The sequence below is a fragment of the Neomonachus schauinslandi genome, chromosome 7 (genome assembly GCF_002201575.2).
Source record: "Neomonachus schauinslandi chromosome 7, ASM220157v2, whole genome shotgun sequence".
Classification (NCBI taxonomy): Eukaryota; Metazoa; Chordata; class Mammalia; order Carnivora; family Phocidae; genus Neomonachus; species Neomonachus schauinslandi.
Window position 1 is genome coordinate 50,403,358 of NC_058409.1, and position 72,089 is coordinate 50,475,446.

At 39.6% G+C, this 72,089-nt stretch overlaps 3 protein-coding genes and 1 non-coding gene across 5 annotated transcripts in view; 3 read left to right on the forward strand and 1 right to left on the reverse strand.

Moving 5' to 3' along the window:
* Positions 1-5,235: 5,235 nt before the first annotated feature.
* On the forward strand, positions 5,236-28,571 carry LOC110589766 (general transcription factor IIH subunit 2). The gene is made up of 17 exons (XM_021700373.2): positions 5,236-5,276; positions 8,309-8,394; positions 9,263-9,340; positions 9,668-9,704; positions 10,134-10,220; positions 12,604-12,654; positions 12,992-13,046; positions 16,581-16,686; positions 17,895-17,985; positions 18,154-18,241; positions 18,863-18,970; positions 20,177-20,240; positions 21,981-22,084; positions 22,641-22,743; positions 24,794-24,833; positions 25,667-26,023; positions 28,499-28,571. Exons 2-16 carry the CDS (start codon positions 8,339-8,341, stop codon positions 25,784-25,786), a joined length of 1,188 nt encoding a protein of 395 aa, XP_021556048.1. The 5' UTR covers positions 5,236-5,276; positions 8,309-8,338; the 3' UTR covers positions 25,787-26,023; positions 28,499-28,571.
* Positions 28,572-40,263: 11,692 nt separating this feature from the next.
* Positions 40,264-72,089, reverse strand: part of LOC110591193 (survival motor neuron protein) — a 40,603-nt gene continuing 8,777 nt past the window's right edge. The window contains exons 2-10 of one of the 2 annotated variants that reach the window (XM_021702086.2): positions 68,405-68,476; positions 65,559-65,675; positions 64,447-64,647; positions 63,952-64,107; positions 62,396-62,485; positions 60,800-60,910; positions 56,360-56,410; positions 46,624-46,649; positions 40,264-40,611 (exon numbers count right to left, since the gene is read on the reverse strand). In XM_021702086.2, the coding sequence (XP_021557761.1) occupies positions 56,363-56,410; positions 60,800-60,910; positions 62,396-62,485; positions 63,952-64,107; positions 64,447-64,647; positions 65,559-65,675; positions 68,405-68,476 (795 nt within the window). In that variant the 3' untranslated portion in view covers positions 40,264-40,611; positions 46,624-46,649; positions 56,360-56,362. Of the gene's footprint in view, positions 40,612-46,623; positions 46,650-50,864; positions 51,012-56,359; positions 56,411-60,799; positions 60,911-62,395; positions 62,486-63,951; positions 64,108-64,446; positions 64,648-65,558; positions 65,676-68,404; positions 68,477-72,089 lie in introns of those variants that run through there. The other variant, XM_021702081.1, reaches the window with a different exon arrangement.
* LOC123325434 lies at positions 59,693-59,820 on the forward strand. Its single transcript, XR_006540438.1, has one exon. It is a non-coding gene; the product is annotated as a small nucleolar RNA SNORA1 (small nucleolar RNA).
* The window catches only part of LOC110591182 (hsc70-interacting protein-like), a 3,098-nt gene continuing 2,290 nt past the window's right edge, over positions 71,282-72,089 (forward strand). Inside the window, exon 1 of the mRNA XM_044916884.1 lies at positions 71,282-72,089. This exon is cut by the window's right edge and continues 2,290 nt beyond it. Coding sequence (XP_044772819.1) covers positions 71,323-72,089 — 767 coding nt within the window. The 5' untranslated portion in view covers positions 71,282-71,322.

Below are 72,089 nucleotides of genomic sequence, written 5' to 3' on the forward strand. Positions count from 1 at the left end.
ATTTCCATTGTAAAATTGTGTCAGAAAATTGGACTTAAAAATAAAATACAAGAAAATAATTTCTCAAATGTGGTACTTAAAGACCACTTGGGATTAACCAGCTGGATGTAACTAAAGAACCACTTAGGCTGATTTCTAGTTTGGAAAACAAGACGTTTAGATTAGATGTTGGAGGTCTCATCCATCTCTGACCTGAGATTCTTATGTCTGCAGTCTGCCTTCTATTTTGAACGATTGTTCCAGAAATTCTGTTGTGAAAGCATGTGGTCCTGCTGATAAAGGTTAACTGCACACAGGAATGCCTTTACATAGGTGCTTCTGTATTCAAAGTAGATAAGATCAATATTTTAATTTCTCTTTATTTTGAAAAATAGAAAACTATAAACACATATCCATCTGCCAGAAAGAACAGGTGTTAGTTTTGTTATATATGCTTGTATTTTTTGAAATAAATTGAAGCCTATTGGTATTTATAGTAAAAGTTACATTGTATACACACATATATGAAATTATCATTTAATCCTTATAACATTCTATTGACATGTAATCATTTCTCATTCTCATTTAACAGGTAAGAAAACTGATGATGTGGTAGATTAACTGGTCCACTGTCGGATAGTAGCAAGTGATTAAATATGATTGGAATCTTGGTCTGTTGGAATATTAGGTTCTGGGCTCCCATTTTAGGTTGACTGTCACTAAATTCATGGGTAAGATGGAATTACTGTGTCTGGTGTTAATAAAATATATTTTTAGTGCATTTTAAGTACTTTTAATTGACGTAAAATGTTTCGTATGAAATATCAGAAGTATCTGTAAAGACCTGAATAGGTGTGCGTGTGTAAAGAAAGGTACGAGCAGGAGAAGAGTTCTCCAGTCACGGCTCTGGGGACTTTGAGTTGAGGCTGTAAGAGTCCCTCACACAGAGACATGCTCCCTGCTTCATCACTGTGATAGAAGTACCTCCTCTGGACATCTCTGAAAGCTCAGCTGGAGGAATCAGGATTCAGACCCCGTCTCCTGGCAGCTGTGGTTCTACATTAACCGTGTAACTTTTGTGGAAGGACAAATGACTTAGATGGACGGCTGTGTCATCCCTCCTCCTGCATTTCATACTGTTCACATGTATTTTAATGGGAACAGTTTTCACAAAGAAAAATGCCCAAGTAACTTGGGTAGTTTATTTATTTATTTATTTTATTTTATGTTTTTTGTCAGAGCACAAGCAGGGGGAGCGGCAGGCAGAGCAGGTAGAGGGAGAAGCAGGCTCTCTGCCAAGCAAGGAGCCCAATGTGGGACTCGATCCCAGGACCCTGGGATCATGACCTGAGCTGAAGGCAGATGCTTAATTGACTGAGCCATCCAGGCGTCCCTAACTTGGGTAGTTTTTAGAAAGCACTGTTAAGTTAAAATAATGCCACTTTGCAGTTTGAGAAAAGCATGGAAACATAATTGATTTTGTTGGAGGGGACTGCAACCCAATGTAGGGGTCCCCCAAGATTTCTAGTTGCTGTCACAGGACCCTCTCGCTCTTCCCTGCTTGTGTCGTCCTGTTCTTGCTTTGTCTGCAGCAATTACTTGCTTTGTGACCTTGGACAAATTACTTAGCCTTCCTGCCCTCAGTTTGCTTATTTGTGTAAGAACTATGTGTACCTGATCTCATAGTTGTTATGAAGGTAGTTAATGTAGGACTTAGAACAACAGTCCTTGTCAGAATGTAATAAACATGGCCAGTTAAACCAATTTCCCAAAGCTGGAAGATGAGACTTGAAACAAATTTTTAAAAAACAAATTGTGTTTTAAGAGTGTATGTATCATCTCAATCCTTATTGGTCTGTGCTGGGTGCAGCGTTAGGGTATGAGTTCTTTTGAATTTTAGATAACTGCATTAGGCTTGGTACTGTGACTTAATAGATGATGAACAAGTGCTATAACATGTCAAAATAAGGATTATTCTATTCTGTTAAAAGCAGTTGTGGAGGTTTTTAATGAGTCTCTGTGTGAGAAAGTATCTTTACAGATACTTCCATCAAGTTCACCTCTCCCAGTCTCCAAAGTTGTGCATGCTGAATTTCAGCGTAATAACACTGGCTGAGCTCTTCATAAATTCATTAGCCCTGGGGGCTGTGTTCAGCTACCCATGGGCAAAGATCAAACTGTTCCATTCTTCATAGCTGTCCCTTAGTTTTACTAGTTGAAACATAAGGCTAGATTAGATCCATTTCTTCTCCCAATTTGTATACGATTAGAATGTTGTGTCAGCCACAGTTATGGCAAGGGATTACCATGGATTTATGCACGTTTTGTTTTGCCTTGGTACAACTCCTAGTTAAGATCTATGACTAAAATATATACAGAGGAGAGTAAACTTCACAGTTGTGAGTTTGAATGATCCAGCCTCCTCTCCACAAATATACTTTACTAGGGACTCCTGTCCTTTTTTTTTTTCTTCATTCAAAAGAAAAGCCTTCCCTAGAGGTACCTGGCTGGCTCAGTCGGTTGAACATGGGACTCTTGATCTCAGGGTCATGAGTTTAAGCCCCACATTGGGTGTGGAGCATGCATAAAATAAAAATTAAAAAATTTTTAATTAAAAAAAGGTCTTCCCAGACTGATGGATAGTGAACATATGCAAGATACATGCTTGGGGCTTGGGGTTGTGGCCAGTTGTCCCATAGGAATACATCCTGTCTTGGAACATGATGGCCAACCAGAATGGAGGAAAAGAAAAAGGAAAAAAGTGGAGTTTGTGAAAGGAAGGGAGGATAGAGGGAAAGTAGGAAGGGCAAGGAAAGAGTGTGAGTCCTGTGAAGAGTTAAAGATGTGGGGGAGGCAAAAACGAAAGGTGACTGGCACTGGGAAAGAATCAGCAATGCCGAATTCTCTCCTTTTTAAAGACAACACTGAAAATAATAAGGCCTTTGTCCTCTGGGGGGAAATAAAAGCTGGTAATGGAGTTGCCACTAGGTTGTGTGTAGGTGAAGGTATCGTTTGTGACTTGTTGGTCACAACAAGTGACCAACTTGTTGGTCACCCAGCTAGTGTGGCAGAGCCTGGTTTTAAATACAGGTCTTTTCTGGGCGCCTGGGTGGCTCAGTCGTTAAGCGTCTGCCTTCGGCTCAGGTCATGATCCCGGAGTCCCGGGATCGAGTCCCACATCGGGCTCCCTGCTCCGCAGGAAGCCTGTTTCTCCCTCTCCCACTCCCCCTGCTTGTGTTCCTGCTCTCGCTATCTCTCTCTCTGTCAAATAAATAAAATATTAAAAAAAATAAATAAAAAAATAAATACAGGTCTTTTCTTTCCAGTATCATGCAGCATGGCTTGTGTTTATGTTTTTGAGGGGGCAGAACACAAGGGAAGATGTTGGTACCAACAAAGCAATATAGGCAGCAGAGCGGGGGAGCGTATGCTGATGGGGAAATAAAGAAGCTCCAGTTCCTGCAGTTCCTTCCCACTGTTCCTCTCGTGGATGTAAGCTTTTTCTGATGCTCTGGCTGGACCTTGCATCTCCATTTCTCAAGTGTGGGAAATGCTTAATGTCTAAAAAAAAAAAAAAAAAAAGCCAACCTCCAAGTAGGTTAGTAAATGCATTATTTGTTGTCTTACTGAGGACTATCACCCAGGAAACAGTATTTCAGATTGCTCAGAACTGCTCTGAAATTTAGCTTCACAGGGGGTTATATACGCAAAAGCGGGAAGGGGTAGATGTGCTTGCAAGCAGTTCTCTAATTATGATTATGTGTCACAAGGTACAATCAGTTCCGTTGTAAAAATTCAGCTTCACTGATTTACACATAGACGTGTGAAAAACGCTTGGGTCATCTTAATACATTGTGTTTCTATCATATTTGTTAAAAAATATTGCCTGCAGACCTCTGCCTAACTGGTTTCCACTTCTTGTTTTTGGTTTCCGCTTGAGGTCACCTCAGACAGTCACAGAAGGCTGACATCTTTAGCCTATTTTAAGGCACTGTAGTTTTCATGCACACTACTATTTCCATATGTATTAGCAGGCATCTCCAGCATCTCAAACTTGTCCAAAACTGAACAGATCTTATCACCCCCCATTCTCTCAGAAATTGCAACTCTAACCTTTCAGTTGCTCAGCTGAGAACTTTTGGGTCATTGGATCTTTTTTCCTAACACACATCTGGTATCGACAAGATCTAGAATCCAACCCTTCTCACTAGCTGCACTGCCATACTATCCTCGACCAAACCACTATCATTCCTCCAAAGTTACTAAAATGTTCAGAGCCCGCGGCCGATTTCAGCAGCTATCACTCAACCCGTTTTCTCATGCAGTCCCAGAAACACATGGATGGGTTTCCACCTCAGGGCCTTAGCCCTTGTGGTTCCCTTTGCCTCGGGAGGTCTTGCCCTAGGTAGAAGTATGGTTAACTCCCTTCCTTATTCCGGTCATGGCTCAACTGTCAGTGAGGACTCCTCGGACTACACTGTGTTAAGCTGGGACCATGTTCCCCTTCCATGCTTAATTTTTCTCTTTGCACTATCACCATTTGATACAGTATGTTTTTCTCGATAAATGTATTCATAGAAGAATTCCACGGGGGCGGGGGGGGATGGGCAGGGATTAGTTTTTTTTTTTTTTTTAAGATTTTTAAAATTTATTTTTTAGAGAGCGAGCGAGCGAGAAACAGCCTGAGAGGGGAGAGGGTCAGAGGGAGAAGCAGGCTCCCCGCTGAGCCGGGAGCCCGATGTGGGACTCGATCCCAGGACCCTGGGATCATGACCTGAGCCGAAGGCAGACGCTTAACCATCTGAGCCACCCAGGCGCCCCCAGGGATTAGTTTTTAATTGCTATTTACCCAGTGCTTAGAACCGTAAAAAGCAGGTGCCCAATAATACTTGTTGCATGAACAGGAGCAGCAGAGCAGTCCCAGAAAACTCTTGCACCGCAAGGTTCTGGCTTAGTTGCCGCTGCTGCAGTCCTTCATGCCAACCTTATAGAAATAATACACAAAATTCAAGCTCCTAAGATCCCAGGTCGACGGCTACCCGGCTAAACAGAGATCACTTTTCCCGCACTTTTCCCGCCTTTTTGTGAATAACGGCTGAAAGCGGGGCAAGAGGCTCCTTCTCGCACCCTCATCAGCTTCTGGGACGCCAGGCCCCCGAGCGCCCTTCTCCAGCGACCGACGCTCGCAGCAACCGGAACGTTTGTGCGTCGCCGCCGCGCGCAGGGGAAGGACTTCCGCCGAGGCCTTGGAGCAGACTGGACGGAGCTTCCGGGTAGAGCGGCGTCCTACGAGACCGGTGAGTCCGTGGGTAGAGCTCCTCGCTGAGCGAAGGTGGGGACCGACCGTCTGGGGAGCACGGCAGCGAGGAGGGGCCTTCGCGGCGCGACGGGGGGTGGGGGGCGGAGGCTGAAGGGGGCCGACCAGCCTCTTGTGCATTGTGGGTTGAGGGTGGGAGGGAGCGTGTGAAGGGGGAGGAGGGCAACTTCCGTCTCTTAGCTGCATAGAACCATCTAGGGCTGCAGTCCAGGGAATGGCTCTCCTTCCCTAAAGCAGAACGCGAGTTTTGGGGGTTGTGGTCTTGGGTTCGAGTTTGATTGCCTCCAGCTGTGTGACCTCGAGAGCGTTATCGGCCTTTTGAGCCTCGAGTTCCATGTGTGAAAACAGGATAGTGATCACCCATGTCTAATAGCGCTTGGCAGGGTAAGGTGTGAATAAAACCTTCATAAATTGCGATGTTTGGTGCAGATCTCGTTTGTTTGCAGTAGCATTCTGAGCTCATGTGACAGGAATCACACCAACAGGCTGACGCTAGGCACAGTGGCTTTTCTGGAGTTGGAGTCTCAGGAAACGGATCAGCTTTTGGAGATACGGACCTAAGAGGTCACCAACTACATCTTTCTCGAGGATGCGTAACTTCCCTATTAATAACATGCATTATAAACTTCCAACTTCCCTTGGAACATCTGTAGTTATGGGAGCTTAATACCTCTGTCCTACCCCTGTAATTTCCCATTGCAGTCAGCTCTAATTAGGAAGTCCTTGGATGAAGTGAGCCAGAAGTGTTCCTCTTTGCAGTTTCTGCTCATCAGTTCTCACTGTGTTTCTGAACTTTAAGAAAATTAAAATAATAAACTAAGAATAAAATAGCAGTGTAAATATTGATATGTTGGATGGCAGTAGTGACTTTGTAAGAATTTAAGTTTAAAAACATCAAGAACACTATGTAAGCTTTGATTTTTGTAATTCACAGTAAATACAGAAACTTTCATGGAGGATCAAAAAGTTCATTTAATCACCATATCCTCTTCCTGCACTCATCATTAAACTTACAAGCACCAGCACAGTGTGTTGAAATAACACAAATGTTAGAATTAAGTCACTTGTCATTACTTCAGGCAATCTACCGAAGTATATACTAAAGTAGATCACCAGATTTCCTGAAACAAATAGATTTCTTCCAATGCCAGGGAATGGTTTGTTAATTCAGTGAGAGATACAGAACTTTAGCAAATAATACCTGATTATAGCAGGTGCCACAGAAAGCAGTGATGCCATGAAAGCAGTCTCCAACTTGTTAGTAGAGTTTCATTCCAAAAGTCCATTTATAAGTCAGTTCTTCAGATTTTAAAATATATTTTTCTATAGAAAATCATGATGTAGGTGGAGGGTAAGGTCTTGCTTATGGTCCTTATTACAGAAATTAATTTTTGCTCCTGTCAGTGATGGGATTTGTTTTGTCCTTAACATCTTCTTGGCCCTTATGATTCCTTTGATCATATATGGAAGAAGGAAGCTGAAGGAAGTGAGAGCATAGGATGGGGAGGGAGATTCCATTTGGGAGGATGGAAGTGTAGATGTGACTAGAATGTTTATTACTTGGCTCTGGTTAATAGATTTCCCCCACCACCAGTTTTATCCCTGATTATTAAAGAAATACATGTTCATATGAAAAATACGAAAATACAGAAAGTAATAAAACAAAAAACCAGTCACCCTTCATCTAGATGAAACCGTGTTGTATTGAATTACTGAACATTTCCTTTTTCTTTTTTTAATAGTTGAGATCATTATATACATTTAATATTGTGTCCTTTTTTGAGTTATGAGCTATAAGCATTTACCATTTATAAATAATAATTTTCATTTTAAAACTCATGATTGTGATGGGACACCTAGCTGGCTCAGTCAGTAGAGCATGTGACTCTTGGTCTCCGGGTTGTGAGTTTGAGTCCCACTTTGAGCATAGAGCTTACTTAAAAAAAAATTTTTTTTAAAGATTTTATTTTTATTTATTTGACAGAGAGAGAGATAGGGAGAGCAGGAACACAAGTGGGGGCGTGGGGGAGGGAGAAGCAGGCTTCCCACGGAGCAGGGAGCCTGATGGGGGGCTCGTTCCCAGGATCCTGGGACCATGACCTGAGCCGAAGGCAGCCGCTTAACGACTGAGCCACCCAGGTGCCCCAGATTTTTTTTTATTATAAGAAAATTCACACACATATAGAAAGGTGGACAGGTAGTACAGTGAATCACCATGATCCATCACTCAGCTGTAATAATAACCATCATTTGTAGCTAATCTTGTTTCATCTATACCTTTACTCACTTTCCATAGTTCTGTGGTCTTGTCCTATGACTATAATGCATTTTTGTTTTTAAAAATTGTAAAAAGAGGGCGCCTGGGTGGCTCAGTCATTAAGCGTCTGCCTTTGGCTCAGGTCATGATCCTGGGGTCCTGGGATCGAGTCCCACATCGGGCTCTCTCCTCAGGGGGAGGCCTGCTTCTCCCTCTCCCACTCCCGCTGCTTGTGTTCCTGCTCTTGCTATCTCTGTCTCGGTCAAATAAATAAATAAAATCTTTAAAAAAAAATTGTAAAAAGAGGGGCTCCTGGGTGACTCAGTCATTAAGCGTCTGCCTTTGGCTCAGGTCATGATCCCAGGGTCCTGGGATCGAGTCCCACTTCCGGCTCCTTGCTCAGTGGGGAGCCTGCCATTCCCCCTGTTTGTGTGCTTGCTCTCTCTGACAAATAAATAAAAATCTTTAAAAAAACTTTTAAAAAATTTGTAAAAAGATGCTTATCTCTCTTGGTGCCAAACTTGTGCGTAAACGTTTGTATTTTTTCTTACGGACAGGAAAAAGAGTTCCATGAGGATTTTGTGAAGTATTTTCATTCAACAACAATTATTAAATAAATTGCAAAGAATTAGATGACCTTGCATTCTCTATTTCTTACTTTGTATGTTTGCTTCCCTCTCTTTACTTTTCACATTTAAATGTATGAGTTTTGTGCCAGATGGTTTTAGAAAATTCACACTCAGTGACTTTTACAGGATACTGAATAATACATTTAAGGAAAAAAAATGGATGAAGAACCTGAAAGAACTAAGCGATGGGAAGGAGGCTATGAAAGGACATGGTGAGTAGGGCATTATGACTCCCTTCTCGTTTACACATTATTTCTTACTGTTCTTCTACACCTTTATCTCTCTTCTTCAGTGATTGGTTTTTTAAATTTATTAAAGTATATTTAACACATGTTAAAATTCACCTGTTTCCATCTTATAATTCATTGATTTTTAGAAGATTTACTGAGTTGTGCAATCATCACCATAAATCAGTTTTAGAAAATTTTCACCACCCCATTAAGATCCTTCATGCCCAGGGACGCCTGGGTGGCTCAGTCCGTTAAGCGTCTGCCTTAGGCTCAGGTCATGATCCCATCGTCCTGGGATTGAGCCCCACATCGGGCTCTGTGCTCAGCGGGGAGCCTGCTTCTCCCTCTCCCTCTGCCTGCCTGTCTGCCTACTTGTGATCTCTCTCTTTCTCTCGCTGTCAAATAAATAAAATCTTTAAAAAAAAAAAAAAAAAAAGATGCTTCATGCCCATTTGCAATTAACTTCATTCCTACCTCCAGCTGTAGGCAACTGCTAATCTACTTTTTGTCTCTATGCATTTGCCTTTTTGGGTATTTCATGTATATGTAATCTTATAATATGTGGTCAGTATTGTCTTGCTTTCATACAACAGTATTTTCAAGGTTCATCCATGTTGTAGCAGGGATCAGTAATTCATTCCTTTTTATTACTGAATAGCATTATGTTGTATACCATGTTTTCATTCATTCATTCATCAATTGATGGACATTTAGATTGATTATACTTTTTGGCTTTTATGAATAATGCAGCTGTGAACATTCATGTGCAGATCTCTGTGTGGACATATGTTTTCATTTCTTTTGGGTTAATAAAATTTTAGCTTTTCAAACAAGTAAATATTGCTTATAGGGAGATTCTTAAAGAAGATGAGTCAGGATCACTTAAAGCTACGATAGAAGACATTCTCTTCAAAGCAAAGAGAAAAAGGTATGTAAACTTTTTGTAGGTGTGTTACAAAAGATAAAATAGATTCCTTTAAGCCTTTCTGTCCACCTATACCCACTCCTCAGTACTTCATTTCAGCTGTATTCCAGAAAAACTGACCTTTAAACTCTTGAGTAGGGGGAAGGAGCCAGCAACCTAGCACTTCAGAAGGGAAATGGGTCTTCAGGGACTGTCCAAAATGCCTGTAATTATGTGAACCCCATAAGTTAATAATTTACTTCACTAGAAAATGCAGGTTAGTTGAAAAGTTATATTGATTTTTTGGGTAATAGCGGACATTCCATTAAAATGTTTGCATAATTTTAACAGAGTATTTGAGCACCATGGACAAGTTCGACTTGGAATGGTATGTTGACATTTTTTTTCTTTACCAGTACAGAACTAGTTGGGTTAGAGAAGCATTCTGTCTTGACAGAATTAATAACAGTAAGACAACAAATGTTTTAGAAGAATATATTAAAAATATATGTGTATGGGCACCTGGGTGGCTCAGGTGGTTAAGCGTCTGCCTTCGGCTCAGGTCATGATCCTGGAGTCCCAGGATAGAGTCCCACATAGGGCTCCCTGCTCAGCGGGGAGTCTGCTTCTCCCTCTCCCACTCCCCCTGCTTGTGTTCCCTCTCTTGCTGTCTCTCTCTCTGTCAAATAAATAAATAAAATCTTAAAAAATATATATACATATATATGTGTAAAATATGTAAATACTAAATGCCATTTTTACTTCTTGGTCAAAAATGAATTTGAAAATTGTTATATTTGTGGTTTATTTTTGGTAGATGCGTCATCTTTATGTGGTAGTAGATGGATCAAGAACAATGGAAGACCAAGATTTAAAGCCAAATAGACTGACTTGTACTTTAAAGGTATAGTAAAATCATTTTAATTTATACTAAACGTGAGAAAGGACACTGAATTCTAAAAAAAATTTTTTTTACTATAACATCTTTATTAAGATATAATTCACATACCATAAAATCAACTTACTTAAAATATACTGTTAAAATTTTTTGCCTGTTACAGAGTTGTGCAACATTATTACCACAGTCAGTTTTAGAGCATTTTTATCATTACAAAAAGAAAACCCAGGGATACCTGACTGGCTCAGTCAGAGGAGTGTGCGACTCTTGATCTCAGGGTTGTAATTTTGAGCCCCATGTTGCATGCAGAGATTACTTAAATAAATAAAACTTTAAAAAAAAAAAAAAAAGGAAAGGAAAACAGAAGCAAATTTTCTGTAGTTTTGCCAAACAGTATTCCATTGTATACAACTTTGGGTTGTTTCCACTTTTGGGGGCCTTTTATGAATAATACTGCTGGGAACATCTGTGAACAGGTTTTTGTGTGGAGGATGTTTTCCCTTCTAAAGCTTGATTTTAACTTGGGTAGTTTATGTTTTATCCACTTTTCTGTGGCCTAAGAATAGCAGCTGGGATGAAATGGTGTGCACCAAAGGGGTGAAGCTCAGCTTGGGTGGTGTGCAGACTCTGCTGGATTTACAGGGGTTCATTTTATCTTCTGAGATTATATTAACTGTCCTGTATCTTGTTTAACTAACTGGGCAGGGGAGGGAGGATATAATGCATTTCCATGAGGAGATATTCCCAGCCTTGGAACTCTTTCCCTCAATTAAGTGTGAAGCTTGGATTCTTCTCTTCTGAAAGGAGGGTTAGTTCTTGATTTCTTTCCCTATTCATTCATAACTTCTGGTAGAAGAGGAAAAAGATAACAATACTCTCTCTCTTCACTTCTTTCCCAAAGCAAGAGTATTAGCGAAATTTCCCAGGACTTTTTTCAGTCATGAATGGGGCTTCAGAGGAGTAGGATGAAGTAGATGCTGAATCATACTGCTGGACTCAATTCTGCTCCAGAATCCTCCGTTCCTTTTCTTGTACATAAGTTTTCTAAATTTACTAGATTAGATTGTCCTTTATCTTCTCTATTGGTGAATGTGTGTGTATTTATTACAGTACTGATCCACTCTCCACAGTTGAATGTCCACAGCATTCTCTCTTTAACACACTCCAGTTGGAATGGTACCTTCACAACTACATTTTCAAGGTCCACCATAACCTCCAGGATGTGAAACTCAACTCCTTTTTATCTTTAGCAGCAACTGAAATAGTTGACACTCAGTCCTTCCTGAAAGGCATTCTTTTTTTGTTCTTTTTGTTTGTTTGTTTTTTTTTTAAGAATTCTGTACCCCTGATGTGGGGCTCGAACTCACGACCTCATGATCAAGATTCCCACACTCTAAGGACTGAGCTAGCCAGGCACCCCACACATCCTTCTTTTGACTTTCATTACATGTAGTCTTTTTATTTCGTCTTAGGCTCCCCTCTCCCACTTTAAAATGCTGGAATGCCCTAGGACTTGGTCATAGTTCTTTTTTTCTGTCTACTCTCTTCCCTTGAGTAAATACTATACATTCCCATGAAGAAATTTTTTTAAAGAATGCATTTTTTTGAGTTTGTAATACAAACTATAGCTAAGTAGAAGTTCAATCACATCATTTAGGAAAATGATACAACAAAATGACTAATATTTATGCTCTTAATTTCTGTCCTCCCACCCCAGTCAGGGTCTTGCTTTGTCAATTATCCCTTTTCATTGTCTTTGGACTTAGATCATTCCACCCAGTTTATAAACACATTCAGATTATTTGTAATTTATTAAAACCCATCCTCGGTTATGCTCATTCTCTTGTTTCTGGCTTCATAGGATCTTTCCATGTTTAGATTACATCTGTCTCACAAGTCCAAATGGTTCCATCTTTTATTTATCTTTTTATTTTTCGAAGATTTATTTATTAGAGAGAGCACATGTGCCAGGGTGTGGGGGAGGGGCCAACAGAATCTCCAGCAGACTCCCCACTGAGCACCGAACCTGACTTGGGGCTCAATCTCATGACCCTGAGATCACTATCTGAGCCAAAATCAAGAGTCGGACCCTTAACCAACTGAGTCACCCAGCGCCCTGGTTCTATCTGTTAAACCCAGTTCATCACTTACCATTTTAAATTCAGGCTTATTTAATACTGTGATTTTTATTTATTTGAATATTTTAAAATTTATTTTTGTTTATTTAATATTTTTACTAAAATATTTGAAAATATTTTACTAAATATATTTGAAAATCTATGAGCCTAAAAATCTCAAGAGAAGTGATGCTTGATAAATAGGTTTCACAAAACATTTCTTTATGGTTATTATTTTGCCCTTATCTAGTATTTTTGTTTTCTTTAAACAGTTATTGGAATACTTCGTAGAAGAATATTTTGATCAAAATCCTATTAGTCAGGTATGTAGATGAGTGATGGAATTCAGATTTAGATTCCTGATATTACTGCCAATTCTAATTTATTTTTAAAATGCTGGGCATACATTCTGTGAATTATTAAGTGATCCAGATTGTGTACCAGTTTCTGGTACACTTATCAGTGACAAGCAAGGCAACTCTAAAAGTTAAATAATGTACAGTAAACTCATAGCTAAAGTTCTGTCAAAAGCATCATGAGAAAAAGCTTCTCGTATGTTACATATGTCTTTTGTAATTACTAATTTATTTTCATTATGTACATTCTTATGAAGAAGAAGTAATTTGTTAAGTTAATAATCATTTTTGTTTTTATTTTGAGATTGGAATAATTGTAACAAAGAGTAAAAGAGCTGAAAAACTGACCGAACTCTCAGGTATGCATAAAATTACCTTTATAGGACTCAAGGACTTGGCTCTATTTACTCAACCTTGTAACCCTGTTCATAAGGTTGCCTAATAAGTAAAATGAAGACTTCTTTTATGCTCTCCATGTGAAACACTTAATAACCCCTCGATTAAATCCTCCAGTAAACTCTTGGTATCTAAGACGAACTGTTTTAAATTGAGTTCTGTACGGTAATGAATACTACTGCAATGAATGTAAATGTTTATTTAAGACTTATACATTCTTATCCTGAAAGTATTAAGATAAAATTACTGTAACCATTCCAAAAATCCACTTAGTCTTAAAATTAATTTTTTAAAAGTTAAACCTCTAAAGAGCAAAGGATTTAAAAATTGAACTGCAGTTATTATTAATAATTCAGTTTTTCTGCTTACATGACATGTCTAACTGAATTTTATTCTGTTAAAAGATAGTGCAGGTTTTATTTGCTTTGGTGCTGTTTTAACAAATTCACATCACTAATTCTATTTTAATTTCTGTGAAATACACTATCCCTTAAATGTGGTTCTCATCCTTTCATCCTTACCAATACAGATAAATTTGAAATGACATATTTTCATCATTAATAGTTTTTCACTGTGGCAGTAAGGAGTGAAATGTATGTTAGCCTGGAGTGATCAAGAAATTCAGTTATGAGTAACCAAAAAAATCTCAAACTAGCTTTACCATACAAGGGAAATTATTGACTCCCATCTAAAGGAGGGCTGATTTCACACATGGTAGTTTCCAGGGTTCCTGGCTCTGTTTGGCTTTATTGTCTGAAGTGAGGTGAAAAGATGTCTGTTACTAGCCCTGAGTCTCCATGACCCTCATAGTCTGTAGCTTCAGCACAAGTCCCACAGAGGTCTCGGAATGACCCTGCTTCTGATTTGCCCACCCATGAGCAAAGTGGCCAGAGGAATGAAGTATTGTGTTGGTAGGCCTGGATTACATGCCTGTTCCTGGAGCAGGATGGAAGCAGGGTAAGCAGCTGGTTTGTTATACTGTGAGGACAGGATGGTTTCTCCTGGGAAAGGACGTAGGACCCTCTTGGCACCCTTCTCACATTCAGAGTAGTTTTCTATGGGTGCCAGAGAAGTCATACATATAGGGATGACAAATCCTCTGGATATTTTGATAGGCCTCTTGACGGCCCTCCTTGTCTGTCTGATCAGAATCACTGCTGTAAATCACACTGACAGTAATCGAGTTCGCTTTTTTCCTATACTCACAATACAATAGGAGGTGAACGAACTATTTTGTATGGTATGGTAGAAAGAGAAGTGGATAGAGAGCCAGGAGATGTAGGTTTAAGTGCTGGTCCTGCCACTGGGTAGGTATTTGTCTTTAGGCAAATCTTTTAGCTTGTTAGATTCATTTTTCACTTATGAAATGAGGGATTTGGACTTAGTGATGTACTTTTCATTTCTAAAATCTTAGGATTCCGAGACTAAATAAATACTTGAAATATGTATTAAATAATGGCAAATGCTTAGTATTTTAAAACTTAGATAAATAAGAACACGAAGAAGCTATAAGTAGATGAATGGACAAAGACAACAGATAATTCATACCAGAATAAAAAGAGAAACGAAATAGCTATTAAAAAAGAAATTTTAGCCAAACAAGTGGTCAAAAAACACCACCACACAACAACATTTTATTATTTTATATATTTTAAATGAACAAAATGAAGTTTAAAAAGCAGTATATTGCTTGTGGAACCATGGAGAAACTGGTACCTATAGTGCTGATAGACTGATTAATTTATTTAACATTTTTGGGAAAAGATATAAAAATGGTTGTTCCTTGGAATTTATACTTAAGAAACATTATGAAAGAAGAAAAAGCCTCATTCTACAAATACAGTCTTCGTAACAGTAGTGACAAATTGGGAAGACATGTTCAACGGTATGGAAGTAGTTTGATGAATTATGTAATCAAACAATTTAATGATATTTTGATTATCATTAATTAACATGAAGATGGTGTTGAAATAGGAGAAGATGTCAGAAGAATACCGTATGTCATTGAATCTAAGATTGCATCATTTGTAAGATACCTTTGTTTTATCAGCTATCAAGAAGGAAACACCCTAGCAGTTAAAATTTGATACAGTGTCAGATGATATATATAAATTGTTCACACCAAAAAATGTATTGCTTGGTATGAGAAAATAGCAATAGACAATCTTTTCAGATGTAATTTCAGTAACAGAAGATAACACAGCTGTATTTATTTGCGGAAATCTTCCTTTCTTAGGTCTTCTAAATCCCTTTTTAAATTAAAAAAAATTTTTTTTTATTTTAAAGATTTTTATTTATTTAACACAGAGAGCACAAGTAGGCAGAGCAGCAGGCAGAGGGAAAGGGAGAAGCAGGCTCTCCGCCAAGCAGGGAGCCCGATGTGGGGCTCGATCCCAGGACTCTGAGATCACGACCTGAGCCAGAGGCAGCCGCTTAACCGACTGAGCCACCCAGGCGCCCCTAAAGCTCTTTTTTTAATCCCCTGAAGAAAAATAGGGAATTGCAGTCATTCTTCCATCAATGAATTTTTGCTTCACTGATAATATATACCTCACTGCTCTGTTCCTTGCCTTTCTACATAAAAATAGAACCTTTTGTAGAAACACTTGAAATGGCAGTGAAACTAGCCACGAATAGCACAAACAATGTACAGGCGCAGTTGGAACAGCACCGCGGTAGCCATGCGTAGGCTCACGTGGGAGCAGGCCCGTGACGTCACGTGGGAGCAGGGCCGTGACGTCACGTGGGAGCAGGCCGTGACGTCACGTGGGAGCAGGCCGTGACGTCACGTGGGAGCAGGCCGTGACGTCACGTGGGAGCAGGCCGTGACGTCACGTGGGAGCAGGCCGTGACGTGTGCCACACAGGTGCTCCCTGGCTGCCAGTGATGGTGCGACGCGGCGTGACTTAAGAGATGTGACAATGTGAAAATGTGTGAGTCTTAAATGTAAAAAGTTTTGCACTTGAAGTTAGTAATATTTAAAATATGTGCTAATAGGGCACCTGGCAGGCTCAGTCAGTAGAGCATGCAACTCTTGGTCTCGGGGTCATGAGTTCGAGCCCCACGTTAAAAAAAAAAAAATGTGGGGCGCCTGGGTGGCTCAGTCGGTTAAGCGGCGGCCTTCGGCTCAGGTCATGATCCCGGGGTCCTGGGATTGAGTCCCACGTTGGGCTCCCTGCTCAGTGGGGAGCCTGTATCTCCCTCTGCCTCTGCCTGCCGCTCTGCCTACTTGTGCTCCCTCTCTCTCTATCAAATAAATAAATAGAATCTTAAAAAAAAAAATGTGCTAGTTCATAGAAACAGATTATTTTTATTCTTTCAGTATGAAGTAAAAGTTGATATAACAACGCCTCTGATAAAAGTGCAACTTGCTAAAAATGTAAATCAAAGAGATTCTATTCTTTAACAACATAGATAAGTAAATATGGGGAGAAACAAATTTCCATAATGTATATATAAAATGTTATTATAAGTAGATTATGCCATTTCTATTTTAGGAAACCCAAGGAAACATGTAACATCTTTGAAGAAAGCTGTAGATATGACCTGTCATGGAGAGCCATCCCTCTATAACTCCTTAAGCATGGCTATGCAAACTCTAAAGTTGGTATTTTACATTTTTTATTTATAATTGGTGTCCATTTTTTTTGAATGGAGATGAACACGTATCAGTATGTTTCTCCATAAACTGAGCTGCAATGAAACCGTTAAGAGAAATATGTAATGTCGTTTATGATGTTTAGTGTGGTGTTTGTAATTTTTATTTTATGTTTGAGTTGGTAAGATAGATTCTTAGAGGTTTTAGAAAAATATAATTAAAACTGTAGCGATATTAGTACAAAATAAAATGATGAAAAAGTATTTTGTTAAAAATTGGATTGTATATGAAATTGAATGTGCATAATAACTGTGAGGTTTTTGCACATTTATTGACTTCTCTTAACTTACTTTGTAGCACATCTGCAAATTAATAGCATACTCTTCCAGCAAGTTCAAATATGTGGAAGGTAGCTGAGACCCTAATGGAAATATTCCATTAGTGCTAGCACATATATTTTGTCCCTGGATAGTCTGTCCTGACTTTTATAGCTTTATATAATAGATATTTTTCTAGTTTTGAAGTAGGTGAGAAGAAGCTAACACCCACATTAGAGGTAGGCATAAGAGCAGCATCCACAAATGAAACCTGAAGGCCCAGCAGTGCAGATAGAAGCAGGAAAGCTATAAATAGCTGATAAAATTGCATAGATTAAGATTGCATAGAAATCTATTTACGTAGATTTAGATAGGGGAAAATAGTTCATCATGTCCTAAAGTCCTATAAATTATCATATAATTAAATGATACACAAAAATTAATGTTTATGAATATTATCACTCTGAATCACCATGAGGTTAAATTATAGCCTTTAAAAAAGAAGCATGTTACTATTGTCAAGACACACCTTAAAGTTGATCCATATGGTATTGTCATACTTTCCAGTGTACACGTTAGACTTTGTACAAAACGAATCTACTAGGTTGTAAGCTTCATGATGTCAGGAACCTCATTCATTCTTGCTTATTACTCTGTTCCTAGAACCTAAAAGAGTATTCAGTAAATATTTATGGAAACAATAAATGAATCTTTTTGTGTAGCTAATTTTAGAAAAATTTAACATGTTTAGAGTATACTCAATTCATTCCTTTGCAATGTTAAAACAAATGAGATATTCTATAGTCTGAATATATAAACCACATGTACTATTTTGTCTGGGTAAATTTTTTATTAATTTGTTATACCTAATGGGAATATATTTTATCTTTCTTTAGACACATGCCTGGACATACAAGTAGAGAAGTCCTAATCATCTTTAGCAGCCTCACAACTTGTGATCCGTCTAATATCTATGATCTAATCAAGGTAGAACCACTACCTTTCCTTATAATCAAAACCAGAGTTATAACTCTAAAGAGAATTCTATAGTGAATTTATTACTAGTTTCCAGAAAATTCTGTTTTTCAAACATAACTAATTTTTGCATGTTTTTTTCCTTCCCTGAAACCCTTTATTTACATGGATTTTATGAAGACCCTAAAGGCAGCTAAAATTAGAGTGTCTGTTATCGGATTATCTGCAGAGGTTCGGGTTTGCACTGTACTTGCTCGTGAAACTGGTGGTATGTATCTAGATTCTTCAGTATTTATTCATAATTATTCTGTAAGAAGTAACAATTTATTAGTATGTTTTCATCTGTTTTTACGGTACTAAATTTAAATCACTTTATGTCCTGAAATCCATAATATGGATAGTCATCTTAAATGTATCATTGATTCTATAAGATATCTCAAAATGCAGGGACTTTTCAGTAGTTATGTCAGTGTTTAGAGGAAGTGTTAATAACTCTTGAAATGCTAGAAATTTCACTAATATGTAATACTTTGTAAAGATCTTACAACTTGGCTTTAATTAAATTGTAATTATAGTTATTCCCAGAGAAGTCAATTTAGAGATGTCATTTAAATGAGGTTTTTGAAAAATGATAATTTAACTTAAATACTTATTTTGAAAATGTACATTTTCAGATGGCAAAACTTTTACAAAATTACATAGGAATTACAATTGAGGGGCTCCTGACTAACTCAGTCGATAGAATGTGCGACTCTTGATCTTGGGGTTGTGAGTTTGAGCCTGGGTGTAGAGATTACTTAGAATAAAATTTTAAAAAAAAAGAAAGAAAAATTACAATTGATACTTATATCTGGAAAGCTGATTTTTCTTTTACTTTTTGTCTAATTAGGCACATACCACGTTATTTTAGATGAAAGCCATTATAAAGAATTGCTGACACATCATGTTAGTCCTCCGCCTGCTAGCTCAAGTTCTGAATGTTCACTTATTCGCATGGGTAAGTGTTTATTTTGTGTTATTTTAAAGTGGATATTTAGGAGCACGTGGGTGACTCAGTCGGTTAAGCATATGCCTTCGGCTCATGTCATGATCTTGGGGTCTTGGGATCCAGCCCTGCATCGGGCTTCCCTGCTCAGTGGGAAGTCTGCTTCTCCCTCTCCCTCTCCCTCTCCCTCTGCCCTTCCTGCTGTTGCTCTTTCTGTCTCTCTCTCAAATAAGTAAAACCTTTAAAAAATAATAAAAATAAAATAGATACTTATTTATTTTTAAAGATTTGTTTGAGGGGTGCCTGGGTGGCTCAGTCGTTAAGCCTCTGCCTTCAGCTCGGGTCATGATCCCAGGGTCCTGGGATCGAGCCCCGCATCGGGCTCCCTGCTCAGTGGGGAGCCTGCTTCTCCCTCTCCCATTCCCCCTGCTTGTGTTCCCTCTCTCTCTGTGTCTCTCTCTATCAAATAAATAAATAAAATCTTAAAAAAAAAAAAAGATTTATTTGAGAGAGGGAGTGTGTGCACCAACCTTAGGGAGGGACAGAGAGAGACGGAGAGAGAATCTCAAGCAGACTCCATGCTGAGCATGGAGCCCTGTGTGGGGTTTGATCTCATGACCCTGAGATCATGACCTGAGCCGAAATCAAGAGTTGCATGCTTAACCAACTGAGCCATCCACGCACCCCTACTTATTTGTTTTGCTATATAGATAGACTTAAAATTTTTATGTAGTGAAATCTTGTTTTTGTTTTTGTTTTTGCTTTTCTTGGACGTGTTGTCAGAATTTGAAAAATATGTATGGAAAACAAACTATGGGTTTAGGCATTCCAAAATTTTAAGCATAGAAGTATATTATATAAAATGAAAGTGGACAACTATGTAATAGATTACTCCAATGTATCAGAAGTATTTAAAAATTACAAACATTTTATTTTTAAAAAGCAGTGTGTGTTGTATTAAATTAGATAGTTATAAACTTAAGAATGTGCAACCATATGTATGGACAGATCTTTCCCCCACATTCTCCACTTTTAATTTTTCTCATAACCTGGAATTACAGTCAGCCTGACCATACTGTAGTAAACAAATCTGAAAGGCAGGAGAGAGAACTTTTGTACAACTTTGTGGGCTTTCTGGTAGGAACATTTTTAGGTTCCTAATCCAACAATTTTGCTATTTGCTTGAAAAAAGAAAGTAACACATTTTCTTCTATGAAGGATTTCCCCAGCATACCATTGCTTCTCTGTCTGATCAAGATGCAAAACCCTCTTTCAGCATGGCGTAAGTAAAAACCTTGAAACTCTCAGTGATTATGTTTGACATTTTTAATTCTTTCCTATAAGTTATAAATTAAAAAATATAAACTGAGTTATATGGGCTTGGGGTGTAATGGCTTTTGTAAAAAGGTTGCCTTCTATATAGCTGTAACAAGGAGTGAGGACTATCTCCGTTTACTCCTGTGTAGTAATCCTCAGGATCTGTTACTAAGTAAAACAGCAAAGTAGAGAAAAGTGTATTGTATGCTGCCACTCATCTAAGAAGAGGGTGGAGATTTGACTGGATATACATACTTGTTTATATTAATGATAAAAATAGTAATGGAAATAAAAAGTAAAAACTGAAAAAATGTTTACTTGGGCAGTACGTGGAGAAAGGCAAAGGGATGGCTCCTAGACCTTTCTGAACATACCTTGCTTTAACTTTAGAGCTTTATAGTTTACATAATTATAAAACAAAATTAAAGTAATTCTTAAAAATCACAAATAAGAGTTGTGTCTCCAGCTATAAAGGTACCATAGGGACTGAATGTACTGTCCTCCCTCTTACCAGAAAACCAGACAAAATATATGAAACAATGATTTTCAGATGTGGACAACAGGCAGTGCAGGTAATGATCCCTGAAGGCAGGGAAACAAATGAGGTGGGCCCTGTGAGTGCAGCTTACTGCCTCGAGAGAATTTCCAGGCTGCAGTGCAGGGAGGGAAAACCCAACCAGAGCCTGGAGGTCTTGGTCAGGTGAAGAAATCAAGTTCAGAGTTTGGGGAGGCTGAAATGGCTGTAGTTTTCCAGGCACAGTGCTAGAAAGTAAAGAGCTGTACAGAAAGCTCTCGAGATTGCAGAGACTTCCCCATGAGTCATCAGCTGAGTTATGATCATCACATTTGTGTGGGAGCTACTAGAGACCAAGGAAAGAACCCCTGAATAGGAGCAGGCAGCATATCCCTGGAGCTCACATGGGGAAGGGAACAGTTCATGGTCCTACCAGTCAGTGTGGAGGGATATCTTAACAGTGGGCATTGAACAGAGTCCACAGTAATGGAACCAAATTAACCCTAGACTAACAGCTGTTCTGGATAGCCTAATGAACTCTAAAGCAAGTTTTGAACAGATCAAACTATTTCCAAGTTACTTAACTATATTCTAGAAGAAGCCCCAACATATTTAAGGGAATACCAAAAAATCCAGCACCTAAAACAAAGAAAAATCATAATGTCTGGCAGCAAATCAAAAATGACCAGGCATGCAACGAAGTAGGAAAATATGACCCATAATAAGGAGAGAATCATAGAACAGAAACAACACAATTGATGGAATTAGGCAAAGTATTAAAACAGCTATTACAAAAAAGACCCAAATCAAAGTTCTAGAGACAAATACAGTGTCTGAAATGAAAAATATACTGGATGGGACTAACAGCAGGTGAGTTCCTGAAGAAAAGATGAGTGAATTTAAGGACATTAGTGCAATTTGGGCCCCTGGCTCGCTCAGTAGGAAGAGCATGCAACTCTTGATCTCGGGGTTGTGAGTTTGGGCCCCACATTGGGTGTGAGATTACTTAAAAAAAAAAAAAATTAATACACACTATTCAAAACAGAAATGCAGAGAGAAAAGAGGAATGAACCTCGCTTAAATGAACTATGAAACAACTTCAAGATTTTAAAATCAAGGTAGCATACTTTGTTTTGCTATAACCATTGCCATCTTTATATATCACTTTAAAAGTACTGTTTCCTCCCACAGGCACTTGGATAGCAACACTGAGCCAGGACTTACATTAGGAGGGTATTTCTGCCCACAGTGTCGGGCAAAGTACTGTGAGCTTCCAGTTGAATGTAAAATCTGTGGTGAGAAACCAACTGTTCTTTATCTAGTAAATTAATCTTGAATAACTTCTTACCTATATTGCTAATAAAGTAAATGTAAATGTTAAGCTCTGCCTATATTTATGAATTTAATCTGTGAGAATAGGAAAGGATTATTTTTTTTATCGAGTACCCAGTACTCCATTTCTAAGAATAAACATGGCATTTTAGAACAGTTTTCTGATTCTCCCTCTGAAATGAGTATGTTCTTTAAAGGTTTTGCTGTAGATCTAGTAGACATTTTTGTAGCTCTTAACGTTCATAAAATATATATAAGGACAATGAGGAATTAAAGTGATAGAACTGTAGAATTTTGTTTCATTTTTAAGTAAGCAAACGGCCAAGAGAGGTCACACAATTAGTGACAGAAGTAAGACTCCATCCTGGAATCTCTTTTTTAAGGTGATATGTAAATGAAGAAATCGATACCAGCAGTCCTAAAAAAACCTTGAAAATATTTAGCCTATTATTTGACTTGTCAGCCATTGTCTTAATAAGGTTTGGGCTATTAAACATGATTCTCTGCTTTATTTGTTAGGTCTTACTTTGGTGTCTGCTCCGCATTTGGCACGGTCTTACCATCATTTATTTCCTTTGGATGCTTTTCGAGAACTTCCTCTAGAAGAACATAATGGAGAAAAGTATATGAGTTTTGATTAATTTATATCTGTTATATGTGGTAGAATAATGTTTAAATGTGTTGTTACTACATTAAAAAAGATAGTCATATTAACTTGGGCAAGATTACTTGTAATTTGGAAAATGAGATGGTAGAATGCCTTGGTTGTGACTGAAGTGACTCATTATTAAACAGATCTGGATCTCCAGAAATCTATTAATTTCCCTAAGCCCATCTCTGTATAGTAAGCGTAGTCAAATACTGATAAATCAGCTCTCTAAAACAACAAAACAGTCCTGGTTTGCAACCTTACCTGATTTCTGTGGTGTAAGACCAGAGGATTTATCCAGAAGGTCTAGTATTAGAATAGTTAGAGAAACAGAGAAAAGATCAAATAAAGAGTAGGTAAGAAATAGTTAAGGATATTGTCTACTGTTGAAGGACAGAACTTTATAGACTGAAAGGAACTGTCAGGTGCCTAACACAGGGAAAATAGACCCACACTAAAGTGTATCATTGTGAAATTTTAGAATAGGCAGCAAAAAACTAAACATTTCTGGAGAGGGAAAATTAGGTCACATAATCTGGAATTAAAATTGTTTTGTGTCTCAGCAATACTGGCTACTGCCAGGAAGTGATTTCCTTCAGTTATTACCAACTTAAATTACATACCTAGCAAACCTATCAGTTAAGTCAGTGAAGCCATTTTCAAATTTACAAGGCCTCAAAAAGAGACTCTGGGGAAGCTGTGGAAGAGATGATTCAAAGGACCTGAGAAAGAGAATGACTGGAAGAGAATAGGAATATTGATCTAGTTCAAACGTGGCTTAAGAAAGCCCTAGGATGATGATAAGGGGAGATTCCAGAATAACACTTTTGTGTCAGATGTGGAGAATAGTCCAGTTTGGAGAAGGTCAGAATGCTGCAGGAGAGATGTCACCAAGAGGGCGAAAACTAGAATTCTTGATGTGGGTGACCATAGGGACGACATTTAGATTTCTCAGGGAAAGGTTGAGGCTGAGTTGGGGTAATTATATAGAAAACTAAGCTTGTGGACAACAGTATAGTTATTAACTCCAGGAAAAAAATATTTTGAAGAGAAGAAGAATTGTATAACATGGCTCAGCTGAATGTTTTTATAGTCATAATAAACTAAACATTTAATATTTTTCTATTCAAAATGATTTTAGTACACAGAAAGAATTGAGAATGGCGTTAGTTATGTGTGTGTACATGCTGTTGGATCAAGAGGTTTGAAAGAGAATTAAATTCTGATCTTCCTTAGTTGGAGGTTTATAGCCAATGCCAGAAAAACACAAGAAATAGCACTGTAACAGTTAAAAGTTTTGAAAGTGTTCGGGGAGCTGGAAATGAAGTGGGGTTGGTAAGGAGAGGGCCGCTATTTTTTGTATTAAGTCTTGAGAACTTTTAACTCTTTAAACCATTCCTTGAAAATTAAGCCCTCAGGTATCCACACATAAATTAACTTCTCTTCTGTCCATCTAGAATTATACCAGCTACCTGCTGTTCTCAGGAGAGTTGAAGAATAGTCACTCAGATTATTTTCTGTAGGGCTTAATTCCCTCACAGAATCCCAGTAGGGAAATCATGCTCCTATTTAACCTTGATGAAAATAAAATTAAAAAAAAATTTTAAAGTAGGATTTTGCTTTGTGAGATGATCTTGGGATATACTGTAGAATTTTCTTAAGTTATTGGTATTTTTTTTTTTTTTTTAATTTTATTTATTTATTTGAGAGAGAGAGAATGAGAGACAGAGAGCATGAGAGGGAGGAGGGTCAGAGGGAGAAACAGACTCCCTGCCGAGCAGGGAGCCCGATGCGGGACTCGATCCAGGGACTCCAGGATCATGACCTGAGCCGAAGGCAGTCGCTTAACCAACTGAGCCACCCAGGTGCCCAAGTTATTGGTATTCTTAATTCTGTTTTTCTCATAAAAGTCATGTGTGAAGATAATTACTTATTAATTACAGGATTCTTGTTATTGAGATTTTGCCGAGCTATTTTAAGGAGTGAATTCCTAACAAAATGATTCTTAAACTTTCTTTTTCAGATTTTGTTATGGATGTCAGGGGGAATTGAAAGACCAACATGTAAGTTCATGTGCTTTCTAAATATTAAGTATTGGGACACCTGGGTGGCTTTGGTTAAGCTTTGTTTAAGCATCTGCCTTCAGCTCAGGTCATGATCCTGGGGTCCTGGGATCGAGTCCCATGTCGCGCTCCCTGCTCAGTGGGGAGCCTGCTTCTCCCTCTCCCTCTGCCTCTCCCCCTGCTTGTGTGCTCTCTCCTGACAAATAAATAAGTAAAATATTTTACAAAAAAAGATAAATATTAAGTATTATACAAGAAATATTGAGGAAATAGCATTAGAAGTTTTCAGTACATTACTGAAAACCAGGCTCATATCAGGTTATTCCTCAGAAGTATAACAGTAGGTAGAGATAAAATGGATTTTTTCTTTTTGTCTTAAATGTGTCTTTTTCCATATTCTTTAATAGTTAAATAAAAGGGGAATATAACTTGTGCAGCTGTGAGGTCATTCCCTAGCAATAACTAAATCTGTGTTAAAGATTTATGTTTTTCTTTTTAATCAAATCAGAGGAACGAATAAGCATTTGAAACTAGTACTAATTTCAAGCTTATGTGTCTTCCCCAGATAATTACTTAAAACAAAGTAATTAAGGATGTTTTACAATACAAGAGACGTTAAGGTGTCAAAGTAATTTTCTCATTTGTAAGGGATAGTTTTTTTGGTAAAATAGTCACCTTAGATTTGAGAATAAATAGTACATTGGAAGTAATAAAGTAGGTAAATGGGTGGGGAAAATTGATTGATAAAAGAGCAAAGCAATTTGAATGTCTTCTAGCTGTGCTGTACTTCTGGAAACTACTTTCTAAATTTTCTTTTCTTCTTTTCACTGCAGGTCTATGTTTGTGCTGTGTGCCAAAATGTTTTCTGTGTGGACTGTGATGTTTTTGTTCACGACTCTCTTCACTGTTGTCCTGGCTGTATTCATAAGATTCCAACTTCTTCAAGTATTTGATTCCAACATATAGTACACATTGTATGTGTTAAAAGGACATTTGCAAGTGTTAATAAAGTGATTCTTCAGAAGAAGCTCCAATTAAGATATGAAGACCAGTTTGAAAGGAAAATCTGATTTAAGAAACTTTTTGCTAAGAAAATGTAGGATTGGGGCACCTGGCTCAGTCATTCGGAAGAGCATGACACTCTTGATCTCAGGGTTATGAGTTCGAGCCCTACGATGGATTGCTACAAGGTAAAATAAACTTAAGAAAAAGGGAGAGGTGAGGGGGAAAAAAGAAAATGTAGGATTTTATTAAATTTTAAAATTTGTGTCCTGTCACAGAAATGCCCAGAATGTAATACTAGTTCACTCGGTTAATTTTGTTTTCTATTATTTTGTTATTATAATGTTTTCAAAGTCATCACACATTATTGTATTTAAGTTACTTATGATTAAATTGTGGTAATTTCATTGCTTTATAATTAAAGTAAATACAGAATCTCTAATTTACTTTTATTCAGTTTTAGTGTGAACAGAAAATTAAGTATAAATGTGAATTCAGAGGCACCTGGGTGGCACAGCTGGTTAAGCATCTGCCTTCGATTCAGGTCTTGATCCCAGGGTCCTGGGATCGAGTCCTACACGGGCTCCCTGCTCAGTGGGGAGTCTGCTTCTCCCTGTGCCTCTCTCCCCCACAAGCACACTGCTTGTGCTCTGTGCTCTGTCTCGTGCTCTCTCTCAAATAAATATTTAAAAAAAAAAGCTTAAGTAGATTTTATTGTAATGTTTAAGAAAGTACCATGTACTGAGTGCCTCCTAAGTCCATACCAAGCATGCAGGTCGGGTACCACCTTATCTGTCATGTGCCAGGCAGGTTATGCATAGACAGAGGAAATCCCAGGAGAGATTTGGACACCTTAAAACTGAGGACTCTGGCTGTCCACAGGATGGTGGCCCTGAAGAAATAAATGAGTCACCTGGTAGTTAATTTGCTCATGTGAGGAGAGAACAGTGGCTAGAATGGTCACCTTCCTGTTAGTATTGGAACTGGGACTAACCTAGCCTCTTGACTCCCAGACCACTTGTTACTACAATACGACTAGAAAGGACCCTTATATTTGAAATAGAGGAATTTTTTTTTAAAAGTTAATTTAAAAATTGCTTCACTTTTGTGGATAGGAATATGTTTTGTAGATGGTGTTCAATATACCCTTTAAAATTTCAAAATTGATTTCCATTTTTTTAAAGTTTATTTATGTAAGTAATCTCTACACTCAATGTGGGGTCTGAACTGACAGCCCCGAGATCAAGAGGCAGGTGTCCCATTAATTTCCATTTTTAAGAAGTTGTGTTTTGTTCAGCAGATGAAATACAAGTATCTCTGCTTTTTGAAAGTTTGCATTTAAGCCACTTCTATGAAAGACCTACATTGGTACCTGTTTTATCTAACCTAAAGAAGTCTGGGAGCACCTGGGGGGTTCAGCGGCTAAGCGTCTGATTTCAGCTCAGGTCATGATCTCAGGGTCTTGAGATCCAGCCCTGAGTCAGGTTCTGTGCAGAGCTGAGCAGGGAATCTGCTTCTTTCTCTCTGTCTCTCTCTTTCTCTCCCCAACCCTCCCCCTGCTTGTGTGCGCTCTCTCAAATAAATAAATCTAAAAAAAGAAATCCGGAGAGGATTTTCACTTTTATAAAAAAAAAACAAAAAGCAAAAATAGTGCTCAGCATTTGGTTTGCAGCAAGCCCTTCTAGTGCAGGCCCCTCTTGGGGCCATGAGAGCAGCACCACCAGGCTCCTTCCTGGGAACTACACTCAGCATCTCAGCATCTCAGCATCAAGCTGCCAGGGCTTTGAGCTGTCTGTGAGCATTGGTGCTTAATCTTCATTCATCTGGTGCATTAGTTAGCAAGATGTGTCCTAAGTATCAGAAAAACCTAACAGAGGTTATCTTTGGGGTCTGGGAAAGCTCAAAAAGTTTTCCATATTAATTAATGATAATAGACTCTTTGCTTTATGCTGTTTGGTTTATGAAAATGGGAATGCTCTACTTTGGAGTAGCAGAGGAAACCTGTATAGTACTATTTTATATAATTTCCTTTATTCCCAGTAACTTATGTGTAACTGATGTAGGAAAGATGTTGGGGTTCAGAGCTGATGACCAAGAAAGAATTCTTGAGATATCTTTGGTGCAGAAAGATGTTTTTATTAGAGCACGGGGACAGGACCTGTGGGCAGAAGGAGCTGCACTGGGGTCACGAGGAGTGGCCCATTATATACTTTCAAGTTGGGAGGGAGTTTGGGATAGTGTAAGCGTCCCAGGTATTTTGGAAATAAATAAAATCTTAAAAAAAAAAAAAAAAAGAAACAAGGTTTCCAGGACATTGAGGGGGCTAGCTGTTGTTAGGAAAAGGTCATTTATTACTGTTGAGTAAAAACTCCATCATAAATGAGACCCTTCAGATGTATATCAGTGGGTCATATTCTTGGGGAACGATTGCTAACATATCTTAGGAGGTAGAGATAAAGGTAGTTTCCAGAGGAATTTCTGTATGTTCAAGTAGACTTACAGGATCCAGGAGTGGGGAGGTTCGGGCTAAGATTGCCTTTGCCCTTAGCAAAGTATTAAGATGGAGGCAGCTGAGTCCCTAGAGGAATGTGGCTCTACCTGTTTCAAGGACTTGACAGTGGGCTGTAGGTAGTAAGGAAATTTAATTTTTCTTTTTGCCTTAGTTTCTCACATCATAACCACAGGAACTGGATTTAGTAACCATAGTTTAACAAATAAACAACACATCCAGCCTATATATATCGGTAAGTCAGAATCTCTTTGATTGTATTCTATATTTGCTTCAAAGGAAAAGATAATCCGAAGATTGAATTTTTAAATTATTATACATGTTGTCACTAATAGAAATAAGGAAGAATTCCCTCCCCCTCCTGCGTGTCTTCTTGGAGTAGCTTGGGGTTTTTAGGCTTCCTGTTTATGTTGTGTGCGCCGTGCCCTCACTATGGAGTTGTCTGTAACCTGAGCCACGGGAGGACCTGTACGCAGCCAAGAGCCACAGCTGTCCCCGCTGACTCAACACTGGAGCATGCACGTCTTGAGAAATAAACCAACGACTGAGTACACACTGGGGGAAGAAAAAGAAGGAAGAATTATATGAAAATAATGATGAGTCTCATAAATAAGTGCTGAGGTAAAATTTGACAGTTTATTGAAGCATGATAAATTTCATCATTTTTAGATGTACAATCCAGTAAGTTTTAACAAATGTTTATTTTTTTAAAAGATTTTATTTATTTGAGAGAGAGAGTGAGAGAGAGAAAGAGCACAAGAGGGGGGAGCGGGAGAGGGAGAAGCAGACTCCCTGCTGAGCAGGGAGCCCGATGCGGGACTCGATCCTGGGACTCCAGGATCATGACCTGAGCCGAAGGCAGTCGCTTAACCAACTGAGCCACCCAGGCGCCCTTAACAAATGTTTATTGTGTAATCATCACCACAATAAAAGATGTAAGACCTCTCTACGTAGCACTGAGGTAAATTTTAATTACATTTACTAATTACAGATCTGAATTTCTTCAAAGGAAGAAATCCTTAGAGGAAATTGCACAGTATATTCACAGCTACGAGGGATTTGTTGGTGTCGTGGTAATTTATAACAGCAAATGCTTTCTCAGGTTGGCTTTTGATGACGTGCTAATGATGAGGGAGCAGAAGGCGAGCTGAAGACAAAGCACAAGCTGACACCCTGCAACCTCCCCCCACCCCCACTCCTGGATGGGACGTGCGTGACTTTCTTCCAGGAATCTCCCAACTATCTTAACTGTTAATGCCTTGCTAGAGGGGAAAATAACCTGAACTTGACAAAGGCAAGGCCCCCAGTATCTTATAGGTCGGTCCTCTTAAGCATATGGAAGTTCTTTTGAAACCTCCCTTTTCCTTACTTCCCCCAACTCCCGAGTATATCATCAGCCACCCCTCACAACCCCGATGGAGCAGCTCTTTCTGCCCACAGGTCCTGTCCCCGTGCTTTCATAAGCCCCCATTCTGCACCAAAGACGTCTCAAGAATTCTTTCTTGGTCGTCAGCTCTGGACTCCACCCCACGAAACATCACCTACATTCCCAAACCACATCACCTTCACCCCCTCCCTACTCACGGGACAGGACCTGTGGGCAAAAAGAGCTATACTGGGATTGTGAGGAGTGACTGATGGTATCCTTAATTAGTGGGGTTTAGGGAGAGTGCAAGTCTCCAAGGAATCTGGAAGGAAAGCTTTCAGGACCTCGAGGGGCTGCTGCTGCCAAGATAAGGTTACTTTTAAACATTAAGGCGCTGAGGCGGCCATGGGTTCCTTGAGGAAGGTCACACTCTGCGGGTTTCAGGTATCTCTCAGTGGGCTGCAAGCTGTAAGGAGATTTTAATTTAAGCTGCATTTCTTTTGCCTTTGTTTCCCACATGGACATTGTCTTGCTGAACTAGAGCCAATATTCCCTCTTTGAGGCCACTTCCCCTAGCCTTCCTTGGCTGCCCCCCCCAAAGGCCTGCATAACATTCAGATCACCAGCACCCCCAGCCGGCCTCCCAGCTGCTGCTGCCTGGTGGGTTACTTTATACTCTGTTAGTAAGGGGTCCCTAGTGGCAAGTGACAGAAAACCCATCCCAAATTGGCTGAAGCAAAAAGAGAACTGACTGGCTAAGAGGACTCAATATTCTGAGAACCTTGGGGCGCCTGGGTGGCTCAGTCGTTAAGCGTCTGCCTTCGGCTCAGGTCATGAGGGATCAAGCCCCATGTCGGGCTCCCTGCTCGGTGGGGAGCCTGCTTCTCCCTCTCCCACTCCCCCTGCTTGTGTTCCCTCTCTTACTGTGTCTGTCAGATAAATAAATAAAATCTTAAAAAAAAAAAGATGAGAACCCTGAAAAGAATATGACCTGAAAGTGGGAGAGGAGTGTTTGCTCAGAAAGAAATCTGGTGTTCCTACCAGAAGGATCGCTTGCTTAACACCTATCCACCCTTCTGAATCCATTTTCCTCCCCGTAGCTTATACTTCCTCATTAGTCAAAGTATAGCTGTGAAATGTAAATATAATTCAGATTTTGAACTGGATCTCTGGAAGACATGACCCTGAGAAGGCTCTTTGTTGGCTCAAACATCCACAGGTGTTCTGGGGTTTTTTTTTTTTTGCAATGCATTAAAAAATTCCATTAATAGAAATGAAAATTAAAGGAATGATTGTCCAAATACCATGCCCCTCAATCCGATGCAACTCTATATTGGGGGTGGGGCAAGTTCTAGCAACTATTATTCATAGATCAGTGTATACTCTAAGTCAAACAGTTGATAACTTGAATTTTAATTTTCTTCAGGGAGAACATTTTGTAAATTCCTGGGTCAGGAGTGAGTTACCTCTCGCATCAGGTGTAAAGACTCCAGCATATTCCAAAGGCTTCGCTTATTTCTTCCTTTGCCTTTTTTTTTTTTTCATTCTTTCATTCTCCTCATTTTAAAGTGTCATAATCCATTTTAAAACCTATTTTCCTAAGAGATTTCTATTCTTCTGGAGTGCCTTAGTTTTTTTTAGCATAAATGAGCATAGGGAAATATAACAGGGTTGGGTCATTGACTGTTTCCTTAAAACAATCAAAATTTCTGATTAGTTTTAAATATGTTCTTAAAAGAAATCAGTGTTAAGTAATTGGGTGTGAGATAATAGAAAAATACAGATTTCACCCCCCCACCCCCCTGGTACCTAGCTCTGGATACCCTTGTGAATCCCTAAGTGGTAAGAGCACTAAGAGCACCTTTTGTTCTAATGAGGTGGGTGGCTCCTGGATGGGGGCTGCTTCCTAGAAAGGTCAAGCCATGATTAGAAGGTTGGAATTTTCAGCCCCGCCTCCCATTCTCCAGAGAGAGGAGGGGGCTTGAAATGGAATTAATGATTAATCAAGCCAACCTGAGGAAGCCTCCATAAATATCCCAATAGTATAGTGTGCAGGGAGCTTCCAGGTGAGAGAACACATCCACAATGGGAGGGTGACACACCCAACTCCTTGAGGATGGAAGCTTCTGTACTCAGACCCCCCCCCCCCCGCCGCAACCCAGACTTGGCCTGTGGATCTCTTCATCTGACTGTTCATCTGCATCATTTATCATACCTTCTAATAAACTGGTAAGTGTTTCCCTGAGTTCTGTGAACCACTCTAGCAAATGCAGTGGGCTAGGAGCAGTCTTGTGGGGTTGAGCTCTTAACTCTGGGGTCTTGACACTGTCTCTGGGGAGTGTTAGAATGGAGTTGAATTGTAGTACACCCAGCTGCTGTCCGAGAATTGCTGCTGGGAGGCAGGGGTAGGACCCCCACACATCTGGTCTCAGCAGTGTTGTGAGTGTGGTAATTGTGTGAGTAAAGGAGACACAAGGGAAAAGAGTACTACTCAGTAATTAAAAATGAAGTGAATAGCGGGATCCTGGGGTTAAAGGTGGAACAGTGAAGCAAGCTTTCATCTTAAAGAAATGTCCAGAACTAAATTAACGTTGTTTAGTTTTCAAGTCTTCACAGTGTACAGAAGATAGGAATCCAACCCCAGGGCAAGCCCAAGGTGGGAAGTCTAATGGAGACTACCTGAGAGTGGATACCCCAAAGGGCAAAAAATGAACCTGCCTGTTCTTAAGGGAGAGAACAAGGAAAATTTGATTTTCTCAAATCTTGACACTACCTTGGGGAGAAAGAGAATCTCCTCTAGCATTAATCTTGTTTTATTCTGATGCTAGATGATGAAGAGATCATTTTCAAATATTTTATTATAGAAAAATTTGAATCCACACAGAAATAAGACCGTAGCATACAGCCACCATGTATCTACCACTGCTTCAACAAGTAACGTGTGGTCTTGCTTCATCATAACCTTCCATCTTTTCCAAGCCCTCCTCCAATCACATTGAAACAAATGCTGTACATCCACATTCCATGTGTATATACGAGGGATACTTTGAACACCAATACTTGACATATAACACTGGCTGGTCTCACAGTATGCTTTTTTTTCAAGCTTACAGCAGTGCCACCATCTTTGCTAATGAAGAGCTATGACTGGACTCAAGCGCTGACCCCTTGGTTCCCCTGCAGGAGCTGCAGCTCTGGTGAGACCTGGTATTTTCTGCACAGGTGAGTCGGGGTTTCCATCAAGCTCTGGCCTTGCTCTTTCTTGAGCCCACTTAAACCCCACATACACTTTATGGTCCTGGTCTTGTTTATTGTAGTATCCTCATCTGTACTTAGTACATGATAGGTGCTTAATAGGTATTTGTAGAACTTATTTTCTTATTTATGATGAGCAATTCCTGTTGAAAAACCGTTTTCGGGCACCTGGGTGGCTCAGTCGTTAAGCGTCTGCCTTCAGCTCAGATCATGATCCCGGGATCCTGGGATCAAGCCCCACATCGGGCTCCCTGCTCCGCGGGAAGCCTGCTTCTCCCTCTCCCACTCCCCCTGCTTCTGTTCCCTCTCTTGCTGTGTCTCTCTCTGTCAAATAAATAAATAAAATCTTAAAAAAAAACCCCAAAAAACCGTTTTCTATCACATGACCACATACTGCTAAAATAAACAAGGTGCTGGTGTTCATTACCATTAATTCAGAAAGTTCACAATGGTTCTGAAGGTCTGGAATCACTTCTGCAAAGGATTTCATATTTTGGAGAAACTGACAAGCACAAAGTTAAAAGTTGTAAAAATAGTTGTATGCGATTAAGTGCATTTGCATTAGGTTTTCAAACCCCACATACACTTTACGGTCCTGGACCTGTATTTATCTAGACTCAACAATCTCCACTTTTTTTTAAAGATTTTATTTATTGGGGCACCTGGGTGGCTCAGTTAAGTGTATGCCTTGGGCTCAGGTCATGATCCCAGGGTCCTGGGACTGAGTCCCACATCGGGCTCCTTGCTCAGCAGGGAGCCTGCTTATTTGAGAGAGAGAGAGAGCACAAGCCGGGAGAGGGGCAAAGGGAGAGAAAGAAGCAGGCTCCCTGCTGAGCAGGGCCCGCTGAGCAGGGAGCCCGACGAGGGGCTCAATCCCCGGGACGCCAGGATCATGACCTGAGCCAAAGGCAGACGCAACCAACTGAGCCACCCAGGACCTCATATAGGTAAAACTGTCTTTTAAGAGAACTTAGGATGTGAAAATTCAGAATTAACAAAATGATAATTATAGAAATTGCCTAAATACTTGTTTTGTTTTTTTTTTTACGATTACAAAAGGAGTGTGTACTCCTGGGAGAATTCTAATAGGTGTTAAAAGATAAACTAAGGCATATTGGGGCGCCTGGGTGGCTTAGTCGTTAAGAAGCTGCCTTCGGGGGGCACCTGGGTGGCTCAGTCGTTAAGCATCTGCCTTTGGCTCAGGTCATGATCCCAGGGTCCTGGGATCGAGCCCCGTATCGGGCTCCTTGCTTAGCGGGGAGCCTGCTTCTCCTTCTTCCACTCCCCCTGCTTGTGTTCCTGCTCTCGCTATCTCTCTCTCTCTGTCAAATAAATAAATAAGGGCGGGGGTCGCCTGGGTGGCTCAGTCAGTTAAGCATCTGCCTTTGGATGATCCCATTCCTGGGATCAGTCCCACATCGGGCTCCCTGCTCAGCAAGGAGCCTGTTTCTCCCTCTGCCTGCCGCTCTCCCTGCTTGTGCTCTCTCTGACAAATAAATTAAAAAAAAAAAAGATAAACTAAGGCATATTAAAAATTTTGAGAGCTCATTTTAACAAAAATGGATTAGAATCAGGTAGCATCCAATGAATGAAGGACACAGAAAAGAGCTCTGAGAAGCTGTATAAAATGAAAGATTTTTTTTACAGGTATACGGGAGCAGGAACAAAGTTACAGTAGGCAAAAAAGCAGGTGGGCTGGTTACTGTAAGGTTATTTTCCTCTAGGGGGGATGGCAGAGGTCTGCTGGGCAGATGACCTAACTCGTGCTAATTGGGCGATTCCTGCTTTGCTGGTTGACGATTCCATTTCTGGGAGAGCTCAAACTATAAATTAAGTCTTGGTTTGGTGATGTGGGGCAGGAGCAGAAGGAACTCCATTTTGGGCCCCCCCCTTTTTTTTTTTTTGAAACACAGGAGAATATAAGAGGAGTCGGTGGAGATACGGAGTTAGAGCAGTAGTGCTTCTTAAACATTAGCCTGCTGAATGATCACCTGGGTGTCTTGCTCTTCCCTTCTCTTTCCTTCCTTTGGAGGCAGCATGTGGCTGGGGGAGGAGCAGGAAGGCTGAGGGGGACAGAGGCAAGGTCCAGGGGCCGAGGAGGTGACTGGCATATACAAGTACAGTACATAATACATGTAGAATGAGAACCAAGTTTCCTCATTGTTGGAGAAGGAATTTACAAATACTGAAAAGAGAGGCTATAAAGAACTCTAAGGTGTTAGATATGGGAATACTGGTGTGGACTCAAGGTTTTTAACCTATATAGGTATATAAATCTACATATACACATAGTGAGCTATATATCTCTACACACTAGAAAGGGACCTAGTAGTAATGAACACCCCACACACCAGATCTTGACTCCTAATACTGGCCTCCCTAAAAGGAACTAGAGTCGTTGGAGAAATGGCTGCTACAGGAACTGGACACAGAAAGTAAAAGATAAGCGTGGAACACCAGGGGATGCTAGAAAGTGCTAAAAACATTTCCAGGTGTAAGGCCTTAGAAGGAGAAACTTTCTAGGGATCAAGTGATGTCGTTCTCCTGAGAGAGAAAAAGAGAAGCCCAAATTAGCATAAAACTCTCATGGAAAAGTAGCTTCGGTGCTGCAGGGCTTAACTTTACTTCTCTGGTTTCTGCTTTTTGCTTGGGTTTTGGCCAGGTAGTTCTTTGTTAGTGGTTTGGGATTTTTAAGGAGATAATATTGGGCATTTTCTACTTTGAGTGGTGGTGGTAGTTGTGGGGCTGGGTTGGTGCAAATAACCTAATCTACCACAATTCAAATAAAGTCCTTATGATTCTGTTTTTGCAAACACTCAGCTTTTATAGCCAAGGTAGCAACCAGTGGAGGTTTCCAGAAACTTGAGAACTTAAATCTTCAGTCAGTCACAAGATTAGAGGAAGGATACAGAAATTTCTTCCAAGCACTGGACAACATGCCACACTTGAAAGAGGTGACTATTTCCAGGCATTTCACTGACCGAATCAGAGCTCAGGCCACACCCATTAAGTCGTGAGTCCATGTGTGTGGCTCCTGCCAAGCATGACTCCTCACACTTGGCCTGCTGGTTGCCTCCTGGATGCAGAAGGCATCACGTGTTTACTGCCATGAAAGAAGGACCTCCTCAACTGCAATACTTAAGGGTTTACTAGAAATGGATGCTGCCATTCTCTCCAGTCATTCAGAAATATAACATTTAGCTACAGAAGAATTAGCTAAAAACCGCTGAATCAAGAATTTGTCAATTCTAAAAACCTAATTCTCCAAAACATTATTAAACATTGCACACCAAAGGATACTTATAATAAGGCATGTTAAAAAAAAACAACCACAAATCAACACTGCTTGTCTATCAGGTCGGTCGAAGCTGTGGAAATGCAGCCCAAGAAGGTGTGAGCTTGCCGAGAACATGCCTTGGGGGTACCAAAGGAAGCCACTCCTGTGGTGGTGCCTTGTGCTGCCAACAGGGGGTGCTAGGAAAAAAAAACACACGAGGCTGGCAGCTGCTAGAAAAAGCACACTGGGAGCAGGAGAAGTAGTCCCTTGTGGGGAAAAGAAGTGCTGTCTCAGCACTACCCTTTAGTGACCGAACTTCATACTGTGTCTGCTGAGGGGACAGGTCTTTACAGAGTCCGGATCTATTATTGCAGAGAAGGCACTGAAGGCTGGATTTGGACCTGAGAAGAAACAACTTGATAAATGATAAAACTATTAAACCAAAAAGAACCTAGTTAGGTTTTTTTAAAGATTGACTGACATTGGGGCGCCTGGGTGGCTCAGATGGTTAAGCGTCTGCCTTTGGCTCAGGTCATGATGCCAGGGTCTGGGATCGAGCCCCGCATCGGGCTCCCTGCTCAGCGGGGAGCCTGCTTCTCCCTCTGCCTCTGTCTCTCTCTCTCTCTCTCTGACTCTCATGAATAAATAAAACATTAAAAAAAAAAAAGATTGACAGGATATATGCACATGAGTGTTTATAAAAACGTCTTACATGATATATAAGAAACAAGGTAGTGGTTGCTTTTAAGGAGGGGACCAGGACAGCCAGGGGCTAGGAGGAGGGAGGTTTGATTCTTGCACATCTTTTGTACTATTTGAATTCTCTACCATGTGCATGTACCATTAAAAATGGTATGTTAGGGGCGCCTGGGTGGCTCAGTCGTTAAGCAGTCTGCCTTCAGCTCAGGTCACGATCCCAGGGTCCTGGGATCGAGCCCCGCATCGGGCTCCCTGCTCAGCGGGAAGCCGGCTTCTCCCTCCCCCACTCCCCCTGCTTGTGTTCCCTCTCTCGCTCGCTCTGTCAAATAATAAAATCTTTTAAAAAGATTTATTATTTTATTTTATTTTTTAAAGATTTTATTTATTTATTTGACAGAGAGATAGAGAGCACAAGTAGGCAGAGTGGCAGGCAGAGGGAGAGGGAGAAGCAGACTCCCCATGGAGCAGGGAGCCCGACGCAGGGCTTGATCCCAGGACCCTGAGATCATGACCTGAGCCGAAGGCAGACGCTTAACCGACTGAGCCACCCAGGCGCCCCAAGATTTTTTATTTTTAATTTGTCAGAGCACAAGCAGGGGGAGAGGCAAGCAGGGGAAGACTCACTGCTCTGACACTCACCCTTTTGTTTCTAAACTTCTCCCCTTCTGATCACCTATTACAACCCTCTCCAACTCCCTCAGTTCTTCCACTGTGCCCACATGAGAAACATCCCCTACCATCCTCAACCTCTTATCCAACCATACCTACATCTTCTTGTTCTAACTCCGTATTTTTCAGATTTTTATCAGGACTCACAGTAAGAAATTTAATGTAAACAAGTGACATAGTCATAAACAAGTACACAAATGAACTAAGATTCACAAAAAACTCAAAGTTATATATGATTTTATGAATATATAAATATAACAAATTCAGAAATGCAAAATTCCTTGAAAGAATTGTTTATATGGTGCAATATTCAGTTGTTCTTTCTTACATTCTCTCCCACAGGCTTTTCTCTGCTCCATCCCACCAAAACAGCTCTTACGAAGGTCACCAATGATCTCTATATTGCTCAATTCAATGAACACTTCTCAGTCCTCACCCTACTTTGTTAACAGCATCTGACCCAGCAGTAACTCTAATGTGGACCATCCCTCCCTCCTGGAATGCTCCATTTGGCTTCCAGGGCACCGCTTCTGGGTTTCCTCCTAACTCACTGAGAGTTCCCTCAGTCTCCTTTACTGCTTTTCCTCGTATCTGACCTCTAAACACTGGGGGTACTCCAGAGTTCTCAGACATCTCTATGTAAATGCACTTGCCTGGAGATCTGGTTCTGTTGAACAGCTTGAAATTCCAAGTCTATGCGAACTTCTACATTTTCATCTCTAGCCCAGATCTCTCCTCTGAACTCTTGACTCATATCTGACTCCTCTTAATATGAGTTAAGAGTTTCATCTCAAATTTCACCTGTCTAAACCCAACTCCTGTCCTTCCTTTCCTGCAAGTACTCTATGCCAATTTCTCCATATCAGTAAATTCCACCTTTGTTCTTCTACTTGAAGCCCAAAACCTAGGGAGTCAGCCTTGATTTCTCTTTCATAGTCCACATGTAATCAGTCTATTAGCAAGGGCTGAGCTCTACTTGAAAAATACACTCAGATCCAACCACTACCAACCACTGGTCCTAACCAGTCAGTCTGCTGCCTCCCTTGAACCTTATGGTCTATTTTCAACACAAACACAGAAGTCATAAGACACTTTAATAAATCAGATCATGCTGTACCTTTGGTTCAAAACCTTCCAGTGGATCCCAGATGAAAATAAATGCAGAAGACCTTACAGTGGCCTACAGGTCACCTGACCCTTGGCTACCTCTCTTATCTCCATCTCTTTAATCTCTCCTCCTTGTTCACTTCCATTCCAGCCACACTGGTTTCTTTGCCATTCCCTGAACATGCCAAACTCACTCTTAGGGCCTTTGTACTTACCATTTCCTTTGCCAGGGAGGTTCTTTCTCCACTTACATGAATGGCTCTCATTTCCTTCGCATCTCTGCTCAAATGTCACCTCAGCTTCCCTGACCATTCTTCAAAAAAAATTTTTTTTCATTTTTAAATAATCTCTACAACCAACACAGGGCTTGAATTTACAAACCCAAGATCAAGAGTCGCATACTTTCCCAACATCAGAGTCACATGCTCTCCAGCCTGAGCTAGCCAGGTGCCCCCTTGATCATTCTTTTTAAAAAAGCATCCACACTCCAGTTGCACTCTGCCCAACCCCTTTCCCTGCTTCATCTCTGTCTACAGCATGCATCACTCTCTGGCGCCTTACACACTTCACTTGTTTGCCAGTGGTTCCCGCCACTGTAAGCAAGAACTTTCATCTGTTTTGTTTACTGCTAATCTCCAAACAGGTAGAAGAGTACCCAGCACATAAACAAAACTAAGTAATTGCTGAAATGAACGACTTGCCTGAACCTACAGCCACCTTCCAACTGTTAGGTATTGACAAAAATGTCATCAAAAGCAAATAAGCTATCTTCATAACTAAATTTAACCTGGCACACTCAGGCAATGAAAAGATGCCAAATGTTTAAAATACTGGCTGTCAAGAAAAAAAAAATCTCACCTGTACAAGAAAGCTTAAGCCATACAACATCTCATTCTGTGAAGTTTACTTACCAGGAATTGAATATTCATTTTATTTATTCAACAAATAAGTTAGGTACATTTAGTTTGTTCAGACGAAACTTCTGAAAGAAATAGAACTTTTTATATTAACCTCTTCTCCCACAGCTAAAAAGACTAGGGAGAATCCCAGATGCATGGATACCCATCCTTAGACTCAACTGAAACAACAGGATTCTCAACCTCTCCTGAGAATTTCAGCTGACAGAGATACAGTCAAATGGATACTAGATGGAACTGCAAGGCAGTGATGAAAGCACTAAAGCGTGGGCAGCCATGTTCGGCAGCGCGCACGAGGAAAATCTGGAGGCCAGAAAAGAGAGAGGCAGGCAGGTAAGACAAAGTGTGGAGAGGAGAATGACAATATGACTTCTAAGAAATGGAACAGAGCCGTGGTCCCCGCCTGGCTCGGTCCAGTGCTGTGACACTCAGCTTCACATAAGCTTTGTTTCCTAAACTTGGATTATCAACAACATGGCTTTACAAATGGTTGTATCTTTGCCCTACAACCCTTTATCTAAGCAAGTTTGAGTAGTTCTCTTCCTACCTTTTTTTTCCCCTCTTACATTTTTATACAGATATACCTCACCATATATATTCTAAAGAAAAATACTCATACAGTCAAGGTTAAAAAAATTTACCATTTATTTTTAAAGGCATTAATAAAAAGCTTAACATACTTTATACTAAGAAAGTTATAATATACAAATGGGCTGAGTTGAAATTTTCACAGATTGACTTTTCTGTACTACACGTGACTGACTTTCTTTAATCACTCACATTTCCACTGTTGAGTTATTCAGACTGATTATTCCCTTGAAGCACAGGGCTGGCTATTTAAGCAGGAGTCACATGCAACAAGGGGAAATGCAGGTGATTATTCCACCCAACCAACTGTTCATGAAGAAAAAGATGAAATTCTGTTCACGTTGACCATGGTGCATCAAAATACCATTCTCCTTGGGAGAGAGCTGCACCTGAATGTGGGGGAAAAAAAGATCTAGATATACATATGCAATTTAAAAACGCATTTTCTTATAAAATCAAAAGAAAAAGAAAGTGGAGAGCAATACACTCATCAAGGGAAGTAAAACTAGAATAAACTAATATAAAGACAACACAATATTAAATTCAATCTTCATAAGATAAATAATTGTTACACAAATTGTGAAATTCATGCAAGAATAAACGTGCCAGACTACCTAAAAAATTTTTTTAAGGAACACTGGTATTTGATCTGTCCTAACAGAATTAAAAATATTACAAAATGATCAAAATCATGTATTAAAAAAACAAACAAACAGAAAAAAAACTGGGGCGCCTGGGTAGCCCAGTTGGTTAAGCGTCTGCCTTCGGTTCAGGTCAAGATCCCAGGGTCCTGAGATGGAGTCCCATGTCAGGATCCCTGTTAGGCAAGGAGTCTGCTTGTCCCTCTCCCTCTGCCCCTCCCCCCCAGCTTGTGCTCTCTCTCGCTCTCTAATAAAAATCTTAAAAAAACAAAACCCCAACAGTGATTACAATACAAACAACATCACCTAACTACAACTGGTAACTAAACCTAATTATCTAGAAATTAAAACATTGTACATCTCTAGAGTTGAAAACAAAAAAAGTTTGAGTATCTAGAAAATGCTAAGAATTCTACATAATAGAATCTACAAAATACAACTAAAGCACTATCCAGAGAAAAATTCACTGTACTAAGATACCCATTTTAATAAACAGTAGATAAGAAGGAATTTGTAAAACTTATAACAAAAGCAAAAAGAGGAAATTAATTCCTGGTGTATCATCTGGGTCCACTGGGGTCCTACTTTAGTTTTTGAGTTTCTTTTTTGAGCAGTTCTAATAACTCTAAGGATTCATGACTATTTCTTAGAGGTTTGCCAAAGAACAGAGAAAATTTACTTAGAATAATAATGATAAAACTTTTATTTTGCAACTATGCTATAATGCTACTGGATTCTTTTATAAATCTAAAATACAGAATTTTAGTGATTTTATTATCCCTTATCTTTGAACACTTTATTCTTCTTCATCTCTGTATATATTTTACTGTAACTCATTGTGGTAGCCAGCCTTCAAGATCATCCCCAGTGATTTAACTGCCTCCTGTTTTGCATGCCCTTGGTAATCCCCTCCAGTTGACTGTGTCATCCCACTCCTGTGACTGCAGTGGGTTGGACTTAGATCTAAAGAACAGAAAAAGGTGGAAGGGACGGTGCGGTGTTGCTCACTCTCTATTGGATCACTTGCCCTAGGGAATCCAGCTGCCATGTTGTGACTCTCAGGCTGTGTATGGAGAGCCCCAAGAAGGAAGGTACTCAGGTCTCCAAACAAAAACAAGTGAGCTTGGAAGCAGATCCTCCAGTCCCAGCAAAAACTTGAGACTACTGTAAGTCTCATGGGAACCACCCAGCTAATAAGCTGCTCCTGGATTCCTGACCAACAAAAACTAGATAATAAATGTGCTGTTTTAAAGTGCTAAATTTTGGGGTAATTTGTTATTTAACAACAGATAATACACTCACTAATTATCTGCAGCTATGCTAAAAAAAAAAAAAAAAAAGACTGAAATAATAACAACATGGAAGGACAAAATCACCTAAAACGATAATGAAATAAATCATCAACAATGAGATGATCACTATTACATCATCCTTCAGTTCTCTTATTCTATTGCCCAAAGTACTGGATTTTCTTTCAAGATGTATTAACGGAAGTCTGGAGACACTGCCCTTCATCCTTGAAGTCTTTTTTTTTTTTTTTTAAGCCTTCCTTGAAAACAGTTGACAGTTCAGACTTTTTCATTCTCTGTAATAGCAGAGAACAAAATTGACAAAAGAAATATTTTCATAATTATTAAACCAGTTAGAAGATGAATGCAGAGACAGCAACATATAGACCAGCAGTTGGAAAACTATGGCCTAATTTATTTACTATCTAGTCTTTTAAGAAAAAAAAATTTATTTTTAATATTTTAAATTTTTTTAAAGATTTTTATTTGACAGAGCACAAGCAGGGGGAACGGCAGGCATAGGGAGAGGGAGAAGCAGGCTCCCCCACAGAGCAGGGAGCCCGACGTGGGGATTGATCCCAGCACCCTGGGATCATGACCTGAGCCGAAGGCAGTCGCCCAACCAACTGAGCCACCCAGGCACCCCAGAAAAAAATTATTTTAATATTATTTCTTAGTCTTTTCATTTTTTTTTTTTTTTAAGATTTTATATATTTGACAGACAGGGCACACAAGCAGGGCGAGTGGGAGAGGGAGAAGCAGGCTTCCCGCCGAGCAGGGAGCCCGACGTAGGGCCCGATCCCAGGACCCTGGGATCATGACCTGAGCCAAAGGCAGCCGGTTAACCGACTGAGCCACCCAGGGGCCCCTCATTTTCTTATTTTTTAAAAGTAATCTCTACAACCCAATGTGGAGCTCGAACTCACGACCCCGAGATCAAGAGTCACGTGCTCTTCCGACTGAGTCAGCTGCCCTTAAGAAAAAATTTGTGGGGGCGCCTGGGTGGCTCAGTCGTTAAGCGTCTGCCTTCGGCTCAGGTCATGATCCCAGGGTCCTGGGATCGAGCCCCACATCGGGCTCCTTGCTCTGCGGGAAGTCTGCTTCTCCCTCTCCCACTCCCCCTGCTTGTGTTCCCTCTCTCGCTGTGTCTGTCAAATAAATTAATTCTTTAAAAAAAAAAAAGAGGGCGCCTGGGTGGCTCAGTTGGTTAAGCGACTGCCTTCGGCTCAGGTCATGATCCTGGAGTCCCGGGATCGAGTCCCACATCGGGCTCCCTGCTTGGCGGGGAGTCGGCTTTTCCCTCTGACCCTCCCCCATCTCATGCTCTCTCTATCTCATTCTCTCTCTCAAATAAATAAAATCTTTAAAAAATAAAAAAAAGAAAAAGAAAAAAAATGGTGCTCCCTACTGTAGACTAACAGTGGTGGTGAACTTGTTCCTATAAGCAAAGTCTCAGATGATGAGTCTTCAAAATGGCATATGCTACTTAGGTGCATTTTCTCCAACTCAAGAACTGATACATTTCTGAGGACAAAAAAGGAAATACAGGGCACCTGGGTGGCTCAGTTGGTTAAGCGACTGCCTTCGGCTCAGGTCATGATCCCGGAGTCCCGGGATCGAGTCCCACATCGGGCTCCCTGCTCGGCGGGGAGTCTGCTTCTCCCTCTAACCCTACCCTCTCTTGTGCTCTCTCTCTCTTTCTTTTTCTCTCTAATAAATAAAAAATTAAAAAAAAATCTTTAAAAAAAAAAAAAAGGAAATACAGTAGTGTCATTCAGTCCTTAAACAGGGAGGATTTCACCATAATATTTTGTGGTAAAAACGTGAACCATCGCACTTTGCTAAAAAACAAACATGTAACAGTATTCATCTTTTTTCCCTGCCCCCATCCAGTATTCACCTTTTATGAGGCTTGTGCACCAAAATTCACTTGGTAAAGCTGCGAGTGGACAAATGTAAAAGAAAGATGTGGATACAGAAGTAAATGGAAGCTAACAGATGATAGAGAAATGAAAAACAGTAATTGGACTGCTCATTCCTACTGGTGCTAATAAATGTAAAAATGAAGTATTTTGCTGTTACACAACAAAGAAGGGACCTGTAATCTGTCCATTTAACAAAATCATGAGCCACGAAATCTCGAAAGTATTGTGTTTTGATGAAATCCATGAAGAATCATCAAAATAATAAGACAGAACACAGTAAAGAATGTATTTGAAATCTAGAATCAGTATAAGATAAATACAGGCTCATGCATAACAACTAATGAACAGTTAGTTGACTCCAAAGAATGTTACCCACTTTAGATACACACACACACATATATTAAATACTGGGAAAATATGGAATAAAAACTTGGGTTTGCTATATTTGAATTCTCATCGAAATTACTAACAAAGTTATTCTCACTATCTCTATTCTTGTCTAAACTGCTTGTAGAATGACTTCAAAATAAATACACTAAATTCTCATTCATGGTAGTTATGTTCTAAAAAGTCACTATATGGGGCGCCTGGGTGGCTCAGTCGGTTAAGTATCTGCCTTTGGCTCAGGTCACGATCCCAGGGTCCTGGGATGGAGCCCCACATCGGGCTCCCTGCTCAGCAAGGAGCCTGCTTGTCCCTCTCTCTCTGTCCCTCCCCTGCTTGTGCTCTCACTCGCTCTCTTTCAAGTTCTAAAATCTTGAAGAAGTCACTATACTTTTTTTTGGTAGGCTCCACGCCCAGCATGGACACTCGCCACCCTGAGATCAAGCCCATGTGGGGCTCCCTGCTCAATGGGGAGTCTGCTTCTCCCTCTCCTTCAGCCCCTCCCCCCACCATGCTTGCTCTCTCTCTCAAATGGTTAAGTAAAATCTTAAAAAACAACAACAGGACAATGAATCTGTGAAAACTGAGCCATTGCTCCTAGAAGAAACAGAGAGCTATGTTCAGGCAAGCCTTTAGTCACATTTTTATCGACGGATAAATACCTTTTAAAATGTGTATTTCTGTTGAAAGACACGTTACTTAATGTATACTGATGATTCTAACACTGAACCATGGCCAAAAGCACTATAACTCATGCCTGAATGAAGCTTAACCAACACATTTTCTCTGTAAGGCACCTCACAGTTTCTTGCACTTGGGAACACAAAGCACAATGTTCGGGGGCCACTTTAAAGAGCGAAAAGGCACAGAAATGTGAAAAATGTAGCACTAAAAGACTGCAAAAAATGCTTGTTCATAGTATGAGATGAAAGATGAAGACAGGGGCACCTGGGTAGCTCAGTCAGTTAAGCATCCAACTCTCAAGTTCGGCTTAGGTCATGATCTCAGGGTCGTGAGATCCCTGCACTCAGCGGGGAGTCTGCCTGAGATTCTCTTTCCCTCCCCTTGTGCTCTCTAAGTAAATAAATAAATAAATAAAATCTTTTAAAAAAGAAAGATGAAGACAAAACTGCTCAAGCTCAAGTATGAATGTCTGTGTCAGAAGACTCAAATTTTTTGCCACTCTGCACTGATCTATGAATGATATGGCAGAAGTGCCGTAATTATTGACATGGGCATTACAGATAAATTTCAGTGAGCAGGCAAATTTGCAAATACATAATCTGTGAATAATGAGAATTGACTATCGATAAAATTTGAAAAACAAGAATTAAAAGAGTAAACACAAATATGTAAACTGATAAAAGGAAAATTATCACATAGATATAGGAAGGTAAACATTTCTGTTAAAAAGGCAATAATCACTAACACCTTAAAAGCAAGGTCAAATAAATGATAAACTAGAAAACAGGTATTTACAACTCATATCACAGAGGGATGGTTTCCATAACATATAAAGAATTCTTGCAAATCAAAAAGGAAAAACATACATCCCAGTTAAAAAGTAGGCAAAGGTGATATAAAGTTTTCAACAAAGAAATACAGCTTTTAAACACATGACAGGATGTTGAACTTTACAATAATAAAAAAATTATAGTGAGATAACCATTTCCAACTATTAGATTGACAAGAATCCAAAGGATTATTGAAAAGAATGCCCTCTCCCACTCCCCCTGCTTGTGTTCCCTCTCTCGCTGTCTCTGTCAAATAAATAAATCTTTAAAAAAGGGAGGGGGGAGCCTGAGTTGCTCAGTCGTTAAGATTATTGGAAAGATTGGGGGAAACAGGAACTCTCAATGTTGGTGAGAATACTAAAGATAGTCTCTACTGAGAGCAACATGGCAAAAAACTATTAAAATTCTAGATTCTATTAAGGTAGTTTTAAAAATGTATTCATAAATCTACAAAAAGAATTCTGTAAAAGAATACTAACTGTAGCATTAAATAGCAAACTGGGAACTGCCTAAAACTCCATCCATAAGAGCTCAAATAAGTATGGGACACATCTCTACATAAAAATACCATGCAACTTTAAAAAACAAGGCAGTTTTATATACTGGTATGGAGTATTCTTCAAAAAATGTTGAGGAAAAAGCACTTACCTATTAGAGAATACTGTGTGAATTACCTATAAAAACGAAAAATTTAAAAAGTTGAAAGGAGTAATGATAGAAACATCTTACCAGAGTTATTTCAATTACATATTTTTACTGTCAGTAAACGTACACAGCACACACACAAACACAAAACATCAAAGGGTATGCTGTGAGGTCTCTCTCACATGCCTACCTTCTAGTCCCTCTTCAGAGATAACTTGAGTATCACCCTGGGGTGACCATCAATGCACACACAGACATGTTCGTAAATGTATATTTACATAAAAGGCAGGTAGAATACACTTCTGCATCTTACTTTTTTCATTTAAACATATCTTCCTATAAGATTGCTCTATATAGGGCGCCTGGGTGGCTCAGTCGGTCAAGCGCCTGCCTTCGGCTCAGGTCATGATCCTGGAGTCCCGGGATCGAGTCCCGCATCGGGCTCCCTGCTCGGCGGGGAGTCTGCTTCTCCCTCTGACCCTCCCCCTCTCATGTGCTCTCTGTCTCTCATTCTCGCTCTGGCAAATAAATAAATAAAATCTTAAAAAAAAAAAAAAAGAATAGCCTGCCTTTATTTTTCCATCTTCCCCTCAAGCCACAGATCCATGAATCCTTTTGGCCCACTCCTCAAACAACCTCTACCCAGACCATTTTAGCCTCTTCGTTGCTTCTAGGTTCACCCTTTCTTACACAGGTTTCCCAGAATTAAACAGAAAAACCCTGGGAGTCAGCAGGCTGGCAGAAGGAAGAGACAGGGTCTGTTTGGCTGCATCATGTGTGGAGGAAGAAATAAGAGGATGCCACCAGCCTACAAATACCGTGAGAGTTTAAACCCTAGTTCTTCGGGCGCCTGGGTGGCTCAGTCGGTTCGGTGACTGCCTTCGGCTCAGGTCATGATCCCGGAGTCCCGGGATCGAGTCCCGCATCGGGCTCCCTGCTCGGCAGGGAGAAGCAGACTCTCTGTCTCTCTCATTCTCTCTGTCTCAGATAAATAAATAAAATCTTTAAAAAAAAAAAAGATTGCTCTATATAACAAGCAGCAGTGTCGTTTTTTATTTATTTTAGAGAGAGTGAGCACGCACAAGCGGGAGGAAGAGCAGGAGAGGGACAAGCAGACTCCACGTTGAGCGCAGAGCCTGTCCCCACGACCTCGAGATCACGACCTGAGCCAAAATCAAGAGCTGGAGGCCTAACCGACTGAGACACCCAGGTGCCCCAACAATGTACTTATTTAAAAAAAATAAACTGAATACAAGTATCCCCATGCTTTTTGAAAGTTTGTTAGGCCACTCTGCTTTATACCAAAGACCTACACTAGCAGCACCTGTTTTCACTAACCAAAAGAAATCCGAAGATTTACTTTTTTTTTTTTTTAAAGATTTTAGTTATTTGACAGAGACACAGCGAGAGAGGGAACACAAGCAGGGGGAGTGGGAGAGGAAGAAGCAGGCTTCCCGCTGAGCAGGGAGCCCGATGCGGGGCTCGATCCCAGGACCCTGGGATCATGACCTGAGCCGAAGGCAGACGCTTAACGACTGAGCCACCCAGGTGCCCCACAGATTTACGTTTTTATGACAAAGGCAAAATACAGAAATAACATTCAGCGTGTGTTTTGCAAAGGCTGTCACAGAGGCACTGCTAGGCTCCTTCCCTGGCGTCTCAGGCAGCATCCGGCTGTCCTATTTCTGAACTGTGAGTATCTGTGCTTTATCTCGATTTATTTTGTGCATCCGCTAGCAAGTTGTGTACCAAAGTACCAGAAAATCCTGAGAGGTTACTTTTGTCATCTGGGATGTTAAAAAAATTTCCATATAAATTGTAAATGGTACTTGATTCTTGGCTTTATGCTATTTTAGATTATGAAAGGTTTCACAGAAATGCTTTACTTCAGGTATTGGGGGAAACGTGTAATATTCAAAAATAGATTCAAACTATTTTAGAACTTTTATTTCATAAATAACAATGGAAAAAGAAGTAATTCTTAAGCTATAACAGGTGGATACTCTAGCAATTAGGTAGGTGGGAAGAATAAAGGCATTAACTAGTTTATTCTCTGGGGGAAGCAATATGACAACATACAGTGATCTTTACGGAACTACTTAGAATCTAAAGCTCAATATATGAAATTATCATCAATACACAGAAATAATTCTATGGAACTATGTTAAACAAAAAAGCCCAAAATAGATGTGTTATTACCATGTAGAAATATTCAGCAGTGACGCCAAATGTGACACATTATTCTTAGGTACTTGAGAAATACAGAGTATAAGATCATTGTTTCATATATTTGGTTTTAACAATCACAGTAATCTTTTTAAAAACATGGAATAAAAGAAAATTGTTACAGAATGGGAAAGGTGATGCAATGAACTGTGTCATCGAATCAAGTATTCAAGAAAAATATGATGAAATGTTTAAAAATAGGAGGAACAGGGCGCCTGGGTGGCTCAGTCGGTTAAGCGACTGCCTTCGGCTCAGGTCGTGATCCCAGGGTCCTGGGATCGAGTCCCACATCGGGCTCCCTGCTCGGCAGGAAGCCTGCTTCTCGCTCTCCCACTCCCCCTGCTTGTGTTCCCTCTCTCACTGTGTCTCTGTCAAATAAATAAATAAAATCTTAAAAAAAAAAAAAAAAAGAGGAACAGGGGTGCCTGGAGGGCTCAGTCTGAAGACTGTGTGACTCCCATGCTGGGTGTAGAGATTAATTAAATATATAAACTTAAAAATAATAGGAGGAACAGTTGGCAGTATACTTGTTTTCCTGCCATAGATTATGAAACTGGGCATTGGGCAACAGACAGCACAGGGCAGAGAGCCATGAGAAAAGCAAACACTTAAGGTTGAGTTTTCCATTCACCCCATTTTGGCTGGACACAATTTCCAAACTGTAGCATGGAAGGTGGAGCTTGAACAGGTATTGTTCTTCATACATGGAATAGAGAGAAAGTTTGGGTCCTAGATTAAGGGAGCTGGAATCTGAAAAGGTAGGGTCTAGAGGGCAGGGATTTGAAAATGGGGAGCTCCAACCATCCGATCCAGGAATTGCACTACTGGGTATTTACCCCAAAGATACAAATGTAGTGATCCGAAGGGGTACGTGCACCCCACTGTTTATAGCAACAATGTCCACAAGAGCCAAACTATGGAAAGAGCCCAGATGTCCACTGATAGATGAATGGATAAAAAAGATGTGGTATATATATACAGTGGAGTATTATGCAGCCATCAAAAGGAATGAAATCTTGCCATTTGCAATGATGTGGATAGAACTAGAGGGTATTACGGTAAGCGAAATAAGTCAATCAGAGAAAGACATGTATCATATGATCTCACTGATATGAGGAATTCTTAATCTCAGGAAACAAACTGAGGGTTGCTGGAGTGGTGGGGGGTGGGAAGAATGGGGTGGCTGGGTGATGGACATTGGGGAGGGTATGTGCTATGGTGAGCACTGTGAATTGTGTAAGACTGATGAATCACAGACCTGTACCCCTGAAACAGATAATACATTATATGTTCAAAAAAAAAAAAAAAAAGAAGATAGTAGGAAGGGAAAAACGAAGGGGGGGAACTTGGAGGGGGAGATGAACCATGAGAAACTGTGGACTCTGAGAAACAAACGGAGGGTTCTAGAGGGGAGTGAGGTGGGGGATGGGTTAGCCTGGTGATGGGTATTAAAGAGGGCACGTACTGCATGGAGCATGGGTGTTATATGCAAACAATGAATCATGGAACATTACATTAAAAAGAAGATAAATTTAAAACAAAACAAAAACAAACAAAAAAAGAAAATGGGGACCTCCAGAAATTTGTGTAAAAATTCTACTTAGGTACTTGCCCAAATCCTACATTATGTAGCTAGCATGGAGCTTGGAAGCAGCTGCAGGGGGGCTGAGAGCTGGAGGGAGAGTTCTGAGGTCATATTATAGAGTGCCACCATTTACTCTGGCCGAAAGACAAGTCATTTCACCTCTGTGAGTCTTTTTCTTGTTTGTGAAATGGGAATAATAATAATATCTAACTTGATGGTGCTATAAAGATTAAATGAAGTAACCTATACCTAGAGCACCCAGTAATCACTCTAAAAATGTAGCCATTATTATTACTTATAAAAAGGAGAAGAATTTCATGTGGCAGTTTTTAGTTTCCTTAATATACCTAAGGAGTCTATTGAAACCAAATTCCATAAGGTAAGATTTTATTTAATCAAGAAGTCGTTATCTAAACACAAAGACTCATTAATGTTTAGGTACAATGCTTCACATCTGTCTTCTGCCTGGAAACCAAGAACTGGTTTTATTTAAAGTGAAATACAGCTCTCCGCCATCTCCGGGCTGCCATGGTGGTGCACATCAATGTCCTGGCAGATGCTCTCAAGAGCATTAACAATGCTGAAAAGAGGCAAACGCCAGGTTCTTAATAGGCCATGTTCCAGGGTCATCATTCAGTTTCTAACTGTGACAATGAAGCATGGCTGCACTGGTGAATTTAAAATTTTATTTTTAGGGCCCCTGGGTGGCTCAGTTGGTTAAGCGGCTGCCTTCGGCTCAGGTCATGATCCTGGAGTCCCGGGATCGAGTCCCACATCAGGCTCCCTGCTAAGCAGGGAGTCTGCTTCTCCTTCTGTCTGTCCGTCCTCTCACGCTCACTCTCTCTCTCTCAAATAAATTTAAAAAAAATTTTTATTTTTACGTAATCTCTACACCCAACAAGGGGCTCGAACTCACAACCCCAAGATCAAGAGCTGCATGCTCTACTAACTGAGCCAGCTAGGCTCACCTGGGTAATTATACTTTTAAATGTGATGGTTTATGTAATTTTAAAAATACTCCTCCCAGGAATGCAACACTCATTTTGAAACTGACAAGAAAAAACATTTTTCAAACTCTGCTTCTCAAGGCAACATGGAAACATCCATCAAGAACCATAATGTCCGGCACGCCTGGGTGGCTCAGTCGTTAAGCATCCGCCTTCGGCTCAGGTCATGATCCCAGGGTTCTGGGATCGAGCCCCACATGGGGCTACCTGCTCAGCGGGAAGCCGGCTTCTCCCTCTCCCACTCCCCCTGCTTGTGTTCCTTCTCTCGCTGTGTCTCTCTCTGTCAAATAAATAAATAAAATCTTAAAAAAAAAAAAAAGAAAGAAAAAAGAACCATAATGTCCACAATCTTCTATCACATAGTCACAATAGAAATTTACCTGAAGGCTATGAAAGAACAGAATCAAATTACCACATATAAGAAGGTACCCACTGTAATGTTATCCAGAATGCCAAAAACTACTTAACTGAATGAACAGTGGCATAACGTGTAGGCAAACAATCGGACAGAAAGAATATGTAAAAAAACATTAAAATGTGATGTTAAGTGCAGATACACATGTGTGCACAAAATGCTATGATGGCATCTCTATCAAATATAGATGAATATGGACTGAAAGTATAAAATAATACGTGAAAAAGGAATATAATTATAGACACACAGCTTTTGCTAATTTAAAAATAGTGAACATTTTTCCTACATACTTTTCAAACATACAGAAAATAGAAAAAATAGTACAATGAACATCCATGTGCACACCACTTAGATTCAATAGCCATATACGCTTCATGCACATGTACATTATTATTTTTTTTTTTTAAAGATTTTATTTATTTATTTGAGCCAGAGAGAATGAGAGAGAGAGAGAGAGCACATGAGACGGGGTAGGGTCAGAGGGAGAAGCAGGCTCCCTGCCGAGCAGGGAGCCCGATGCGGGACTCGATCCAGGGACTCCAGGATCATGACCTGAGCCAAAGGCAGTCGCTTAACCAACTGAGCCACCCAGGCGCCCGCACATGTACATTTTGCTAAATCATTTAAAAAGAAATTCATGACATTTTAATACTTCACTTACAAATACTTGAGTATGCAAATTTAAAAAGACATTCTTCCATATATTACAACACCCTCATCACAGTTCATAAATTAGCAATAATTATCTAATTTCAGTTAAAATCCAGTCCATATTCAAATTTCTTCAACCCTCAAGACTTTTATAGATGGCCCTTTAAACCAGATTCCAACCACGGCCACAATGCATTTGGCTGTTATGCCTCTTAAGTCACTTTTAATCTAGAAAAGTTACTCCCTTTTTTTTTCTTTCACTGACTTTTTGAAGAAAGGAAGCCAGTTACCTTCTAAAACATTTCTAAATAAATAATAAATAAATAAATAAATAAATAAATAAATAAATAAATAAATAAAACAAAACATTTCACATTCTAGACCCATCTGATCATTTCTTTTCTGGGGTCATTTAACTTGTTGCTCTATCCCCAGTTTTTTCCAGTAAGTGGAAAAGATCTTATAGGCTTAATTAAATTCCAGTTAAACTCTTTTGACCAAAACACTTCACAGATGATTCAGTCGATTTCATACTGCATCATAAATCAAAAACCAAGTCTGGCTGTCCCACCACAGTGGTGCAGTATCATCACTAATTCTAAGGATCTCTTCACTGTAAAGATGTTTTTCTTTCCACACCACTAACCAAGTACTTGCTGAGATGATACTTTGACATCATGAGAGAATGTAGATCAACTTTTTATCAAATTGTTTTGACATCAAAATGTATTTAATACTACTATATATAGAAAACCCTACAGACTACACCAAAAAACGACTAGAACTGATAAATGAATTTAGTAAAGTCACAGGATACAAAATCAAGATAGAGAAAACTGTTGCATTTCTTTTTTTTTTTAAGATTTTATTTATTTGACAGAGAGACAGCGAGAGAGGGAACACAAGCAGGGAGAGTGGGAGAGGGAGAAGCAGGCTTCCTGCTGAGCAGGGAGCTTAATGTGGGGCTTGATCTCAGCACCCTGGGATCACGACCTGAGCCGATGGCAGACGCTTAACAACTGAGCCACCCAGGCACCCCTTGCATTTCTATATACTAATAATGAGCTAGTAGAGACAGAAAATAAGAAAACAATCCCATTTACAGTTGCACCCAAACCAATAAAACACTTAAGAATAAAATTAACCAAGGAAGTTAAAGACCTGTACACCAAAAACCCTGTAACACTGATGAAAGAAATTGAAGATAACAAAAACAAATAGAAAGATAGTCCATGTTCATGGAGGAAAAATACTATTAAAATGTCCATGCTATCCAAAGCAATCTATAAATTTAATGCAATCCCTATTAAAATACACAGCATCTTCCACAGAACTAGAACAAATAATCCTAAAATTTGTATGGAACCACAAAAGACCTTGAATACCCAAAGCAATCTTAAAAGATGAACTGAGCACCTGGGTGGCTCAGTTGGTTAAGCAACTGCCTTCGGCTCAGGTCATGATCCTGGAGTCCCTGGATCGAGTCCCGCATCGGGCTCCTTGCTCGGCAGGGAGCCTGCTTCTCCTTCTGACCCTCCCCCCTCTCATGTGCTCTCTCTCTCTCATTCTCTCTGTCTCAAATAAATAAATAAAAATCTTAAAAAAAAAAAAAAAAAAAAGATGAACCAAACTGGAAGTATAACAATCTCAGATTTCAAGATAGACTACAAAGCTGTACTGATCAAAACAGTATGGTACGGCACACACACAAAAACATATGGATCAATGGAATATATGTGAGTACCCCAGAAATAAACCCACACTCATATGGTAATTATTCTTCAACAAAGGAGGCAAGAACATACAATGGGGAAAAACCAATCTCTTCAACAAATAGTGTTGGGAAAATTGGACAGCTACATACAAAAGAATAAAACTGGACCACTTTCTTGCACTATACACAAAAATAAACTCAAAATGCATTAAATACTTTAATGTGAGACCTAAAACCATAAAATTCCTAAAAGAAAACATAGGCAGTAATCACTTTAACTATAGAAATATTTTTCTAGATATGTCTCCTTTGGTAAGGCAAATAAAACTAAACTACTGGGATTACACCAAAATAAAAAGAAACCCAATAAAATAAAAAGGCAACCTACCAAATGGGAGAAGATATTTGCAAATGATATATTCAATTAAGGGCCTAAAATATATAAAGAATGTGTGCAACTCAACATGAAAAAATCAAACAATCTAACTGAAAAATGAGAAGACAACATGGACGTTTTTCTAAAGAAGACATACAGATGGCCAACAGACACATGAAAAGATGCTCAACATCACTAATGATCAGGGAAATGCATTTCAAAACCAGAATGAGATACCACCTCACAGCAGTCAGAATGGCTAAAATCAACAACACAAGAAACAACAGGTGTTGGTGAGGATGTGGAGAAAAAGGAACCCTCATGTACTGTTGGTGGGAATGCAAACTGGTGCAGCCACTGGGGAAAACAGTATGGAGGTTCCTCAAAAAATTAAAAATAGGCATTCTATGATCGGTCATTCTACTACTGGCTATTTGCCCAAGGAAAACAAAAATACTAATTTGAAAAGATATATGCATCCCTGTTTATTACAGCATTACTTGAAACCGTGAAGATATGGAAGCAACCCAACTATTCACTGGTAGACAAACACAAAAGGAAGATGTGTTATACATATACACATACAATGGAATATTCCTCAGCCATAAGTAAGAATGAAACTTTGCCATTTGAGAAAACATTGATGGATGTACAGTATAGTGAGAGTAAGTGAATTTAAATCGGAGAAAAACAAATACCATATGATTTCACTTACATGTGGACTTTAAGAAACAAAACCAAGGATCCAAGAAAAAAAACAAAACAAAAAAGAGTTTTTTTTTTTTTAAGGATTTATTTATTAGAGAGAGAGAGAGAGAGAAAGTGCACAGGCGGGAGGGGCGGAGAGACAGAGAGACAGAGAGAGATAAACTCAAGCAGACTCTGCACTGAGCACGGAGCCTGATATGAGGCTCAATCTCATGACCCTGAGATCACGACCTGAGCCTAAACCAAGAGTTGGATGCTTAACCAACTGTGCTACCCAGGTGCCCCAAAACTGACTCTTAAATATAGAGAGCAAACTTGTGGTTGACAGAGGGGAGGCTGGTGGGTGCATGGGTGAAATGGGTGAAGGGGATTAGGAGTACACGTGTAATGAGTACAGAATAGTGTGTACAATTGTTGAATCATTGTGTGTATACCTAAAACTAATAACACTGTATGTTAATTGTACTTGAATTAAAAATAAATAACTAAAAATGTATTTAATAGCTTTCTATTAACCTATTTTTTAATATATCAGTTTTTAAATTATTTATTTTTTTTAAAGATTTTATTTATTTATGTGACAGAGGGAGACACAGCAGGAAAGGGAACACAAGCAGGGGGAGTGGGAGAGGGAGAAGCAGGCCTCCCGCAGAGCAGGGAGCCCGATGTGGGGCTCGATCACAGGGCTCGATCCCAGGACCCTGGGATCATGACCTGAGCCGAAGGCAGACGCTCAATAACTGAGCCACCCAGGCACCCAATTTTTAAATTTTTTAAAAAAGATTTTATTTATTTGAGAGAGAGAGAGAGAAAGAGAGCCAGCACAAGCAGGGGGGAAGGGCAGAGGGAAAGGGAGAAGCAGGCTCCCCAGTGAGCAGGGAGCCTACCTGACATGGGACTCGACCCCAGGAACATGAACTGATCTTCTGAAGACAGACGCTTAACTGATTAATCAGAGCCACCCAGGCACCCCACCATTTCAATTTTTAAACATATGTTTTCCACAAACTATGAAATTTATACTAAAGATTCACTTTTATAATGATGATAGACTTACTCCTTAATTGAAATGTGAGCACCTTCCTTCTTTTTGGTTTTGTTTGAAACCCTGTAAGGAAACATAAAGGGATTTAAAAGAATAGCACACACATTTATGCTTTGTTCATATAAGACATTTTACTAATTCTACTTAATATCATCAGAAAATAAGTTTATAGCCTTCAAATGTGCTTTAAAAGGGATCCCAGAGTAAACAATTATTAGGCTGTAATTAAGAAGTTTTCTTCTTTCACGAAGTCCAGTGATGTTCCTGAGCCAACTTATACCTTAATTCTGTCAAGTAAAATATCACTGTGTTACACTTATTTATTAAAATAAAACCATTAGAGACCATTATGTACTAAAGAACATTTTAGAAGTTAAAAAAAGCAGGATCAGTACTCAAATATTTGTTTTTCCCGGTCAGATCTAACCCAGATGTCCTATTCCTCTCTCCTAGCTTCCATGTGCCCTACTTTCCCTACATATTAGCTTTCCACTTTACTATTAATCTATACTTTAGAGGCCATAAGATGTATTAAAAGTGATTTGTTCTTGATAAGGACCAAAGTAATAGCCTATTTTATGTTATTCCAAGAACACTAATCTTAAGTCATCTGCATTCTGCTTGGATTTCTAGAGACGGACCCAAATCCTATCTGGCTGCTCTAATAGGAACAGGCTACTAACAGAAACGTTGTCTGGCATGTGATTCTGTGAAGCAATGGTTAAGAAATGCTGGCTGAGGGATGCCTGGGTGGCTCATTTGGCTGAGTGTTTGCCTCTTAATTTCAGCTTAGGTCATGTTCTCAGGGTCATGAGAGCAAGCCCTACATTGGGCTCTGTGCTCAGTGGGGAGCCTGCTTAAGATTCTCTCTCTCCCTCTCGCTCTGCCCCTCCCCCCACCAATAAATAAATAAATCTTTAAAAAAAAGAAAATGCTAGCTGAGAGTTGCGCCTCACAATCCCAGGGCAGCAGCTCTTTCTGCCCATGGGTCCTGTCCCCATGCTTTAATAAAACCACCTTCTGGGGCGCCTGGGTGGCTCAGTCGTTAAGCGTCTGCCTTCAGCTCAGGTCATGATCCCAGGGTCCTGGGATTGAGCCCCACATCGGGCTCCCTGCTCGGCGGGAAGCCTGCTTCTCCCTCTCCCACTCCCCCTGCTTGTGTTCCCTCTCTTGCTGTGTCTCTCTCTGTCAAATAAATAAATAAAATCTTTAAAAAAATAAATAAATAAAACCACCTTTTTGCACCTTAAAAAAAAAAAAAGCTACCTGTAGGCAGTGGTAGCTAAAACATATTTAAGCTGTTAGAAAACTTAACAATGAGTACTGGCTTCTTTTTTTTTTTTTTTCTTTAAGATTTTATTTATTTGACAGAGACAGAGATAGCGAGAGCAAGAACACAACCAGCGGGAGTAGGAGAAGGAGAAGCAGGCTTCCCCCCGAGGAGGGAGCCTGATTTGGGACTCGATCCCAGGACCCTGGGATCATGACCTGAGCCGAAGGCAGACGCCCAACGACTGAGCCACCCAGGCGCCCAGTACTGGCTTCTTTTTAATGGGAACAATTTCAAAGAGACAAAAATGCAAGATCTAGGAAACTGCGATTTCTTTACACTTCTGAATGTAAATGTATGTTTACTTTTTAATATATGCAGATATATAAATAATAACCCTTAAAATAAAGATTTTCTTAGGAACAAGTTAGTCATAGATTGGTCCTGAATTTGTGGCAAATATTCTGGATAAGGCTGCATTCCTAAGAACTGCTTTTTGATTCATGAAAGAAACTGAAACATCAGCAATTTAATGTCAGTGTCCAGCGAAAATCTGCTAGGTTTTAATAACATAGTACAATCAAGTACTTGAAATAGGAGTACTTATATATATAATTTAACCAAGTCTAATTTTCATCCATGCCATCCTTCAAATTAAATATATTCAAAATGTTGGGGTGCCTGGTTGGTTAAGCATCTGACTCTTGATTTCGGCTCAGGTCATGATCTCATGGTGGTGACATCGAGCCCTGCATCGGTTTTATTCCAACCATAAAAGTTCAAAAAAGGACAAAACTAATCTATGATGTTAGAAGTCAGGAAGACAGTTACCCTTGGGAAAGGGATTGTAGTGACTAGAAGAAGATATAAGAAGGCTTTAGGGTTACGATAATCATCTTTTTTTTTTTAAATACAGCTCTTTGTTTTCTTTTTAAAAGATTTTTATTTGTCCAAGAGAGAGAGCACGCGCTCACAAGCAGGGGGGAGCTGCAGGCAGAGGGAGAAGCAGGCTTCCTACTGAGCAAGAAGCCCAGTGTGGGACTTGATCCATGGGATGATGACCTGAGCTGAAGGCAGATGCTTACCCGACTGAGCCACCCAGGCGTCCCAATGATGTTTTCTTTTTTTTTTTTTTAAAGATTTTATTTATTTATTTGAGACAGAGAGAATGAGAGAGACAGAGAGCACATGAGAGGGGGAAGGGTCAGAGGGAGAAGCAGGCTCCCCGCCGAGCAGGGAGCCCGATGCGGGACTCGATCCCGGGACTCCAGGATCATGACCTGAGCCGAAGGCAGTCGCCCAACCAACTGAGCCACCCAGGCGCCCCCCAATGATGTTTTCAATCAAGCTGTTCACTTCTAATATATGCACTTTTCTGCATATGTATTTCAACAAAAAGTTTACCACAATGACCAAATAAAACCATGAACCTATGCATAATATGAACCTGAAAATAAGTCAAAATATGGTACATTTGGGTAAAAGAGCTCTCTTTTGTTCTAAAAAACTGAAAAATAAACATGAGTTACATCAAGAGTTTACTTATATGTTATACATATATTTTTAGATTTATTTATTTTAGAAAGAGCATGTGAGCGTGGGGGGGGGGGAGAGGGAGAGAGAATCCCAAGCAGACTTTGCGCTGAGCCTGAGGCAGGGCTTGAGACCACCATCTTGAGACCACACCTGGAGCTGAAACCAAGAGTGACATCCAGCCAACTGTGCCACCCAGGTGCCCCTACAGTAGTATTTTTCAAAATATTTCATAATAAAAAATATATGCAGAGAAATGTGAAGTACAGAAAATGGAAGCTTAGCAAGTTAAGTGCTTGGTCTCAAATTAAAAACTGTTAATTTGTTACTTTCCATTATCTTTTTGGTAATTAAAAGGGAACTTCATCATACAATACAAATATACCAAGGTTATACAACAGCTCAATATTAGCTTTTAAATAATAGTATTACTGGGAGCATGTACAGGTAATACATTTAAAAAATTACTCCTTCAAGTCATTTTTATTCTTCTTCTTATATATATATTAGTTAACCAGAAATTCAAGTACCTACAATATCACATCATAATCTCAGCATGGCATAACAGCTTGCTTTTAAAAAATTTAAAAATTGCGGCAACTTGAGACACAGGTTATGCTTCCATCACAGCAAGTTTATTGCTGTGGTGACAATGAGACCTGTAACATTTTCCACTAAGCTCACAGAGTAGAGTGGAAGTAACAAGACTCTTCAATATTAGAAAAAATTAAGGAATAAAAATTTTAGATCATTTGCTAAAATAGCTATCAGTGTACTTCCTACAATTTGACTTCTAAGGTCCTAAGGTCAAGAAATTGGATCCCAAAGGTTACAGGTGGGGAATTTGTGAAGTATGTCCATATTCAAGGGAAGATCAAAGAAGCCCAACTGAAAGAACTCTGGACTGACACAACTGTGGATTGAACAAAAGTTCTTTCTAAAAGGGCTATTTTGAAGATTATGTTTCTGACTTTGGAGGAACTGCAGTGATTGGCAGTGGAAGGAAATCACATGTAAAATTCTTTAAATAAAAATTTATTGACTTTAAAATTAAAAAATTAAAATTTTCTTGATAAATCACAATACTACATGCCTGCAACAGACTGATGTATAAAATGACAAGTATGGAGCTTCAGTCCCTAAGGTTCAGCTTGGCATTTATCACCTAAGACCTTCCTCTATGCACAAAATAAACCTAACACTTTTTGTCTTCCTTTCTTTTAGGTATTATTCTTTATCTCCTACAATGCATTTTATTTCAGATTGAAAGAGAAAGACTAATGTTGGAAAATAATTTAGAAAGTGTGTCATTAAATTAGAAAACGTATTATCAACATAATCTAATAATATCCAATCTAATATTTTCATAATATTAGATATTATTTTAGATAATATTTCAATATTTCAATATTTAGATAATATTTAGATAATATTTTAGATAATATTTTAAAAGCACTACAATTACACTTAGCAAGGACAATACAAGAGTAATGTAAGCCTTAAACAAACAATTGTGTATTTTTAAACTTTAAGGTAGTTTTCAACCCTTAGGATCTACCAAACATAACATGCCACTTTTTAGTTACAAACAAAACAAAGTCACATAATGACAAAGTGATTGTCAGGAAAGATGCTGAGTGATCACTTACCATATAGTAACCAGTATGATAACCACTCATGTACCAAGAGATTAACATACTTCCCAAAGCATCAGCGTCATCAAAAGAATCTGGACATATGGGAGGTGGTGGGGGAATTATCTGGAAATGGAGAAAGATATGCTTTAAAGTCAATAAACAAAATTTGAAGTCTGGACATCCATTTTACATAGAGAACGCCAGATATTAGTTGTATCTTCCCCTACATTTCATGCCATTTCCTATTTAAAACTTTTTTAAAAACCTGACATTTTGGGCGCCTGGGTGGCTCAGTTGGTTAAGCGACTGCCTTTGGCTCAGGTCATGATCCTGGAGTCCCAGGATCGAGTCCCGCATCGGGCTCCCTGCTCGGCAGGGGGTCTGCTTCTCCCTCTGACCCTCCCCCCTCTCATGCTCTCTCTATCTCATTCTCTCTCAAATGAATAAATAAAATCTTTAAAAAAAAAAAAAAAAACCTGACATTTTGAGAAAGCCAACCAGTAACAACAACAGAAGACCAACAAAATAAAAACGAGTAAGAATCAAAAGACAATAGATCATGTAAAATGTCAGGTATTTTGTTTTGAGTTTTGGAACTATTATTCTGTTCTATTATGAATCTATAGGTAAAAAGACAGTATATTATACTTTTTTTAAATTTTTTTTTTTTTTTATTTGACAGAGAGAGACACAGCGAGAGGGAACATAAGCAGGGGGAGTGGGAGAGGGAGAGGCAGGCTTCCCGCAGAGCAGGGAGTCTAATGTGGGGCTCGATCCCAGACCCTGGGATCATGATCTGAGCCGAAGGCAGATCCTTAATGACTGAGCCACCCAGGCACCCTAGTATACTTTTTTTTTTAAAAAAAGACTTTATTTATTCAGAAAGAGAGACAGAGAGAGAGAGAGAGCAAGTGAGCATGTGTGTGTGACTGGGGGTAGAGGCAGAGGGAGAGGGAGAGAGAGAATCTCAAGCAGACTCTGCGCTGACCATGGAGCCTGACATGGGGTTCGATCCCACGACCCTGAGATCATGACCTGAGCCAAAATCAAGAGTCGGATGCCCAACCAACTGAGCCACCCAGGCACCACAAGTATATATACTTCTATGGTTTTACTCAAAAAATACCCAGACAGCATTTTAAGTAAAGGTCTTGGGTAGAACAACTGCGCTGCCCCCACTGGAACACATACAATTTGCTACAAAGTGTCTTGTATCTATCCTGCTGTTGATATCCAGAAGTCTACCATTAGTAATCCACGCAGTCTATGTGAAGTTAACATCCAAGCATATCTGGAAGAGCAAAACATTAAGCCTTATTTATGGTGCAATTAAATCCTTTCAAATAAAAGATACCTCCCTGGAGAATGAGATACAATTTCTGACAGGAAGGAAGCAGGCAATATCGGGCTCAGAGTCAGGAGCAAGAAGACTGAGTCTGGGTAGAAGAAGGACATTAAGAACAAAAACCTAAGGTTTAGTTCAAATTTTTACACATTAGAATCTGACCATAGGGATGGTCTAAAATGACATTTCCCAATCACCTATGTGCTGCTAAATCCCTAAGTATGTATGAAAGCAAGGTTTAATCTGAATTCTTTTGCACTTACTGGTGGTCCAGAAGGAAATGGAGGCAGCCAGCATGATAAGAAGTGTGGTGGTGGTGGAGGTGGTGGTGGGCCACTGAATTTTAGACCAGGCTGTAAAAAACATTCCAAAGGAAGATTAATTTACCAATTTACACATGAAAGGAGGAAAAAGATTCAATGCCATAAGAGTAAAAATAATCACCCAGAATAATATATTATACATACCAAAAAAGATGAAATAGACTTTCATATACCAAATGTGAGGACTCATAAATCTAGATATTCCTCATTTCCTTTCTATATAAACATTCAGAAAGTAAAATCAAAGTAAGAAAGACTCCTAATTACCAAATAAATCAGAGATAGTGTATTTAGCAAGATATTTCAATCATAAAAGACTATCTCCCCACAATTGTGCTAATTAAATTGTATAATCTTTATGGACGTCCTCTGAATTACATGTAATACACTGTAGGACACATACTGTAAAAATTAGTACACCTCTCATTTAATAAGAAAAACCAGCCCCCTGAGACCAATGAAGTATGATATATAAACTAAGAGGTCTGATCTTTCTAGAAACTGTAATATAAACCTAATAAGAAATCTGTCACAGAAAATCTTCAGAAAAAAGTCATGATTTTTAATTTTATTTATTATTATTACTGCCTGAATACTATAACCTCCAGTGAAGAAATCACTGCTTTATACAAAACCACCAGATGGGACACACCTACTTGGGTTCCAGGACACAATTAATTTATTTTTATTTATTTATTTATTTATTAAAAGATTTTATTTATTTGACAGAAGCACAGCGAGAGAGGGAACACAAGCAGGTGTGTCAAATAAATAAAAATCTTCAAAAATAAAAAATAAATTAAAAAAATAAAATAAAAATCTTTTTTCCCCAAGGATTTAATTAATTAATTTATCTGAGAGAGAATGAGCCCGGGGCAGGGGGCGGGGCGGAGGAGGGGGGGCAGAGGCAGAGGGAGAAGCAGACTTCCTGCTGAGCAGGGAACCTGACACGGGGCTCGATCCCAGGACCCTCAGATCATGACCTGGGCTGAAAGCAGACACTTAATCAACTGAGTCACCCAGGTGTCCCAATAAAAATCTTTTCTGTTTATTTGTTACTTACAGCCAAAAGAACCATAAAGGAAAACAATATTTGCATTTTACTCTATGGAACAATCTGGGAGCACCTTAGGATTTAATCTGTATTAGATGTAAATACTGTGTTTTCCTCCAATTTTTACACACTTACCCAAGTGACGTGGAGAACTAGAGCATAATACCCTGCTGATGGTAAAACACCGAATACTTTCTAACTTAACTTCACTAAATTATTAGACTAATATGCAATCCTCCATAAATAGTTGGGAAAGTCTTTCAGTATAAAATACTCTGCATTGCATTACTACCTTATTTCCTTTACAAAGAATTTTCAAGTGTAGATTTACAGTATCTACAGAAAACTACAAAAGTTTCACAGAAAAGCTAAAACTCACTTAATGGAGGGGTGGAAAGTTCTTAACTATTTCCTGGGAAACCTTTTCTGGGTAGAAATTTACCTTTCCTGGTCCCAGTCCTGATCCTGGCATGGGGGGTGGTGGAGGGAGAAAAGAGTTCCATGGAGCAGCTTTTGACTTGATGTTATGTGGTTTATTTCCGGGAGACCTAGAGGAGTTCTCACTTTCATCTGTTGAAATTTGACTTTCATTTTCATTCTTTAAAAAAAAAAATAGATGTGTTTTTGTTATAAAGGTATTTTTTTTAAACATTTATTTATTTGTCAGAGAGTGAGTGAGCGTGAGAGAGTGCACAAGTAGGGTGGGGGGAGGGGGCGGGGGGGCAAACAGAGGGAGAAGCAAGCTCCCTGCTGAGCCGAAGGCAGACATTTAACCAAATAAGCCACCCAGGCGTCCCTAAAGGTATCATTAAAAAAGAATTAGTGCGTCAGTAGATCAAACTAACAACTAGTTGTAGTGTTTAGTTTCTCATCCCCTATTGGCTTCCTAGAATTCACCCCCCCGCTCCCCCCCACCCTCCGCCGCCGGTATCCTTACCTCCTGAACATTCTGTTCTACATTATTAGCTACTTCAGAGGCTGGGGAAAGTAGATCAGACATATTTTGCTCCTCCCTATTTCCATATCCAGTATAAACCACAATGCAGGTTTCTCTCTTAAAATCAATTGACGCAATGGTAGCTGGGTAAACGCAGCCGTCTTCTGACCAAATGGCAGAACATTTGTCACCAACTTTCCACTATAAAAGAAACCAAAGATACTCGCATATTTCTTTTAAAGAGGATGAACTGCAGTCTTGTTTAGGTAGGGTATGGTAGGTTGTGGAAGGGATAGTCTCCAGTTACCTCATCTGGAATGCAGAATGATATAGTCAAAAAGGTTTGGGGCCAAAAACATATAAATATGAATTTCCAATATAAATATAATTTTATTTATATAATCAAGCCACTTATTTGCCATATAAAATCTGCCATTTATATAATTGTGGACAAGTATTTTAATCTCTTTAAGTCTCATTTTCCTTATCTGTTAAGTAATTATAATAAAATCTACCTCATATATTTGTTATGAAAAACAGAAAGGGGGGGAAAGTGTGTAAAGTGTCCTGCACTCTGGTCTAGCACATAGGGAGAGCTTATCAAATGTTAGCTCTCTTCCCCCTTGGTAATGATAAAACTAAAGGAACTGATAAGACACCAAAATATTTAGCTTTCGGGTCTACTGTTTTAAATAGGAGAAATGATTCCACCCAGAATATCTGATTCCTGGGTATTAGTTTAAGGGACCACAGAATCTGTGGTCCAAAGGTGGGGGGGAAATAAAAGCATAGCCATCTCTCAACTAGGCAGAATACTGCCATTTCAGATTAAGGCTCTGAGATACTCCTCCCCAATAGCACTGGGTTCCTCAACCCCACCCCTCACATAAAGTAAACACAATCTTCAATGGATCATTCCCACCTAATTCATTATGCTTTTATTAACATGTATTTTCCTAAACTAGAGAAACTTTAATAGCTATTTTAGAAATTTTGTGATTACCTGTCAATGGAAAACACTATACTAATCATTTAAGTTAAAAATATTTTACACTTATTAAAAACAGCAACAAGAAATTCTTTGACGTTCAATCTCAATGTTTTAAAGTAACCTGCTTCAGGGGTGTTGTAGCATTCTTTTTTTGGCTTTTCTTCTTAGCAGGTTTTCTTTTAGGTGTGCCTTTTGGTTTATCTGAAGCTTCAGAAATGTCACCATTCTTTAGAGCATGCTATGAAAACAAGAATAGAAATGTACATGTTACAGGGTAAGACATCAAAGAAGTGTAACAAAAGAACTCTGTCACTACAAGCTGGTCTCAAGGCCCCATCAACTCAGAAAGCCTCTACTTCCTCTTTCCACCATCCCACACACTACAGAAACTACTCTGGAAGGCATCATATATCTGATTATCAGCTCTAAGGACCGTTTTATTTATTCTATTTATTTTTTCAGAGAAAGAGAAAGAGAGGGAGAGAGCGCACAAGCAGGGGGAGTGGCAGAGGGAGAAGCAGGCTCCCCGCTGAGCAGGGAGCCCGATGCGGGGCTCGATCCCAGGACCCTGGGCTCATGACCTGAGCCGAAGGCAGATGCTTAACCAACTGAGCCACCCAGGCGTCCCTCTAAGGACCCTTTGAATTAAGTCCTCACTCTCACCCTTTCTGTAACATTGTATTCTGTTGATCATTTATCTTGAAATTTATGACATTTTGGATGATATAGCAATGCAGAACTCCAATGCTTTATTACCTCTCTGATCAAGTCTTAAACTTGGGCATTCACAAAAAGAACTGTCCATCCTTCTTTACCTGCTTATGATCATCATTATGATGCAAGCAGACTTTTAAAGCTATTATCCAGGTGACATTTCTTCTTTATTCAATCCAACATTACCAATTACCAATTTCATATCTTCACATTTACTTCACACTCAACACAATTAAAAGTAAACTATCGGGTGCCTGGGTGACTCAGTAGGTTAAGTATCCAACTCTTGATTTCAGGTCAGGTCACGACCTCAGGGTCATGAGATTGAGTCCCACGTCGGGCTCTGTGCTCAGCATGGACTCTGCTTGGGATTCTCTCTCTCTCTCTCCCTCTCCCCCAAACTCTCCTCATACTTTCTCTCTCTAAAAAATACATCTTTTTTTTTTTTTAAAGATTTTATTTATTCATTCGAGACACAGAGATACAGAGAGAGAGAGCACAAGCAGGGGGAGATGCAGAGGGAGAAGCAGGCTCCCTGCTGAGCCAGGAGCCAGACATGGGGCTCGATCCCAGGACCCTGGGATCATGACCTGCGCCAAAGGCAGATGCTTAGCCGTCTGAGCCACCCACGCACCCCTAAATCTTTTTTTTTTAATTTTTTTTTTTTTAAAGATTTTATTTATTTATTTGACAGAGACAGAGACAGCAAGAGCAGGAACACAAGCAGGGGGAGTGGGAGAGGGAGAAGCAGGCTTCCCGCTGAGCTGGGAGCCCGATGTGGGACTCGATCCCAGGACCCTGGGATCATGACCTGAGCCGAAGGCAGTCGCTTAACCAACTGAGCCACCCAGGCGCCCCAAATCTTTTTTTTTAAAGGCTTCCTAATCTTTATTTTTTTTATTATGTTACGTTAGTCACCATACAGTACATCATTAGGTTTTGATGTAATGTTCATGATTCATTGTTTGCATATAACACCCAGTGCTCCATGCAATTCGTGCCCTCCTTAATACCCAACACTGGGCTACCCCATCCCCTAACCCCCTCCCCTCTAAAACTCTCAGTTTGTTTCCCGGAGTCCATAGTCTCTCATGGTTCGTCTCCCCCTCTGATTTCCACCCCCTTCGTTTTTCCCTTCCTTCTCCTAATGTCCTCCATGCTATTCCTTATGTTCCACAAATAAGTGAAACCATACGGTAATTGACTTTGTCTTTTTGAGTTATTTCACCTAGCATAATCTCCTCCAGTTCTGTCCATGTTGATGCAAAAGTTGGGTATTCATCCTTTCTGATGGCTGAGTAATATTCTATTGTATATATGGACAAAATAAATCTTTAAAAATAAATAAATAAAAGTAAACTATCTTTTCCTCTACTCAGACTACTTCCCTCTGCAATATCATCAATTCCATACAATGCTGAGCCCCACTTTAATCTGCACTTTACAGAACCCCGCAATAGTATGCTTCTACTCTAAGGGTATACTGAAAAGCATTACTGACAAATTTGAATTCAGCTTCAAGGATGACATACAGGTTTGATCTTTACCTCATGCTACAGGAGTGACTAAGGGAAAGAAGTGGACTTTGTACCTGGTGCTCTCTATGAGTATATGTTCTTACTATTGATGGCCCATGCATGGTGCTCAAAAAAACTAAATACTTCACATGGTAGGGAAAGTGATAATGCTGGACAACTGTGTAAATGTCTTGTTTGGGCCACAAAAACACACTACATCCCCTAAAAGAATAGTATATTCCTACCAACAGGAACACTTGACTTGATAACCAAATCACAGGATTTGGATTAGATTAATTTAATATAAGCACAGCACTTAGAACAGTGCCTAAAATGTTGTAAACACTCTACAAGTACTAATTATAGCACTACTGATATTTATCATTATTATTTCAACGAAGGCTTGTTAAATGAAAATTATAATTCAGGCTGCCCTTCCACTAATCTGAATTAGAGGACTTTTATAGTTTGATACAAGGCAAACACATTAAAAGTAATTAGTGTTTAAAATTCTACTTCAGTTGTCTTTGCTAAAGGGATGAAATAGAGAGAGCCTACCAACTTTTTAAAGGAAGATTATCAGATTATCAGCTAAGTTAACTAACCAGTGATATCTATTGGTCTTCAAAATTAGAACTGAGTAGTATGTACATTAACACTTTATGTTATCAGTTAATTTTTTTCCCAAATGATTAACATGAGGAAATACGGAAAAGAGTAAGTAAACATTTCATACCTTAAATGAAGCCACAGCTTTATCATAAGCTTTTATTAATGCTGTATCATCCCAAATGTCAGAATCATCACTCTGGGAAGCATAAAGAACAAAAACAACGTTTAAATGGATTTCATCAAAATGTATATTAGATAGTATCAACAGCCATCTTACTTCAGACATAATGAAATTACACTAAAAACAGGTATTTAAAATCCTAAATAAAACTACAGAAAGCCTACCTACTTACAGAGTATGTGACATTACCCCCAAAGCCTGACCTATATAAATGCTCTAAGAGGTACGCTGAAAAGTGAATGCTCCACAATTTAATGAGTAAGTGAGTATGTTCAAGGGTAACCCATGTTTGAATCTTTTCTAAGAGCCAATAAAGGGTTTAGCTTCGCAGTGTGGGAAAATACCTGGCCATTAGCTTGAGTTTATACAGACAATGGTAATGCTAGTCTGACCACAGAATCTGTGGTCCAAAAAATATTCTTTTCCCCTTGACTTACGCTATGTCTAGATCACTCAAGGAATTCTCAAAATGTTTAAGGTTATAAATTATTAATAGTGACTAATCAATTTTCATTTTATTTTTTTTATTTTTAATTTTTTAAAAGATTTTATTTATTTGACAGAGAGAGAGACAGCCAGAGAGGGAACACAAGCAGGGGGAGTGGGAAAGGGAGAAGCAGGATTCCCGCTGAGCAGGGAGCCCGACTATGGGCTTGATCCCAAGACCCTGGGATCATGACCTGAGCCGAAGGCAGACACTTAATGACTGAGCCACTCAGGCGCCCCTATTTATTTATTTTTAAAGATTTTTATTTATTTATTTGACAGAGTGGGACAGGGAGGGAGACAGAACACAAACAGAGGAGTGACAGGCAGAGAGAGAGGGAGAAGGAGGCTCCCCACTGAGCAGGGAGCCGGTTGCAGGACGACTGAGCCACCCACACGCCCTCGGAAAGGACGTTCTTAAGAGTAAAACACATAGCAACTCAAAATCCTCACATGCCAATGGTTACTGTCAGATCAGGGAAACAGGAAATTTCAAAATGAAAAGACAGCTCAGATTTTATACAAAGCTATTAAAACAAAAAATATTGTAGCTGATAAAACTTCCCAAATAACAATCACAAAAAGAGGGAAACACAACACCCAAATGAAATTAAATATTCTTAAACTAACGTCCATAAACCACCTTGAATCAAATATTTAAAAAATTTAGATGGCAAAATGGCAAACGAAAGGCCAGGATTTGAATCAGGAGTTAAAAATCAAGAAAGAAATGGAAGAAAAAGTAATGTTGGCTACAAAGTACCCAGAGAAGAATACATCTGACTGAAAACTTAAGTGGTACCAAGGAAAAGCCATTAAAAAAAAATAAGAAAAATAAGAAGTGAAATGATAAATATGGATGACTAGCAAAGAATACTTAACATATGTATAAATGGGGTCCCTGAAGAATTAAGGCTAAAAAAACCAAAAACAAACAAAAACTCTAAAAAAACCTCGTAGAGCCTGTAAACAAAAAGACAAAGTCACTTACAAAATAAAGAAAATCAATTAATATTAGACTTTCCCATAGAAATTTATGGGAAAAAGTATGAGCCAAGGATCTTGGGATACACCCTACCTGTCCTTCAAGTACCAAGACTAACTTTATAATGTGCAAGAACACTATACTCACTAGTCTTTGCAGAGGAATCTACTGAAAATAAGCTTCATCCAACTAAGATATGAACAGGGAAATCTTAGGTTAAAAAACAAAACAAAACCAGAGGCGCCTGGGTGGTTCAGTCATTAAGCGTCCGCCTTCGGCTCGGGTCGTGATCCCAGGGTCCTGGGATCGAGCCCCACATCGGGTTCTCTGCTCAGTGGGAAGCCTGCTTCTCCCTCTCCCATTCCCCCTGCTTGTGTTCTCTCTCTCGCTATCTCTCTGTCAGATAAATAAAGTCTTAAAAAAAAAAAAAAACCCCAAGCTGTTAGCATCAAATATATGTAACTGCAGTTCTAAGAGAAAAGTAAAGTACATGTGACCCTTGAACAACAGGGGGTAGAGGGATCAGGGGTGCCAACTCCTCCCTACCTCACCCCCTACCCACCCCAGTCAAAAATCTGTGTATAACTTTTTTTTTTTAAAGTAGGCTCCATACCTAACATGGGGCTTGAAGTCACGACCTAAAATAGTCACATGCTCTACTGACTGAGCCAACCAAGCATCCCTATATATAACTTGACTCGCCAAAACCTTAACCACTAATAGCCTACTGCTGACCAGAAAGAAGGCTTACAGGTAACACGAACAGCCCATTAACACATTTGATAAAAGTATTATATACTATATTCTTACATTGAAATAAACTAAAGAAAATATTAAAATCCTAAGGAAAATACATTTATAGTACCATACTGTATTTATGGCAAAAAATTCACATATAGGTGGACCTGCACAGCTCAAACCAGTGATGTTCAAGGGTCAATATCTATTAAATTGACAAGCTGATTCTAAAACACAAATGGAAATACAAAGGACCTAGAACAGCCAAAACAATTTTTTTTCTTTTTAAAAGATTTTATTTATTTGAGAGAGAGCGCACGAGGGAGAGCAGGGGGGAGGGGCAAAGGAAGAGGGAGAAGCAGTCTCTCCACTGAACAGGGAGCCCGTGCTCTATCTCAGGACCCTGGGATCATGACCTGAGCCAATGGCAGACGCATAACCCACTGAGCCACCCAGGTGCCCCTAGCCAAAACAATTTTGAAAAAGCAAAGCAAAGCTGGAGGATTTACATTATCTGACTTTAAGATGTACTGTGAAGCTACAGTAATCAAAAAGTGTGGCCCCTTCCACACGATCACGCTGAGCTAGTACCCGGGCTTGGAATCGGGCCGCAACCTCAGCCGCGCCTGCCGCCTTTCACTGCCTCTGGACCATGGACCCCCGCAAAGTGAGCGAGCTTCGGGCCTTCGTGAAAATGTGTAAGCAGGATCCGAGCGTTCTGCACACCGAGGAAATGCGCTTCCTGCGGGAGTGGGTGGAGAGCATGGGGGGTAAAATACCACCTGCCACTCATAAAACTAAATCAGAAGACAATATCAAGGAAGAAAAAACAGATAGTAAGAAGGCGGAGGAAAACATAAAGACAGACGAACCATCAAGTGAGGAAAGTGATCTAGAAATTGACAATGAAGGTGTGATTGAACCAGATACTGATGCCCCTCAAGAAATGGGAGATGAAAATGTAGAGATAACCGAGGAAATGATGGATCAGGCAAATGATAAAAAAGTGGCTGCCATTGATGCCCTAAATGATGGTGAACTACAGAAAGCCATTGACTTGTTCACAGATGCCATCAAACTGAATCCTCACTTGGCCATTCTGTATGCCAAGAGAGCCAGTGTCTTCATCAAATTACAGAAGCCAAATGCTGCCATTCGAGACTGTGACAGAGCTATTGAAATAAATCCTGATTCAGCTCAGCCTTATAAGTGGCGAGGGAAAGCACACAGACTTCTGGGCCATTGGGAAGAAGCAGCACATGATCTTGCCCTTGCTTGTAAACTGGATTACGATGAAGATGCTAGCGCAATGCTGGAAGAAGTTCAACCGAGGGCCCAGAAAATTGCTGAACATCGGAGAAAGTATGAGCGAAAACGTGAAGAGCGAGAGATCAAAGAAAGAATAGAAAGGGTTAAGAA

Coding starts and splice junctions, on each gene's coding strand:
- LOC110589766 (XM_021700373.2), top strand. CDS start 8,339: ATGGATGAAGAACCTGAAAGAACTAAGCGATGGGAAGGAGGCTATGAA. Junction 18,242..18,862: donor ACTTGCTCGTGAAACTGGTG/GTATGTATCTAG, acceptor TTGTCTAATTAG/GCACATACCACGTTATTTTA. Junction 18,971..20,176: donor ATGTTCACTTATTCGCATGG/GTAAGTGTTTAT, acceptor TCTTCTATGAAG/GATTTCCCCAGCATACCATT.